Raw genomic sequence first — 68,510 nt, 5'->3', positions numbered from 1 at the left:
AGTCTTCTCCAATACCACAGTTCAAAAGCATCAATTCTTCGGCGCTCAGCTTTGTTTATAGTCCAACTCTCACATCCATACATGACCACTGGGAAAACCATAGCCTTAACTAGACAGACCTATGTTGGCAAACTAATGTCTCTGCTTTTGAATATGCTGTCTAGGTTGGTCATAACTTTCCTTCCAAGGAGTAAGTGTCTTTTAATTTCATGGTTGCAGTCACCATCTGGACATGAGTTTGGGTAAACTCTGGGAGTTGGTGATGGACAAGGAGGCCTGTCGCAAAGAGTTGGACACAACTGAGCGACTGAGCTGACTGAACTGACTTTCAGTTTCCGGCAAACGAGCCATTCCTGCCTTATTTGCTGTCAGTGCTGAGCTGGGCCCTTGCTGGGTCCTCGTTCTGTCGCCTGCCTTCCTTGGTTCTAGTCTAGGTGGCTGTAGGAACCGGCCTCCGCCTGCTCTATGTGCGTGGGTGCTCAGTCACTTCAGTTGTGTCCAGCCCTTTGTGACCCCGTGGACTGCAGCCCACCAGGCTCCTCTGTCCACGGGATTCTCCAGGCCAGAATACTGGAGTGGGCTGCCATGTCCTCCTCCAGGGGATCTTCCCGACGCAGGGATGGAACCCTCGTCTCTGATGTCTCCTGCACTGGCAGGTTCTTTCTTTACCACTAGCGCCACCTGGGAAGCCCCTGCTTTAGAGGAGCCTGATTTATATGGTGTTTGGCCTTGTGGATCCAGAAGGGGGAGCCCTCCAAGCCTCCGCTTTCTTATTTCCAGGGGAGAAAGATAAGAATCCTGGCTTCCTGGACATTTGGGGCCCGTGCCCCGCTGTGATCGGTTTCTGCTGTCACTTTCACAGCCTCACCAACTCTGTCTTCCTACCAGGAGGGCCATGCTGGACTGATGGTCTCTAGAGGGACAGAGATGAGGTGTCCTGACCGCTGTTCTCAGCTCAGCCAAATTCCCCTTGAGCTTTGCTCCTTTGTGAAGACTTCCCTTTCCTTTCCAGCCTTAAAATGAATGCTCTCTCCCTGTTCCGAAGTCACAGCTTCATGGTCTGCTACCTGGCACACTACCTGGTACTTGCGATCTTGGACCATGTGACTTACCTTAATTGGCTGCCATTGTTTGTAGTTGGTCCCTGTAGTATTGTCTATTTCTGTGTAAGCATCTTTTCTTCCTAACTAATTACAAACTTTTTCAGGCCCAGGGGCTGGATTCCTCACATCATGGGATGCATAGAAAGGGATGGATAATTGTTTGTGAGTAGATTGGGGAGATGATGGAATGGGGGACTTGGTTGGACCTAAGTTCTCTTCTCCGATCCTTCATGTCACCTGGTGATTCATGGGGTGGGATGGACACCCTTCAGGATACAGAGCTAGTGATGGGTTAGCATTACAAAGCTCATCCCTACCACCTAGCTGGGGTAGGCTGTGAATTCTTTTTTTTTTTTTTTTAATATTTATTTTGTTTATTTGAGTGCACCGGGTCTTAGTTGCAGCCTGTTGGATCTAATTCTCTGACCAGGGATCGAACCTCTACCCCCTGTATTGAGAGCTCAGAGTCTTAGCCACTGGACCACCAGGGAAGTCCTGAGGCTGTAAATTCTGCCTGATGAATTTAACAGAATGAACAGGGAATAGTTTTGGAGAGCTGACATAGCCGCATCTGTATCTAGGGTTCTCTGGGTCTTGCATCTTCTGTCTCTCTCTCTCTCACACACACACCTTGAATTCTCAATTTCTTTTTTAAAAAATAATTTTATTCATTTATTTATTTTTGGCTGCGCTGCGTCTTTGCTGCATGGGCTTTTCTCTAGTTGTGGAGAGTGGGGACTACTCTCTAGATGCAGTGCACAGGCTTCTCATTATGGTGGCTTCTCCTGATGTGCAGCACGGGCTCGAGGGTGCGTGGGCTTCAGTAGTTGTGGCTCCTGGTCTCTCGAGCACAGGCTCAGTAGTTGTGGTGAATGGGCTTAGTTGCTTTTTGGCATGCGGCATCCTCCCAGACCAGGGATCGAACCCGTGTCTCCTGCTTTGGCAGGTGGGCTCTTTACCACTGAGTCACCAGTGAAGTCCCCCAGTTTCCTTTAGCTCTTGCTGTATGTGGTATGTGATTGTGGACGCGGCCTGGTATACGCAACGAGGAAATCCCTTGACTGAGATCTAGGGGACCAGCTTCTGTTTCTCACTCATAGCATAACCTTGAGGGAGGGTCTGTACTGCTCTGAATCCCTTTTCTCATCTGAAACATGAGAATTATTTCTTTCTGGCTCTAATATTTCATAAAGCACCAGAAACCTCCAGGGGAAAGAGTTGCAAGCAGAAAGCTCACAGGAGGATTCGTATTCTTTCCTTGATGATGTGTGTGGGGTGGGAGTGAAAGGCCTGTTCTGGTCATATGGAAATGAGATGAGCTTCCGAGCACTGATTGGCAAAGCCAGCTCTGGATTCATCATGTGCTGCCTCCTGGAGCTACCGACCAGTTCCGGAAGCATTTTCATGGCTTTGCGGGACTGTTTAACTCACTTTTTTCTGGAGGAGAGCCCTGGTCTTGATCACCTGAGCTGCCCTTCCTGGTTTCTGGCTGAGCCTGGCATGAAGGGCTTTCAGCACCCTGGACAGAGACAGATCTCCTGGGCAGCCAAGAGAGCTTGGGATTGCCTGCCAGGCCAGCTTCTCTGGCAGAGTGGCACCAAAGACAGTTTGCTCCTTAATATTTTTCAGTCTCTCAAAGGCACTCTAAAATAAACCTCCAGTCTATGTCAAAACGGTGCGCTCATTCTGCAAATTCTGATGGCATGGCTTAACAGCAACCGCCACAACAACAACTATATCCTACAATAGTTTCAGGTACATATTAATAGTAGGTGCTTAGTAAACACTTACTTTAAAAGAACATATGAAAAACCCAGCCTCCAGACACGTGTCCTAGGCACCCCCCCCCCCCCTTATAATCAGGTTTCCTCCTCCTCATTAGCACCTCCTATATAATAATTCTGGAGCTTCCACTACTTGTTGAGCTTCAGAGCCTTGCTTAAGTCCCTTTTTGTGTCGGAGAAGGCCAAGCCCATCCTTTAATCAAAAGAACAGATAGATGGCTGTTAAGTTCTCAGGCAGAATAAACTTAACTTGGCCCCTCCTCTTTTTCATCTGGGAGTAAGTAGATCGGTGTGAGAACTCACATCTGATGCCTATGAGGATCTTGCCTTATGTAGATGTTCACTCCCTTCCTCTGTGCCTGAGCGAACCCTTCCAATCCAGGGGGGCTCAGCTCTCCCAGGAAGCCCTCCTAGCTCCCCCAGCACCCTCAGAGCCCTCTCTCCCCTGGACTCCTCGCACATGTTGTCAGCAGAACAGCATCACACCAGAGCATTTTCATTTCAGGTTCATTGGTTCTCCCTCCCCAGTTAGATTATGAACTCCTTGCAGGTGTGGGTCCATATTATACATCTGTTTTTAAGAGACCCCACGGTGAGGAATACACAGCAAGGTGGACTGAGAGATGGGTGGGTTTGAGGATCTTCTCACCTGCCCTTAAGGTATCTCCCACTCCACTTATTTTTAGTCTGAAATAAACATGTAGAATGGGCCAAGGTCCTATCTGTGGAGTAACCAATGGTCTCTAGGACTCCTAGCATCAGAGAGCAAAGGTAGGAGGTGGAAGTGGAGGTGGAGATGGGTAAGGAGGGCAAATGGAGAGTGGATTGGTGGGTAGGGAATGCGGTTGTGTAGAAGGAAAGAATCACTCACTATTGGGGCTGGAAGGGATCTCAGAGATCAGCTTGTTTGGTCTCCTCGTTTTACAGGTAAGGAAAGGGAGATTTAGCGATCCTCCTAAGGTTACACAGCCAACAGGCCCCTTTCCATCACCTCTGACCTGGTTCAAGTCTTCCACATCTCTCCTTGGACTACTGTTCAGCTTCATGTGGCTGGCGATATTTTTCCAAGATAGTCATGCCAACAGATCCATTGCACGTGCTTGTCTTATGTCAGTGATGCTCCTCCATTGTGAAGAGGGGGTCTGTGCTCCTCTCTTTGAATCTGATGGGCCATCACTACGGCAGAAGGTATTTCGTGTGACTTTCTAGGTTAAGTCATTGAAGGTGGTGCAGCTGCTGCCTGGACCTCTCTGGGGACACTTGTCCTTGGAACCCAGCCACCACGCTGTGAGGAAGCCAGGCAGCCACGAGGAAAGGCTTCATGTAGGCATTCTGGCCCCAGTCCTGAGATCCCAGCTGACAGCCAGCAACAACCACCAAATGTGAGTGAATGAGCCTTTCAGTCCTGGGTTGAGTGGAGCAGACACAAGTGGTCCCGGTGGAACCGGTCCAAATGGCAGACCCATGAGCAAAATAAATGCTGTCATTGATTTAAATCACTGAGGTTTGGGATGATTGAAACACCTTATGTCTGCCTCTGTTTCTCCAAACTATGATACACATTTCATTAATTCAGTGGATCTGTATTAGATGCCGATCATATGCTAGAAGATGTATGAAGACAGACATGATTTCTACACTCAAGGACAATACATTTCCTCTGCTCCTCTGCACAACACTGTTCCTCTGCACACACAATAAAACCCATACTCCTCAGCCTTCTGCTCATGGTTCCAGCCTACCGCTCCACTGACACCACACCGAAATATTTCATCCCCGGACCTGAATTCACTCTCCACTCTCTGCCTTCGTTCATGTTGTCCCTTCCACCTGCCCCACCTTCTCGGTCTTCAAGGACCTGCTCTGGAACCTCTCCCCTTCACCAGGCCCTGCCGGACTCCTCCAGCTGGAGGTGATCGGCACCTCCCCGGAATCCCATGGCACTTACTGCAGACTGCACAGTTTCTGTCTGCACACTGCCTCTCCAAGCTGCAGCAGACTGTGAATCCCTGGAGGAGGGAACCTGGCTTGTCCCTTCTGTCCCTCACAGCACCTGGCAGAGGGCCCAGCACCTAGGAGGCCCCAGCAAACATCTGTTGACGTGACTAGTAGCAGAACCAGAAGGGAAAGTCAGGTGTCCTGAACCCTAGTCTCCAGAGCGTTGCTTGCTTCTCTGGATAGCACCATGGCAGGGGAAAGTCCCAGCCGTGGAGGGTATCAGGTGGGTGGGAGAAGACCTTGGTTATGGCTGGGGGTGACAGGATCATTGCGCGTGAAGCTGCAGATGGCTGGGAGGGGATGGAGCTCTGGCTCCTGGCCAGGGCTTTGTGGTGGGTCCCTCCCTCTCTCCCTTCTTGCTCTCAGCCAGCCCTGAGCACCCATTTCTGGAGGGAAAATGTGCTGTTTCTTTGACCTTCCTCTCCTCCAACAGCCATTCATTTCTGAGAACACCTTCCTTCTCAGGGCCCAGTCACACAGAAACCCAGGCCGCACCTGCTATCCACGCCTCCCCCTGCACCACAAGGGCTGGCTCTGCATTCTGCGTTCTTCCCCGGGGGTTTCCGAGGCGCCCCGTCCTCTGAGTTCTCTTTCCTGTGCCCACCCGATCAGGACTGCTCCCTGGTCCCAGTGGTTGTCACTGGCTCTCCTGGGCCCCATGCCGGCTGCACCTTGCCTGGCCCATCCCTTAGGGGTTCACCAACAGGAGCAGGCTTCAGTTCGTCTTTGTCTCCAGGGACAGGCGCCCTCAGACTGAGCAGGAGCAGAGAGGGGGGTGGGCAGGATGTTGTCCAAAGACTTTTCTCCCTGCGCTCTCTTTCTAGGAGCTGGGAGGGGCCTCTGTGGCTCACTGTCCGTGTGCAGCCTGTCCCCTCTCCTGCCGCATGGTCTCAGGCCGGGTGGGGGAGGGCGCTTCCTAGGACTCATCCCTGCAAATGGCTCCGTGAGCCCCAGTGGGGGTGGGGCAGATTCTGGTGGCTCGGGTATTAAGGCTGAGCACTTTCCTCTCTCTGCGGAAACTGGGGTCAGTGAGGGTGGGGAGGTGGGTGGGCGGGGGGCGGCTTCTCTATCACCTCCTCTGCTGCCCCTGACTGCCTGGGGGCCTGGAACCTGTGGCCACAGGAAGGATGTCTATGCCCTGAGCTCCTCCGTATCTCCCTGTCCTGGGCTGCTGGGATGCTTCCATCTGGCTACCTTCAGGCTCTCTGCTCGACCTCCAGGAAGTCAGTAACCTGCATTTGGCTGTGACTTCTGAGTGAGAGGTGTGTGTGTGTGTGTATGTGAGTCGGAGAGAGACAGAGACTGGCCTCTCCTTAGCCTGAGGCCACAACTCCCGCTTTGCCTGCCTGCCTCTAAGCACAGGACGACGGCTACCCTCTGCCCGCGGTGTCCTCTCTGTTGGGAGGATCACTGGTCCCTCTGATTCCCTCATCCTCCAGGGAACACGGGAGCCTCAGGGTGGACAGCTGGCCAGGCCAGAGGAGATGCCCCTTCCACTTCTTCTTTCCCCACGCCCAGTCTCACTGCAGGCCCGTTCTCACTCTCTCAGTCCCTTGACCCGGAGGGGAAGACACCCCAGTTGGAGGTGGATCACCCTAGACTTAAGGCTGGCAAAGCAGCATCTAGGGGGTAAGCATCTAGGGTCATCGACTGGGTTCCTCCCGGCACCCCGAGGGGTGGATGTGCCTCGTGCCGGGTCACCGAAGATGGGGCGCCTGTGCCACCGAGGGCCTTGGGCACCTTGAAGGGCGAGTGAGGAAGCTGCCGGAGGTGGTGAGGGCCGAGGGGATGACTGTACAGACAAGAGCCTCCGGTCTTTTTTAGCATCAGCTGGTGGAGCCACCTCCTTCTCTCCCACTGGCTGCCTCCCTGAGTCACTGCCCACCCACCAGCAAATTAAAAACGGGAGTCATCTGCCGGCCAGCGGCCCCATCTGGCCCCCAGGGTTTGCCTCTCTCTGCTCCCGGGTGGAAGGTGAAAGTCTAGGTAGGGTTGCCTCCGCAAGACCTTGTTCCCCTGGGCCTGTCTCTTTCCAGTCTCTGCTTCCTCCTCTGCCCTTTGTTCCTCCCCTCCCCCCACATGCCATGATGGTTCTCCCCGGTGACAAGACCCACCCCCTTGCTCCAAGGACAGAGGCAGCTGCAAGGCCTCAGGGGCCCCCCACATGGCCCCATCCATCTCGCCCGGTCTGTGATCCGGGCTGCAGGGGAGGGCACCCGCGGAGTCCGCGGCTCCCTCGCGGACTCCTCCCCGCCGGCAAGCCCAGCTGTCAACACTCGCCTGCCGGCCCCGGCCGTCCCGAGGCCCTGCCTGGCCGCTCCGGCCGGGGACATTGCGCCCCGGAGACCCTCAGGCAGGCCCGGGCGGGCGGTGGGCAGGCGGCGGCGGCCACCCTGCCTTGCCCTTGAGCATCCCCGGGCCTCTTTGCCTAAATAAGGGAGCTGCAGCTGGAGGGAGCCAGCTGGCCGCGGGGAGGGGCCTGTGGCTGGGCCAGGGTTTTCCGAGGGGATGGGCCGCCGCCGCGCCGCAGGGCCCCGAGCCCGCCGATTGGGCCTGCACCGCCTGCCCCGCGCTGCAGCGGGAGGGCGGGCCCTTCGCACAAGGGGATCCCCAAGGCTGGAACCTCGCGTTCGGGGGCCTCTCTTTGATTCCGCAGCGAGGAGGCCGAAACCGCTGTCACCATGCCCCTCTTTGGGCAGGAGAGCCTGAAATCACCCCCAGAAAGGGCTGTGTGTGTGTGTGTGTGTGTGTGTGTGTGTGTGTGTGTTGGGGAGCGCCCCTACCCTGGGCTACCCCCCAATCTCACGCACCCTTATCTCAGATCTCGGTGGCTGGGAGGCCTCCAGGTTGTCTGGCCCTTCACGCTTCTCGGGTCTCCCCTGACCCTGGCCTCGTCGCCCCAGGGCCCAGGCCTCGCCCGTGTCGCCAACAGCGGGCGTTGGGCGCACACCGTGTGTATACGAGCGGGTGCTCGGCGAGGTGGGGGACCCGGGCGTCCGGGCCGGTCCTCTCCCTTAGGGGAGAGGTCAGGTCCCTCAGTCCCTCCAGGAGAGAGCTGGGCGGGGGCGGACCCCCCCACCCCGCTCCCACCCCCTCCCTGGCGCCCTCAAGGCCGGCCCTCGCACCTGTCCTCAAGGTTCCCCTGCCTAAAGGTCCCTTCCCCCTCTTGGGGCGCGCGAGTCCCGGGGGCTCCGGGGCTGAGCGAGGGGCTGGGGTGGGGGTGAGCCCTCGGCGCGGCTCAGCCAATGGGAAGGGCGGGCGCGCGGGGTGTGTGGGGGGAGAGGGCGGCGCTGCGGGCGCGCGGCGGGCGGGAGGGGGGCCGGGAGGCGGGGGCCGGAGCCCGAGGGGCGCGCGCCGCGTTAACCCTTCCGCGGCCGGGCCGAGCCGCAGGCGCAGCCCGAGCCGCGGGCGCCGGAGCGGCTGTCGGCGCGGCGGGCGGGAGCCGGGAGCCCGGCGCGCTCGGGCGGGCGGAGCGCAGCGCGGGGACGCGGCAGAGCGGGGCCCGCGGCTCGGGCTGGGGCCGGCAGACAGGTGTGCGGGCTGCCAGAGCTCAGGCCGGGCCCGCGGTCCAGAGCCGGCGCCGAGCGGAGGGACCCCGCGCCCGCAACCCAGTCCGGGCCGCGCCCGTGCTCTGCCTGGCCGCGGGGTGCGGGGACCACGGCCGGGCCGGGCCACCCGAAGCCTGTGTTGGGCCGGGCCGGGCCGGGGTGGGTGGGGGCCCGCCCGGCCCGCCCATGGGCTCAGGATGCCGGTGCGGAGGGGCCACGTCGCGCCGCAGAACACCTTTCTGGACACCATCATCCGCAAGTTTGAGGGCCAGAGTGAGTGGGGGAGGGGGCCAACGGGGAGGGGTCTCTGGGGGCGGGCCGAGCTCTCCTGGAGAGTCAATGGGGGGGCGTGCCCGGGCCGTCTGCAGCCGGCAAGTGAATCTGTGGTGGCTGGTGACCCCAAGGCCCTGGCCGGGGGTCGCAGGGGCTGGGCTTGGTGCAGGGGGGCCGTGGGCTTGGGGCCAAGGGGCCTGGGGTTGGGGCACGCAGCAGGAGGCTCAGGTTAGACTGCAATCGATCGATGGGGGGAGTGTGTGAGTGTGACACCCTGAGTGTGCAGGGAAGGGAGGTAGGATGGGAGTGTGCAGGTATCTAACTCTGGGGGCCTGGGTGTCAATGGGGCTATGTGGACCGAGAACAGGAGAATGTACCTGGCCAGAACTGTGGGACCTTCTGTGCAGGTGCTGGTGGCGTCTGGAGACTGAAAGCCAAGCATGTAGGGTCAGCGCCTCATGTGGTCTTGGGAGTGTGTGTGTGTCACCCGTGAGTTCGACTCTGCATGGGCAGTGGGGAGGTATCTGACAGGCTGTGAGCTCTGGGCCTTGGGGGTGACAGGGAGCCAGGACCCAGGCTAGGTTTTTGCGGGTCTAGGTAGGCTCTGTGTTGCAATGACCCTGTGTTGCTGTTTTTTCTCTGTCCTGAGCCCCTTGGTGGGGACTACAGCAGCCCTAATGCCGGCTGGTAGAAGAGGTTTTCAAAAGTGTCCCAGGCTAGGTGAACGTTCTGCGTGTTAGTGTTTGCACCCTCCTGGCATGCCTGTGTCTGTCCCCAAGGCTGCATGTGCCGTGGTGGGTGTGACTGCCAAGGGCCCTGGGAGCGGGTGACATTCCTTGCCTATGACCCTGTGAGCACAGGACGACGTGTGCTTGTAACCGAGGTGGGGGAAGGGAGGGGTCAGTTCGATGGGCAGCGTTGTCTGAAGCGGAGGAACAGGATGATCCTTAGGGGGAGGAGACTGCCGTGGTGGAGGGCACTGGGGCCAGGTCTTCCCTTCTCACAGGCTCGGGAGGCTTGGGAAGAAGCTGGGCTGGGAGCTGGGGGCCTGCCTTCCGGTCCCACCTCTGCCACTGACTGCTATGTGACCTTGAGCTATTCTCTTCCACATCTGGGAAGTAGGGGGGTCTGCCAAAGGGGCCTTTCGGGTCCTTTCTGTCTCGATGGTTCCAGGAGCTCAGTGAAGGAGGGGGGGTGGGTGGGTAGGGACTGCCTTCGAAGAAACTGGCTCTTCTCTCCAGGCCTGGGAGTGGGGGCCAGGTGGTTTTCCGTCGCCAAAGCTGCTGTGTGTGGGGCTGGTACCCAGGACTGCCTTGGGCTCAGGTGGAGTTGGAGGTTCAGTCAGGGGTCATTTCCTGTGAGAGGGCGCCCTGCCTTCTAGGGTTGAGGGCTGCCTGGGAATTTCGGGGGGGGGGGGCAGGGAACTGACCTAAAGATGACCTGACTTCAAAAAGTAACTTCCTGGAGGCCCCAGGGCAAGCGAGGGGAGGAAGGCAGGAGAAGGCCAGCTCTTGATGCAGCAGCCCATGAGCCTTGCCCATGGGATTGCCCAGGGCTGCAGCCTGAGGGCTGTGCCCACTGGCAAGGGAGGGGGCAGGGTTCCCACTGCTACTGAAAGCCCCAGCATTAAAGGCTAAACTGGCCGGAAACTTCTGTGTTTATAAAAAGCTCTTATCCTTAGAGCATCTTTCCTGGCACAAGCTGGGGCCGCTGCCTGCCTGCTGCTCACCCACCAGCCTGGCTCTTGGGGCAGGTGTGGAGGAAATGAGCCCAGTCTAGCGGCAGTGGGTCCACTGGGGCACGTCACCTTGATGGAACCAAAGTGGGGAAAGCCTCGCATCCCTGGTGGGAAAGCCCCTTTCCGGGGTCTGTCTGCTTACATGCTGGCCGGCCCTGGGCTCTGGGCCCTGGGCTCTGGGCCCTGGGCTCTGGGTGTTTTCGGGGTTTGGAGCTGCAGGTCCCTTTCCTTGCTCCCTGTGACCTTGGGCCTCTGCCCATGACCCTCCGCTAACTCCTCACCTTCTGCCAGACCTAGGTTCAAAAGCTGGCTCTAGCTTTTACAGGCTGCAAGATGAGGGCATGAACTTCTTTGGAGTCGCCGCTTCTTCACCTACAAAACGAGGATAATGATGGGGTTGTCAAGAGTATTAAATGAGAGAAGGGATTTGAGGTGCTCACGTGGTAGTATCTCCCTCCTCATCGTCTTTTTCCGTGCACCCACTCCCCAGTCCCTGACTGCCCTTGGAGGGGGTGCAGAAGTCCCGGGAAGTGCTGACCTGGCAGGGGCCGCTAATACTCGGAGGAGTGATTTCCTAGGGATACCTGGGATAGGGAGTGCCTAGGGAGTGCCCCCCCTCCCCAAGTCTAGAGAGCCGGGGTCAGGAAGAGAAGCCAGAACCAGTGCAAAAGGGAACGCTGGCCGCCATCTCTGGCCCTTCCCAGGCTCCGTCTCCAGGCCCAGTGTTTATCCCTCCGCCGCGGCTGCTGACACGCGTTGCCGACACCCGCCCAGACTGGCCTCGGCCCCGGGCGCGCGGAGGGGGCGGCGGGCTGCTGGCAGTCTGCCCGGGGAAGCCACGCAGCCAGCCCGTGGGCCAGGCGGCTGGGGGAAGGGGGCGCGCCGCCGGGCCGGGGCCGGCCGAGGCACCTGTGTCGGGGCACAGCTGCGTTCGTCCCCTGTTGGGGACCCCAGGCCCTGCTGTGCTTCCTGGGGGCGGGGAGTCCCCGGGCGGGCAACTGGGTGTGACAAGAGAACGCGGGCAAGGGCTGGGGACCCCGGGGGGCAGGGGTCCCTGCTCACGTGCCCGCTTATCCCCGCCCCCCCCCCCCCCCCCCATCCCAGGCCGCAAGTTCATCATCGCCAACGCTCGGGTGGAGAACTGCGCTGTCATCTACTGCAACGACGGCTTCTGCGAGCTGTGCGGCTACTCGCGGGCCGAGGTGATGCAGCGGCCGTGCACCTGCGACTTCCTGCACGGGCCGCGCACGCAGCGCCGGGCCGCCGCGCAGATCGCGCAGGCCCTGCTGGGCGCCGAGGAGCGCAAAGTGGAGATCGCCTTCTACCGGAAAGATGGTAGGTGCGGCCTGGGGCGGGGCGGGGCCGCGGCGAGGGGCGGGGCCGCGGCGGGGGCGGGGCTGGAAGGCAGTGGGGGCGGGGCCGGTGGGTGAGGGGCGGCCAGAGATTGGCCGGAGTCCCGGTCGTTGACCTCTGCCGGGGCCTGGGGGTGGGCGTGACCCCAGCCGGGACCTGTGCGGTGCGCCAGGTGGGAGGCGCGGGCTGCAGGGCGGTCCGGATCTCTTGGCCTCAAGTACTAGGTTGGGATTGTTTTATAGGGTGGCCAGGGGGCTGCTTGTCTGTGGTCTGGCGCCTCTGGTTCCTTCCTCCCTGGGCAGATGTGGGCGCGTTGGGCTGGGTGGGTTAGTTTGACGGCGCGGCCCTGGGATGGCAATATGTGTGCCCGGACGGAGGTAATGAAAGTCCAGGCTGGTGGTTGGGCGCTGACCTCCGGCCACAGGCCTCCAGCCACCCTAGTCCCTGCCAGGTGACTGGTCTGGGCGTTGTCCTCGAGGCGAGGCGGGGAAGGGCTGCAGGACTCTGGCTGGCTCTCAGCCGACCCTTTCCTGTCCCCTGTCTCTTCCGAGCTTCACCTGGGCGGGAGGTGTGTGCCTCTCCCCACAACCTCAGTTCCCTTTGTCTCATCTTGAGCGCCCCGCCCTGCACCCCTTCCTGCGCCAGGTGTCTCTGCTCAGCCACCGCCTCCCCGCCCAGCTGCTCTGGGTTTCCGGAGAGCGGATAAACAGAGCCCTGGGCGGGACTGCTCCCACACCCGCTCCTGCCCTGGCCGGGTGGAGTCCTGCTCAGGGAGGCCAGAGCAGCAAGGCTTTGGGGGACCTGCAGGTAGCAGGGGGCTGGGGAGGGGCTCCAGATGGTGCCGCTGGGCTGCCCACAGTGCCGCTGTCCCGTGTGTATGTGACCAGCACTCACTGAACCCCTGGGAGCCGGATGAAGCAAGGTCTGGAGAGGAGGCAAGGTACCAGACCAGAGGTTCCTGCCCACTCACTGCCTGCTTACCCACTGTGGACAGCATTCTATGTCGCCCCCGCTGGGGGCAGACTGAGCCAGTAGCCCCTGTGTGCCTCTGGCTTTTGCTCAGGGTTCACTAAGACTGCCCTGCAAAGGCTTAGGTCCCCAGATGGTCTTACTTTCACAAGTGTGCCTAGCTGTGAGATCCCTGGACAGAATCAGAGTGGCATATGGTTATAGGGACCCGTGGAAGAGGGTTTGCTGACAGCACAATGGGCACGTTGGCTGGGAGGCAAGGGCTGGGAAAATTAGATGCAAACTCTGAAGGTAGGGCCTTCCTTCCGACTCTTCACTCACATCTCCCCAGAACCTTAATCAGAGCAGGTGAGCAGGTCTGCTTTTTATATCTATCTGCCTGGCGATCTAGTACTAGTTAATGTCAGTGGGTGCTCTCTAGGCACCGGACCCTGGGCTGACTGTTTCACTTGCACTCTTTTGTGGAATCTTCACAACAAGGCTGGGAAGTAGATGCTAGTTTTTCTCCACTTTGTGGGATAAGGAAACTGAAGTTTAGGAAAATGAAGAAACTTTCCTTAAACAGAGATAAAAGAATCTGATTGCAATGCAGGAGACCCAGGTTTGAGTCCTGGGTTGGAAAGAGACCCTGGAGAAGCAAATGGCAACCCACTCCAGTTTTCTTGCCTGGAGAATCCCATGGACAGAGGAGCCTGGTGGGCTCCAGTCCGTGGGGTCAGAAGAGTGGGACGTGACTTAGCAACTAAACCACCACCACCAAGAAACTCTCCTAGAGGATGCAGAGCTGGGAGTGGAACCATGTTTGTCCCATCAGATCCCTGTCCACTCAGCTCTGCTGTCGTGTGTGGAAAATGACACACAGTAGTTACAGATGTATCTATATATACTGCCTGTTGTGGCATGCACACTTTTATTTGGAAAGTGTGCAAACTGCTAGTGTCATGAAAAGAATGTGAATATGTAAGTCCTGGGTTTGGGACTCACACTGGAGATTCTGCAGTGTGGACCAAGTTGGTTATTGCCTTGGGCCCGTTTCTACTTCTGGGACTGCATGCCTGCTGGGCCCCTCCGTGGCACACCAAGTGTCTTCTCTGTAGTGTGTGAAGAGCTGGCCCTCTATCCCTCCTGCCCCAGGCTGCCTCCTTTGGGAGAGGATGGCCCTGGGACCCCTTCTGCTGAGGTGCTATCATGGAATCTGGGTGACCTTGCGGATCACTTAATCCAGCCCACTCAAGTTACAGATGGAAAAACTGTGGAAGCAGAGGGTCAAGTTACCTGCGAATCAAAGGAGACAGTGGGACTGGAACAGGCCTCCCACCCAAGTTCAAGTTATTTCCCCACCCCATTTATTTCCCTACTCCAACTGGGGCTGTGACCCAGAAGGTTCTTTGCCAGCCCTCCCTGCCTGCTTGCCCCCTTCTCTGCCCTCACTAGTTTACATGGGGATCAGGTGTCTCCTGGTGGCCAACAGCCCGGCCTGGGCCCTCAGGTCACGTGGGCCCCTGCCTGTCCTGGCACTTGGGGCCCAGGGTGCAGGCAGGTCTCCTCTGCCGCCCTTCCTGGTCCCTCTGCTCAGCCCCTTGGGCAGATCTCCATGCCTGAGCTGGGCCGCGTGTGCGTGTTGTTCGTGAGCTCACAGCCTGGTGCATGGGCAGCGGAGGAGAGGCCAGTGCCGCCTCTTGTTTCTGTTCAGGCCTTTCTCAGGGTCTCTGCCCAGGCCGGCCAGGGCAGAGTGGGTCCCTGGGCTCCAGCCCCAGGGAGGTGGGTGGCTGGAAGGGGGGTGGGGCCTCCTGCTGGCAGGCGCCCCTGCGGACAGCTGTGCTGTGTCGGTGCCTCGAGCCTAGCTCTGTGTAGCGTCAAGGCCCTGAGCCAGACAGCCCCATTATTTAGCTGCTGGGACTGCTGGGAGGTGGGGAGGCCCGACTCGGGGCCGGGGAGCAACACGGGGTGCTGGGGGTGTTCTGGCTCTGTGTCCATGCCCCTTCACAGCCGGCCGGGGATTAAGGCCGAACTGGGGGCAGGGCCCAGCAGCGCAGGGCGGGCAGGTGGCTGGCACCCACACCCCGGACTCGGGGTGCTACCTGGGCAGGGAGCGATGCTGGTCATGCCTGCTTTCCAGGCCACCCTGGGAGGGCCGCAGCCCCTTCTAGCACGGCTCTGCTCTGTCCGCCGAGCTCTTTGTTTCTGCCTCTCTCTCTCTGCCGCCTGCCGGCCCTGTCCCCGTGGTCTTTGTCTCCTTCCCCCCGGCGGCTGTCTCTCTTTCTCTCCTCCCTTCGGCACCCTGGAGCCTCCCTCCTTGCCTCTGTCCCTCTGCCCTGGTGGCCTCCGCCTCTCAGCGCTCCAAGTTCTCTGTCTGTCCTGGCCTGGTCTCCGTGTCCCCGTGTCCCCGGGAGCCTGTGCGTGGGTGGGGATGGGGGTGTCTCTAGAGAAGAGTCTGTCGGCTTCTTCACTCCAGCTGCAGGCTGGTTGTCATGGTAACAGGGTCAGAGGGCCCCCACTGCAACAGCTGAGCTGTGGGCTGGGGGAGGGGTGGGGGCAGCAGGCCAGCGTGCGCCCCAGGGTCCCCAGAGCCCGTGGCGAGCCAGAACCCCAGGGGTGGCCCCATGCCTACTGATCTGCGGTCCCCAGACTCACACTTCAGCTTCCCAGGTGCTTGTGCAGGCACTCCTAGCTCCAGTGACACTTCCTCTGGGCCTCCTGTGACCGGCCACGTGGTGGTGGTTTAGCCGCTACGTCATGTCCAACTGCTGCGACCTTGTGGACTGTAGCCCGCCAGGCTCCTCTGTCCATGGGATTCTCCTAGGCAAGAGTACTGGAGTGGGTTGCCATTTCCTCCTCCAGGGGATCTTCCCGACCCAGGGATCGAACCCACGTCTCTTGCACCGCAGGTGGATTCTTTATCCCTGAGCCACCTGGGAAGCCATATCCTGGGCCATTTCACTTATCTACTCCCTGGTCCCTGAAGGCCGCCTCCTCACTGTGACACACCTCCTTCTCCATCATGGCCTGAATCTCAGACACTCACTCCCTGCCACCCTGTCCCCTCCAAGCCGCGATCCTCAGGTCCCCAGACCCCCATCACTCAGGGTAGTTGGTGAGGGAGCCCTGGGGTAGGTTGAGTCTGGCAGGCAGGTCAGATGGAGGCTGGTGCCCGGGTGTATGTTCTGTGTCCTTGAGATGGAGCAGACCAGGGGGAGCCTGAGAGGAGTGAGGTTAGACATAGCGCTTTTCTTGGGGTGCTGGGGAAGCCATTGGGGGCCCCCCTCCACCTTGGGCCTTCTGATCAGGGCCTGGGTCAGGCTGGAGTTGGGCAGGTGAGGCCCTTGTACGGTGGTGGCTGGGAGCTGGGCAGGGGGGCTGCGTTGGAGCCCAGTAGTGCTTTCCCTCCCCGGCTCCAGACAGGGATCATTCCTGAGCCGGAGCAGGGTGCCCTGGCCTGCGTGGGGGGCTTCGTGTCCCAGCCCCACCCTGGGGGCCAGGCGGGCCTGCCTCCACCGAGGACGTGGGCCACTCCTGGCCTCTTCTGGGGTCTGGAGAGTGTCGGGAGGGCGGCTCCTCCGTGTTGTGTCTGCTGGAGCCCCCGAGAGGAGCTATGTAAATATTTGTGCAGAGCGCGTCTGGGATGGGAGCAGAGTTTGACGGTGGCCTTGGGTTCTGGGGAGGGGGGCCGTGGGCAGCAGGAGGGCCAGCCTGGGGGCGTGAGACAGGGTGAGCCTCAGCCTCTTCTCTGCCCGGAGGTGGCTTCCAGGGAGGTGGGGCTTCAAAGAACCCGAGACGGTCTTTTCACAGTTAAACATCATCCCGAGGGGGCTTGGAAGGCCCCCCTTTGGGATCTGCTCGCCTGGGTGGAGAGCGAAACTTTCTCTTTATAAAGACGTTCTCTCGTGTCACCCCTGCCCTGTAAGCAGGGAGGAGTGTGGACGCGGCTCTCCCTCAGTGTGAACGACTTTCACTGACACTCTCACCCCTGCCATGGGGTCAGGGTCGGGAGAGGGGGCGCAGAAGGATGCCCGGCACGAGTGATGAGTATGGGGGAGGCTCAGGGTGAACCACTGTCCCCGTGCAGTCCCTTCCTGTCCCTAGCCCAGGGCCCATAAAGAGCTCCACGCTGTGACCTGTGGTGGGCCTCAATCAGGCCGCTCTCCGAATTCTGTCTCATGAGTACTGAACTAGAAGCACCTTGCAGGCAGGGCAGTATCTACTTCTCCTTAACCCCCATGTCCCCAGCTCACAGTTCTGGGTACGGCTGCTGCATCTGACTCCCCCGCTCTAGACTGTAAGCTCCGGGAGGGCAGACGGCGGCCTCTTTTGTGCTCCGTTGTGATTGTATGTCTCCTGCACAGGGGGAGCTGAGTTCCTGCTTGCTGAACAAATGAATGATTGAATGACTCTGGCTGAGTTGTAGGTGGGCTGTGTGACCTTGGACAAGTCACTTCCCATCTCTGGGCCACGGTGGCTCCCTCTGTGAAGAGCCTTAGAATAACAGAATGCTGAGGCTGGGAGGGGTCTTTTAAGAGGATGGGGAGGCTGTCAGAGCCAGAGGAAGGTGGGCCAGGTAGAGGTGGCCCGAGGTGGCCACCGAGAGCAGTGAATCCCCCAGTCCTGCCGTGCGGGGGGAGGGGGGCAGTGGTCATTGTTGGGGAACAGGGATGGCATCTGGGGATTCTCAGTCTTCCCAGAGATGGACCCAGGAGGCCTGGATGGGGGGAGCCGAGCTGGGGCAGGGGGCAGTATCGTGGGCACCCTTCCTGTTGTGACTGCACTTATCATTTGCAAGCTGGGATGCAGGCTGTGGGCAGGTGGTTCTTAGCAGGGTCCTCCCCAGGTGCCAGACTCACTCAGAAAAGCTAAGGGGACTTAGGCAGCTGGCAGGGGCCTGAGTGGGAACTCCAGTCATTTTCCTCTTTCCACTCGAGTCCTGCCCAGCACAGAACCCCACCGCCCCTCTGGGCCATCCAGGCCCTGGCACTGGGTCCCCGCCCCAGCCTGGCTTATCACATTGGCCTAGAAGGATTGGGACCCCCAGCCTTGACCTCTGTGCCCCTCCTGATGTGAAGCCTGTTGGTTCGCCCCCAGTACGCTCCTCACCGCACCCTGTGCACAGACCCCCTCGTGCCCCACGGCTGCCTTCTCCTGGCCACCCTGACCCTGCCAGGCGCCAAGCCTCGACTGCCCCGTCCTCCCCGAGCCCTGTCCTCCCCGTCCCCTGTACCTGCCCCCTCCCAGGGCCTCCCCCTCCAGGATCTGTCTCAGACTCTTCTCTCTTCCCAGCGCTGAGACACCACCCCCACCCACAGCCGCCACCTTCAGGAAGCCCTCTCTGACTGCACCCCTCCATCCCCGCTTCTGACCGAAGTCCATTCCCACCTCACTTCCAAGTGGCCGTTTGGGCTGCAGTAGGCCCAGAGCCCCAGGAAATTTGGGTTAATAGAACAAAATGTAGATTCCCGACCAGGGATCAAACCTGTGTCCCCCTGCATTGGGAGGTGGATTCTTAACCACTGGACCACCAGGGAGGTCCCTCCTCTTTATCTTTTCATGGGTTTCTCCCTCTTTTCCTGTTTTCTCAGTCCCCAGTCCCATTACCGTTCCCTTAGGCAGCCATTCAAATGTACTTCCTGTGAATGTGTTGCTTGCATATGTTCTTGCAGAATGTGTGTTTTGTCTGGCTGCGTATAGGTTTAATTTATGTAAATGATATGTGCTGTATATTGTATTCTGGTGTTCACTTTTGCTGCCCGGGAGTCCGCCTTCGAGTCCAGCCAGCTTGCTGCTTGATACTGAGTCTAGGGCTCCGTATTCTCTGGCGTGTGCCTCCCTCCTTTTACCTGTCTCCTCTCTTGGGGAGGTCTCTATGGTTGTCCCGATAAAGGATGTTACAGTGGACATCCTCACGCATGGTCCCTTTTGGACTCATGTGAGGACATCTTTGGGATTTATCCCCAGGAGTGAGTGGCGTTGCTGGATCACAGGGTATGTGGACACTTAATTCAACTCAGCACTGTCAGGCTGTGCGTGAGCAGGGCTGCAGCTAACACCACCCTCCTAAGCAGAGCATAGAATTCCCCTGCATCTCTGACACACTTGGCATTAGCCACCTTGCTAATTTCTGCAAGTGTAATAGGTGAAAGTGATATCTTACTGCTTTAATTTGCATTTCTTTGATTTCATGCGAGTCCCGAGCATAGTCCCGAGCATCTTGTAAGTGACTGTTTCGGTTTCTTTCCTGTGAATTGCCTGCTCATATCCTGGGCTCACGTTTCCGTGAAGCTGCTGTCTTTTGTTCTTGTTGATTTGTAAGAGTTGCTTATGGATTCTGGAAATACAAATGCATACAGTTAAATATTCAGTGCGTGTGCTGGATGTTAATCCCCGTTGACTCAAGATATTGCAAGTATCTGCTCTTACTTAGTCCTGTCAGATTTATCCAACAAAGATACCTAATTTTGATACAAGCAAATTCACAGATCTTTCTAGCTTTCTTTATGCTTTTGAAGTTTTGTTTAAGAAACCCTTCACCGTCCTGAGACTGCAAAGATCTACACTTTCTTCTCTTCACTTAAAGACTCAGTCGAGTCTTTAATCCATCCTGAGCCTACCTCTGTCTGTGGTGTCAAATAGGGATCAAGTTGTATTTTTTTTTCCGTGTGCTGAGCCAATTTTCCCAACACATCAGTAAACAGTCTATTCTTTCCTGTTGCTTTGTGGTGCCACTGTTATCACTGGTTAACTCCCTATATATCTATGGGTCTGACTTTGAGCTCTCTTGTCTTGTTTCAAGTATTTATTTGTTCATGAATCAAAACCCTGTTAAAAGTATGGCAGTTAGTATGTCTTGGTATCTGGAAAGGCAAATCTTCCCTCCTTGTTCTTCTTTTTAAAAAAATTTTATTTATTTATTTTTGACTGCAATGGGTTTTTGTTGCTGTGTATTGGCTTTCCCTAGTTGAGGTGCATAGGCTTCTCATTGCAGTGGCTTCTCTTGTTGCAGAGCATAGTAGTTGTAGCACACAGGCTTAGTTGCCCTGCAGCATGTAGAATCTTCCCGGACCAGGGATTGAACTCATGTCGCCTGCATTGGCAGGTGGATGCTTTACCGCTGGACCACCAGGGAAGTCCCCTCCTTGTTCTTTTGAAAGGTTGACACACATATTTGAGGACCTATCTTCTCGTTTACGAACTCTAGAGGAAGTTTATCAAGTTCCTGGGAAGAGAAACGCCACTAGAATCTTGATTGGAATTAGATTGGCTTTATAGGTTAATTTGGGGGAGAATTGACATCTTTAGAATATCTGTCCCTTCTGAGAGTCTGGAGTGACTCTCCATTTATCAGATTATTTCTGCATCCTTTATTAGCTTAAAGCTTTTTTTTTTTCCCTTATAGAGATCTTGTGCATTCTTGGTCACTTCCTAGATACTTCAGATTTTGTTGCTGTTATAAAAGAGATCTTATCTTGACTGCTTATTCTAATGGGCTTCCCAGGTGGTGCTAGTGGTAAAGAACCTGCCTGCCAATGCAGGAGACATAAGAGACGCAGGTCTGATGCCTGGATTGGGAAGATTCCCCTGGAGGAGGACACGGCAACCCACTCCAGTATTCTTGCCTGGAGACTCCCATGGCCAGAGAAGCTTTGCAGGCTCTAGTCTGTAGGGCCGCACGGAGTCGGACACGACTGAGGCGCCTTAGCACACACATGTTCTGATAGCTTTATGCTGGTGGAGAGAAATGCTGTATGTTCTATGGGCTGGTCTTGTGTTTGGCAGCCTCCTTGGATGAGCTCTCTTATTAGTTCTAATTGTTTATCTGTTGATTTTATTGGTCCTCCAGGGAGATGATCCTATCATCTGAATAACGCTGCTTCTCTCTGTTTATGTCTGGGTCATTGCCATATGTGTTGATGTGGGAATGTTCCAGCTGCCTTTTCAGCAGGCTTTCACATGCACGTGTATTTGTCTGTTGGAGTCCTGGGAGGTGGGTGAGTCAGGCAAGGGGTGCAAGTCTCCGTTTAATGACCGAGAAGCTGGCGCTTCCCTGATTGGGTGACCTTTGGGACAGGCCCTCTAGGGTATGTCAGCAGCCTAGGTGGGAGAGCTGTTCTAGAAGCTTGCTAAACCCCCGATGGGGGCAGAGATCCCTGCTGTCCTAGTGGGCCTCAATTCTATGTGCTCTTGCTTCCTGTGGCCAGCTGGGTAGGGGTCCTCATGAAGAGGGTTGGTGGGGGTCTGAGGCTCAGAGATACCCCAGCCCCCTTGCACGGATTTCCAGGCTGTCAGCCTCCGAGTTCCGTGCTCTCTGTTGACCAGATTGAATTGAATAGTGCTTCCGCAGAAGGTGTTAAAGTGTTAGTTGCTCAGTCATGTCTGACTCTTTTTGACCCTATAGACTGTAGTCCACCAGGCTTCTCTGTCCATGGGCTTATCCGGGAAAGAACACTGGAGTGGGTAGCCACTCCCTTCTCCAGGGGATCTTCCCAACCCGGGGATGGAACCCAGGTCTCCCGTGTTGTATGCAGATTCTTTATCCTTTGAGCCACCTGGGAAGCCCTGCACTTCAGCAGAAGATGCCACCTAAATCCCTGTTGTTGTTCGGTCACTCAGTTGTGTCTGACTCTTTGTGACCCCATGGACTGCAGCACACCAGGCTTCCCTGTCCTTCAACCATCTCCCAGAGGGAGTTTCCTCGAACTCAGGTCCATTGAGTCAGTGATGCCATCCAACCGTCTCATCCTCTGCTGTCCCTTTCTCCTCCTGCCTTCAATCTTTCCCAGCATCAGGGTCTTTCCCAATGAGTCAGTTCTTCCCATAAGAATCCCTAGGGGGGGAAATAATTCCTAGGGGATTCTGACTGCTGTCCAGACTCAGGGTGGGTTTGAAATGAGCAGATCCTGTTGTGAAAGGACAGTCAGTGCCCCTGGATCTGAAAGGGAGCTGAAAGGGTGAAGGAGACAGCCCTGTCCCCACCTGCTGTCAGCGTGGGTCCCTACCCTGAGCTCAGGATCAGCTGGACATCTGCTTACCCAGTACTTCCCTTGAAGCCAGTCCAGCCCTGGCTTCAGGGCTGTGGCTCTGGGCAGAGGGAGAAATCTCCCCTCCCCAAGAAGCCAGGGTACAGTTACCACCCACATTAGGGCTGTATTGAGTTGGCCAGATAGAAAAGAATGAACTTTTTGGCCAGCCCAATAGTTTTAGACAAACCTAGACAACATATTAAAAAGCAGAGACATTACTTTGCTGACAAAGCTCCATCTAGTCAAAGTTGTGGTTTTTCCAGTAGTCATGTATGGATGTGAGAGTTGGACTATAAAGAAAGCTGAGTGCCGGAGAATTGATGCTTTTGAACTGTGGTGTTCGAGAAGACTCTTGAGAGTCCCTTGGACTGCAAGGAGATCCAACTAGTCAATCCTAAAAGAAATCAGTCCTGAAAATTCATGGGAAGGACTGATGCTGAAGCTGAAACTCCAATACTTTGGCTACCTGATGCGAAGAGATGACTCATTGGAAAAGACACTGATGCTGGGAAAGATAGAAGGCAGGAGGAGAAGGGGACGACAGAGGATGAAATGGTTGGATGGCATCACTGACTCGATGGACATGAGTTTGTGTAAGCTCCAGGAGTTGGTGATGAACAGGGTAGCCTGGTGTGCTGCAGTCCATGGGGTCGCAGAGTCAGACATGACTGAGGAACTGAACTGAACTCAGTCATTTTAGATGAGCTTTCAATGAGAAACATCCCTGTAGACCGGATGGAGCCATCAAGAAAGCTCTGGTAGACGGGTCCTCTGGGCACCTAGAGAGAGGGAGGCAAGGTGTGGCTGTGAGGAGTGGGAGGGTCTGTGAAGCTGGGGTCCACTGGAGGGGGCTCTGAGGCCAGTCGGCCGGGGACTTGACAATTTCCGGGGTCTGGGGATGGGAGGCCTGGCTGGGAGGGCAGCTGAGGGTGTGACCTGGTTGGTAACAGGGGATTCTGAAGGGCTGAGGAGGGCCAGGCTCCAGGAAGCCGGAGAAGGGAGGTTAAGTGCAGAGGCTTCTGGGAGGAGGGCCTGGGATGCAGCCGTGAAGTGAAGCTTTCCCCGGATAAACATGGCCTGGTTTCACCTTCCCGGGCCTTGCTGCAGCACAGGGCAGGGCTGTGACTCCCAGTTCACAGACGCGTCCCCAGGGCTTTTCTAGAAAGAGCTTTCCTCGTGAGGCCATCACAGCCGCCCTGGAGAACAGTAGCACAGACAGGCCACACGCAGTGGGTTTGGGTGGGGTCTGGATGCCAGGCAGAGGCCCCCCCCGAGGCCCTGCGTCAGGCCCTGCAGGTCTCTGGGAAGGTGTTAGGCCAGTGGGCTTAGTGGAGAGTCTGTTTGGAGATGCTCCTCGCATGTTAGCTGGGGTCTGGACCGTGCTCCCCAAGCCCGCTTCTGCAGCGAGTTTCCCTGGGGAGGGGGTCTGTTCCACTCAGCTCCTGGAGTCGGGGGATTGGCTACCTGCCTCTCTCTCTCACACACTGACACACGCACGCATGCACACACTCATTCACTGGCTGGCCTCTCAGGCTCCCCCGCTCCATCCCCTGGGCCTGCAGTGTGCCTGGCCTTCCCTGGGCCCCCACTGCCCAAGAGATCCGGGATGTTGGCGACACGGTGGCCCCCGGCCAGGAGCGACTCCCCGCGGCATCTTCCTGTCGCCGCCACCAGGCTAAATATAACCTGACACTGCGCAGCCTGGGCCGCCGTCGGAGACAGCCTCTGCCTGGGGGCGGACAGGCTGACTGCAGCCCCAGCCTCCTGCCCTCGGCGTGACTTTGGGCCCAACTCCTGCTCCAGCAAGGCAGGCCGGTGACCGGGGCGAGGATGGCTGCCTCCTCAAGGTCTCCCTCCCTGCGAGGACCCGGCCCCCTGCTTTGTTACTGCTCCGGATGCTTCCACAGGCCGTCTGTCATCTCATCCGGCCCCCTGGGGCTAGAGTCACTTGTCCCTGCAGTACCCAGAGGAAATCTGAAGCTCAGAGAGGTGGCTGACCTGGCCACAGTCACACAGCAATGGTCCAGTCTCCTGAGGATGGGGGCAGATCAGCTCAGCTCAGCACCCCAGGACTCCTCTCTCTGCCAACTCACCCTGGACCCGGAACTGGGAGTCCCATTGAATCCTCGACCCAGGGAGGGTGGGGGCCCGGCCTGCCTTGTTCGTGTGCTCAGAATGTCTCAGGGGGATGAAAAGCCACCTTTCAGGGGGATGAGAGAGCTGTGATACCTGGTTTGCAGACAAGCCACTAGAGACTCTGACCTGGGGAGCTTGTCCAAAGACACTCAGGTCACCTGCTGCCCTCCGCTTCACCCCTCCTCCCTCCATCCCCCACCCCCACCCCGGCCGGTGCTGCCCTGAGAGATAAGGCCTGCCCCTGTGAAAGCCAAGGGCAGGTCCTGCCTGGGGCCCAGCTGGGAGTGCCTAGAGGTGGGCAGTTGGGTTTCGGACTGTGAGTGGGGCCCCTCGATGGGCTGGGAGGCAGGGCAGTGATGATGCCCAGGTACACTGTTGGGCACGGGCGGACACCAGGTGGAAGCAAGTCAGCGTCGCGTTCTGATGAAGAAGGTGCCCTTCCCCAGGGGCAGGAGGAGCTGTACCTGCTGCACCTGGAAGGGGGGTGGCCAGGCCTGGTCCTCCGGGGCCCTCCCACTGCCCCCCCTTCTCCCTCCCTCAGTGGCCTGCAGTGAGCTGTGTGACCTCTGCAGCCCTTATGATCGGAGGCTCAGAGGGGCCTGTCCTTGTGGGGCGTCAGTCCGTGACTGCCTTTCCTCTCCTGGTCATCCCCACCGGGCCCAGGGTGCCCCCGTGAGCCCAGGAGGCAGGCAAAGGAGCCTGGCTGCCACAGCTGGGGCTGGGGGTTCCAGGGGTGTGAGTCAGGCATTCTTTGGAATCAGCCACGTGAGCCAGGCTGGCCCTCTGCCTCTCCTTCTCCTCCATTTATCCAGGCTTCCCTGGGGACTTACTTCCCTGCCGGTCTTCAGCACTTCCGCCGCAGGGGGCGAGGATTCTATCCCTTGGTTAAGACTCCATGCTTCCCCTGCCGGGGGTGGTCGAGGATTCTATCCCTGGTCTGGGAGCTAAGATTCTCCCATGCTGCACCCTGTGGTCCAAAATACACAGACAGACAAGACCTTCTTGGGTTCCCCTGCTTCACAGTGCCCCCGTCATCCATCCCTCCAGACCGTGACATGGGGCGATGGGGCATGGTCATCGCTCCGTGTTGCAGACGAGCTCTTTGGGGCTGGGGGGTGGGGTGGGCAGGTAACTTGCCCAAAGTCCTTCTGATGCAATTAGCAAAGGCCGACTTCGTACCCTGTGCCCCCGCCCCCTCGCCTTTGCGCCTGGGAGCCCCATAGCCGTTCGGTGGGCCGGGCAGGAACCTCTCCATCCTCTCCCACCCATTGCGGTCCTGCGCCCGCGCTCAGGGCCCCGCGGCCTCGGGAGCGCGGGCCGCGCCTGCCACACAGCGGCCCCCGGCGGAAGTGCAGCCTCACCCGGCTCTGGGCAGATGTCCGCCTCGGCTCCCTTCCCGGAGGTGCTCGGCGGGGCCGGGGCGAGGCGACGGGAGGAGGGGCGCAGAGTGATGAGTAGGGTCTGGGGTACGGGGGAGCGGGGCTCGCGGAGGGCGAGACGCGGCTGCGTAGGGCGGTGCATCAGCCCAGGGCTCCCTAGGGGCGAGCGGGACACCGAGTCGCCGTGTCTCTTCTCTGCTGAGCTGTGTGAAGATCACGGCCCCACCGCCCCGCAGGCGGCGATTTGCCCTCTCCGCCCTCCCCACCCCGCCCCCATGCCCAGTTCTGGCTGTCCCTCTGTCCCACCCCTGGCCTGATGACTTTCAGCTGCCCCCAGGGACCCCCCACCCACCATCATTTCAGCCACTGATGGGATGGGGTCCTCTGGCAGTTCTGGTTTAAGAGTTGGGTGTGTGCGTGTGTGAGACACGGCAGCCCACAGAAGACCCAGCCAGCCAGGCAGGGTGGTGGGAGGCAGAGCCCCTCAGAGCCCTGGCCGACCTGGGCCACCTGCTTTCCTTCCTTCCATTATGTCCCCTCAAAGACAGCAGCTAGAGCCTCTCCATGAGGACCCCCCTTCCCCGTTCCCCCCCACAATCCATCAGGCAGGGTTCCAGTTCACATTTTTGGAATAACAAGGGCTTTTACAGGGTTATTTGAAAGGGGAAAAATTCTTTGATTATCGACAAAGGGAGAGGACCAAGGGGGCTCCGAGTGTGTCTGTGTGTCCAGGGGCCGAGGATGGGCCTGTGCTGTAAGGGGGGCTTGTATCTGTAGTTTCTGACATCCCTGGGCTGTCAGGGTCCGGGGATGTCTGGGTCCTGGGCTCTCTGGGCTGCAGAGTGCAGTTCTGGCCTCTATGGCCAAGAATCCACAATTGAAGTGGGCATGGGGTGTTGAGGCCTCAGGTTCAGAATCCTGAGTTGGTGTCCTGGGGGCAGGATTCCCCAGGCCATCCAGAAGGTTGGGCTCATCCGAGGTCCAGGCTCTGGACTTATCTTAGATGAGTTTCCTAGGGGAGAATGAGGATCCAGGGCCTGGATCACTGGACTCCCAAGGTGTGGGTGTTGGGGTGGGGGGGGTCTCCAGGGCTAAGGGTTTCCTGGTCTCTGGCCTCTCCTTAGTCCTTGTGAGGGCCAGTCCCTGCTCAGGCCGCTGCCGGCCATCACCATATTAGGGCATAAACTCCAGGCGGGCTGTCTGGGTGCCAAACGGTCTCCAGCTGGGCCCAGCCTCCTGCAGCTCCCAACACCACGGCCGAGCTTCAGCTGGGCCATGTCAGAGGCCGGAGGTCAGAGGACAGGAGCGGCTACTGGAAGAGAGACCCGGACAGCGCCTCCCAGGTCAGGTCTTGCGCGCTGAGCCATGAGGGCCTGGGTGAGTGGAAGGGCTTTGGGGTGGGGCGGAGAATTCCTGGCCAGCCCCTCCTCTGGCCCAGCCCCCCTCATCTCAGTGCCTCCCCCGTTCCCTTGGTTGCAGAGGATCTCAGTCTGCGAGGTTAATCCCATAGCTGTTAGAATCGCTGCTCTGCTGCCTCAATTAGCCCTGTCCCCAGCAGATCTTCCTTGGGCCCGGCCAGCCTCTCCCTTTGTGCCCGGCCTTGTCGGGTCCCTGGTGAAGCTTCGGCTGTGTTCCCCAGGGCTAGCCGCCCCCCCTCCCTGGCCTTTTTAGCCACCAGCCCCTCCAGGTTGTTGGCCTTGACTCAGTTCACCCCAGCCCTGTTCCCTCCAGAATCCAGTCCCCATCCTCAACCCCTCCCCTACCATCAGCACCGCCCCATCACCAAGCCCTCTGGCCAGCGCCTGCTCCCTGGTGCATTGTTCTGGCTGCTGGGCTCGTCAGAGGGGACACAGACACTGGCGAGTTAGGCGCCTGCAGTTCACAGGACACAGATGAGCACCAGGAAAGAAGTCTCTGCTCTGGAAGAGGAGATGCAGAGCATGCTTGGTCCCCCTCGGGCCCCTGGAGGAGGAGGAATGGGATGTTAATGCACCTTCTTGTTGCAACAGCAAGGGCTTCCTGCAGGGGGCGATTCTGAGCTGGGCTTTAGGCAGAGCCTGAAAGCCCATGGGGTCTCTTTGAGAACTAAGTGGAGAGGCGGGTGAGCGGGCCGGGTGCTGGTCAGGGCAGAGGCATATTGGGTACATTTGGCCTGGTGAACTGACATCACCTGGAATAGGGGCCCTGGTGGCCAGAGAGAGGTTGGGAGGGAATAAATAAAGTCAAGAAGAGAGAAAAAGACAAGATGTCTCTCACCAGAGTCAGAGATGAAACATCTAGAAACAGTGCTTCTTGACTCTGGTGAATTTCTAATGTGTTACAGACCAGTTCTTGTTCAGTTGCTCATCCGTGTTCCACTCTTTGCGACCCCATGGACTGCAGCACTCCAGGCTTCCCTGTCCTTCACTGTCTCCCAGAGTTTGCTCAAACTCATGCCCATTGAGTCGATGATGCCTCATCCTCTGTCGTCCCCTTCTCCTCCTGCCTTCAGTCTTTTCCAGCATCAGAGGCTTTTCTAATGAGTCAGATCTTTGCCTCAAGTGGCCAAAGGATTGGAGCATCAGCTTTAGCATCAGTCCTTCCAATGAATACTCAGGACTGAGTTCCTTTAGGATGGACTGGTTTGATCTTGTTGCTGTCCGAGGGACTCTTGAGTCCTCCAACACCACAGTTCAAAAGCATCAGTTCTTCAGCGCTCGGCCTTCTTTACAGACCAGTACTGGTGTGAAATGCAAAAATCATATGCTTGGCTATTGTGGCAATGTCAAATTGCTGTAAAGCTTTTGAAACTCTAGCTCGCAACTTCTGAACTTTTTGTGGGCAACACACCAGCTGGGGACTGAGAAAGAGGAGGAAAGACAGAACGAGGGGCCAGGGTGTCCGCTTGCCTCTAGTGTTCAGCGCATGCCAGGTACTACACTAAGCACCTGGCACGCATTGACTTAATCGTCACAACTCACGAGGAGTGAATGGTTAGCGTTCCCATTTTCGAGATGAGGAAAATGAGGTCCAAGTGGGGTAAACATGGAAGAAAAGGCATCTGTGATTAGGCAGCAGAGCTGGGATCTGGACCCTGAGATCCTGGGCTTAAAGTCTGGGCGTCCTCTCTGGGCTGCACCGTCGTGCCTGAGGAAGAGCAGAGATACAACGTGAGAAGAGAGGGGAAATGAGGCAACAATGTAGGAAGAAAGGAGCAGAAAGAAGACAGTGTGAGGAGAAGGCACACGGGGGGAGAGAGGGCAGGAGTGACACGGCCGGCAGAGAGAGAGGAAGGGAGAGCTCTGGAAGGGGAAAGCTGGCGCGGCCCATCAGGGAGGCGGCTCTGGCTGGCACGTGGCAGGAGGAGGTGGGGTGGGGCAGCAGCCGCTGGCGAGACAAGGGGGCAACAGTGGGCTCGGGAGCCGTGGGGGCGTCAGAAGTGGACAGGCCCCTTCAGGTTCCGGGGGAGGGGTGTCCATCCCCCCCGGGAACACAGGGGCCGGTGTCCGCACTTTGCAGGGAGCTGCTTCCTGTGCCTGGTGGATGTGGTACCCGTGAAGAACGAAGATGGGGCCGTCATCATGTTCATTCTCAACTTCGAGGTGGTGATGGAGAAGGACCTGGTGGGGTCGCCAGCCCGGGACACCAACCACCGCGCCCCTCCAGCCAGCTGGCTGGCCTCCGGTAAGTGCGGCTGTGCTGTCTGGCTGGTGCAGGAATGTATGGTTTCCCTCCCCTGGGGCCATGAGGCTGCCTAAGACCAAGGCTCTGCAGGCAGGGATTCGAAGGCAGCAGAGGGGGAGGACCTTTCAGAGATGGGGGAGTGAACACGAAGGATATGGCCGGTTCCATGTGGCTCAGCGTGGACAGATGGTGTGGAGTGACCGAGTCCAGACTCCCCTTTCCTTGGGGGGCAGGATCACGCCTGGCTTCACAGCCTTTACTGGCTTGGGTTCCCCCTCCAGCAGCCCCTTGGGAGTGGTCCTCTCTCCAGCCCCAGGGATGGGGGGGGTCCCCCTTCCCAGCTGGCCCTGGTTGCTCCAGGGTGGCTCCCACTGCTCATAAGAAGGCCCCGTCTCTGATGGACTCAGTTCTGGGATGTTTCTGTTCCTGGTCCTAGTTCTGAACTGGCCGCTTCCTGGATACTTGGGAACATGAGGGGACTGCTTCCTGGGGCTGGAGACAGGGAGGCCTCACCTCATCCTCCTGTGACTCAAAGGCTCAGACACCCCCCCCCACCCCCCTCTGTGGCCTCTTTGGATTTAATTTTAAATGTTCCCTCAGGGTCACGGCAAAAGAAACCACCTCTTGGTTTCTCAAGTTCTAAAATGGCAATAAAGCTGGCCCGGCCTGTCCCATGGGTACCACCCTCAAGGTGGCGGGGTACAGCAGGAACCCATGGTATCACTCCTTCTCCACTCAGATGCAGGCCCTGCCAGCTCCTGTGTTCAGTTCAGTTCAGTTGCTCAGTCGTGTCCGACTCTTTGCAACCCCATGGACTGCAGCACGCCAGGCCTCCCCGTCACCAACTCCTGGAGTTTACTCAAACTCATGTCCATTGAGTCAGTGATGCCATCCAACCATCTTATCCTCTATCGTCCCCTTCTCCTACCTTCAATCTTTCCCAGCATCAAGGTGTTTTTCCAATGATTAAGCTCTTCGCATCAGGTGGCCAAAGTATTGCAGTTTCAGCTTCAGCATCAGTCCTCCCAATGAATATTCAGGACTGATTTCCTTTAGAATGGACTGGTTGGATCTCCTTACCGTCCAAGGGACTCTCAAGAGTCTTCTCCAACACCATAGTTCAAAAGCATCAAAAAGCATCCAAAGCTCCTGTGTGACCTCCCACAAATGACATAACTCACTGATGCCTGAGTTTCCTCCAGTCTAAAAAGTGGAGATACTGACACCCACTGGGCGCAGTTGGGAAAGTCACAGGAGGTTTGGTGGAGACCACCAGGAAAGACAGTGGTTTATTATTGCCAGAGTCTCAGATAAGATTGTGTTCTAGGCCAGTGGTCTCCAACCTTTGTGGCACCAGTGACAGGTTTCCACCGACCAGGGGTGGGGGGATGTGTGGTTTCCGGATAATTCAAGCCCATTACATTTCTTCCCTACTTGATTTCTGTTATTGTTACATCAGCTCCACCTCCCGGCATCAGGCATTACATTCTGAGGTTGGGGACCCCTCTTCTAGACTTCTTTGGAGACTTGAGTCCTGTGTAGCAGGGGTCGGGGTGGAGGGGTGCCCTCTGGCTATCGGGCCCCCCCCTTTTCCTCCTTCCTCCCCTTGGTGACTGGGGCTCCAGCTCCTAGGCCTTGCCCCCTCCCGGGCTGCTGTGGCCACGCACCTCCCCTCTACCCACCCCCACCCGCAGGCCGCGCCAAGACCTTCCGATTGAAGCTGCCCGCGCTGCTGGCCTTGACTGCCCGGGATTCGTCGGTGCGGCCCGGTAGCGCAGGCGGCGCGGGCGCCCCGGGGGCCGTGGTGGTGGACGTGGACTTGACTCCCGCGGCCCCGAGCAGCGAGTCCCTGGCCCTGGACGAGGTGACGGCCATGGACAACCACGTGGCGGGGAGGGCTGCCGAGGAGAGGCGCGCTTTGGTGGGTCCCGGCTCGCCGCCGCCGCCGCCGCCGCCTCCGCTGCCGCCCGCCTGCCCGCCGGGCCCGCACCCGTCGCCCCGGGCGCACAGCCTCAACCCCGATGCCTCGGGCTCCAGCTGCAGCCTGGCCCGGACGCGCTCCCGAGAGAGCTGCGCCAGTGTGCGCCGGGCCTCCTCGGCCGACGACATCGAGGCCATGCGCACCGGGGCGCTGCCCCTGCCGCCGCCGCGCCACGCCAGCACCGGTGAGGGTCGCCCCGCCCCCCCCTGCAGGAACGGCCCCTCCACGGGGTCCCCACCCGCAGGACCTCAGCTGCCTCCCTCTCCGCCCTGTCCTGTGTGCCTGGGAGATGGAAATCCTATTAAGCACTTATTTAATCCCATTAAGTAGCCTTTTACTCCATTAAAGCGTGCATTCATCCCTGTTGCATTCTTCCACTCTGGGAGCCGGTGCGGGCCGGGAGCTGGCTCTCCCAGGCCTGCCTGCAGCCGGCATGCCCACAGGGGAGTCGGGAGGGCTGGAGAGGCCTCAGGGGCCCTGCCACACCGCCTGGGCCTGGGGCAGGCTCCCAGTGCCTGTTGAACAGACCCCAGTGAGGGCTTTTACTGCTTCCTCTTCTCCTAGTGCATCAGGGGCCCGCTTCCATAAAGTGGGGAGGGGTTCTGGCCTCACTTGTTTCTCAGGGACACTGCCCCCCCCCCACTCCCCCCCCACCGCCCCCCTGAGCTGGCCTGGCTCCCTGGGCCCCATGGCCTGGCTTCTGCCCGGCCCGTCTCCATCCCAGCTCCGAGTCGCTGACCCGACGGCCTTCGCCCCTGCCCGCCTGCCGCCCTGACCGCCTCCCCTCCCGCCCCAGGGGCCATGCACCCCCTGCGCAGTGGCCTGCTCAACTCCACCTCCGATTCCGACCTCGGGCGCTACCGCACCATCAGCAAGATCCCCCAGATCACCCTCAACTTTGTGGATCTCAAGGGCGACCCCTTCCTGGCTTCGCCCACCAGCGACAGGGAGATCATCGCCCCTAAGATAAAGGAGCGGACCCACAACGTCACCGAGAAGGTTACCCAGGTAGGCGCGCCTGGCTCCCCACTCACCTGGGAGGAGCTTGGAGGGGGTGGAGGGGTGCAGTCAGTGAGGGCTTCCTGAATGTGGCGGCTGGGGGTGGGGGTGGTGTCTCAGCGCTGGAAGAGAGGAGTCTGAGATAGATCCTGAAGGGGGAGGCCCTGGGAGGGGGCAGGTACAGGGGACGGGTGGATGGGGCTCGGGGAGGACAGGGCAGTCGAGGCTTGGCGCCTGGGAGGGTCAGGGTGGGCGGGAGAAGGCAGCCGTGGGGCACGAGGGGGTGTGTGCACAGGGTGCGGTGAGGACCGTACTGGGGGCGAACCAACAGGCTTCACATCAGGAGGGGCACAGAGGTCAAGGTGGCTTCCCTGGAGGCTCAGATGGTAAAGAACCTGCCTGCATTGTGGGTGACACGGGTTCGATCCCTGGGTTTCGGAAGATACCCTGGAGAAGGGAATGGCAACTCACTCCAGTATTCTTGGCTGGAGAATCCCATGGACAGAGGAGCCTGGCTAACTGCAGTCCATGGGGTCGCAAAGAATCAGACATGACTGAGCGACTAAAACACGCAGAGGTCAAGGTTGGGGGGGGTCCTGATTCTTCTAGGCTAATGTGATGGGCCAGAGGAGAGTTTCCTTCCCAGGTCGGGAGGGGACTTGATGGAGGTTTGGGCACACATAGAGAGGGGGTCAGGTCCTTGAATCCTGTGCTGGAGAAGACTGCCAGTCTTGGGGGGAACCTGCCCAACGCTGCCCAGTGCCAGAACCAGCCTGGTGTCCTGCCCCATCTTGGCAGGAAGATTGTCTCTCTGCACGACTCCCCCGCCCCCAGCCACTGCCCAGTCCATCCCAGCCCCTTCCCATCCTGGCCTGGGGGTAGAGGAGGGTCAGGACTGAGGAGCTAGCGACAGCCGGGTTCACCCGGTTGCCCCCTCCGGCCCCTTTGGCAGCAGTGACCGGAGCAAGGGAGCTGTCCGTCAGCTGGGGCCTCCTCGGCCCTCCTCCTGGCCCTGCTCCCGCTGCCGCCTCTGGCTCTCTGGGTCCCTGCCAGGTCTCCAGCCCCTTGGCCTTGACTCCAGAACCTTCCCCCAACACGCTGGGCCCCTTATCTGGCGGCCGACCCCACTTCTCCCCTCCCCGCCCTCTCCCCGGCCCCACCTGGAGCCCTGCCGGCCACCCTGCTCCTGCGTGCCCACGGGGTGTGCTGTTTGTTGTGTTGTGGGCTGTGTGTATGTGTGTGTGTGTGTGTGTACGCACGCGTCTGTGTGTGCCAGCGTGCGGGTGTGTTCCTGGGCTCTCTGGTCACCGGGCAGGCGGTCTCTCCGTCTCTGGGTGTCTGTCTGACTCTGGCCGGCGGGGCGGGGGTGTTGAAGGGCCCATTAATCTGCGGTGACAGGCCGGGCTGCCCGGGGCCGGGGGAGGGGCGCGGGCTGCAGGAGCGGCTGCAGCAGGAGCCCCAGGCGGGGGCCGCGGGGGAGGGGGCCTCCGGCCGGCCGGGGCGGGGTGGGGGTGGGGACCCGGGAGGAGGAGGGGCCGGCTGGAGGAGCTGGAGGTTCCGAGAGCGCCGGGCGCCGGCTGCTGGGCTGGCAGCGGGCAGAGCGCAGCGCCCGGCTGTGGGGCCCGCACCGGGCGGGGGCGGGGGGAACCATGGGCCGCCCCAGCCAGGTGGGCTGCCGGCCACACTCCCTGCCAGGGTGACCCCAGCCCCAAGGCCCAGCCCCGGCGACCCTGGCTGCCAGGCCAGAGGCTGCCCCTGGAGCCAGGCCGCCAGCCTCTGGGGTGCAGGTGAGGTGCTGGCGTGGGCCCTCGGGGCCCCAGGGCAGGCAGGCTGGGGGGAGCCAAGTCCTCCATGGCGGCCCCGACCGGGAAGGCGAGCAGGACAGGGGCCCTGCAGCCCAGGGCCCAGAAAGGCCGGGTGAGACGGGCCGTGCGCATCTCCAGCCTGGTGGCCCAGGAGGTAGGTGTTCCCCCCAGCTTCCCCCTCCTGCCCCCCACCCTCATGCGGGTCCGATGCGGCTCAGAGGGCTCTGACTCCAGGTCAGGAGATGGCTTCCGAGGTGCAGTGGTTTTGTGGGGGGAGCCCCGGGAGCTGTGGCCCGGCCTGTCCCACTCTTGGCTCCAGCTTGCTCTTCTTCAGTGCTGCCGGGCCTAGGTGGACAGTGTTTGTCTTGCCAGGGCTTCCCTCCTCCTTGGCCTTCCTGGCCTGGCCTTCTAGCTGGAAACTCGGAAGGAGGAGAGGGGAGAACAGGAAAGTGGGTGCCCCGGAGAGCTCGGTGGGGAGCATGGTGGGGGGGTGGGGGGGAGGAGAGGAGCCACTCCGGCTTCCACCCCACCTCCCCCAGTGAGCGGGTAGCAGCTGGGCCTGGTGCCCAGGCCCGGGGCTCCACCCCGCCAGCACTCCGTGCCTTGGGGGTGGACTCTGGTGGGTGAGGGAGGCATGGGCCACTTCAGGGGTCTGGGTTTGGGGGCTGGGGGTCAGAGGCCACTGGAAGAGCGGAGAGGGCCGTCTGAACCAGGCACCTGGTCCAACCTGTAGAGCTGGTGGTAGCCCCGGGCTGACAGCTTGGTAGGCACCTCCGGGGAGCCAGCTCTCCACATCCCCCTCCATCTGGGGTCAGTGGGGTTGGGGGGGGGGCTTCTGTCACAGAGCCAGGGGCCAGCTCAGGGTGGCAGGGGGAGCTGGAGGCAGCTCAGGGCGGAGTCTGAGCACCCTCACCTCTGTCATCAGCACCCGATCCGTCTGCCTTGGCTCTCTTGCTCCTCCCAATGTGGGGACAGGTATGGGGGGTGGGATTCTCGCAGCCGCAGGTGAGGACCTCACGTTGGGCTTAAAGGAGCTTTAGCATTCTGTATGACCGTGGGTCAGGGGAGGTTACGCACCCCGCCAAGTCCAAGGCCGTGTGCTGAGCTGGTGGCTGCAGACCTGAGCCCGGCCGGCCCCTGTAAGATGGGGTCTGTGGGTCCTGGGCTGGTGCCCTGGGCTTGCCCCCTGTGTGTGCTTGTGCCCGGGGCGGTGCTGGCCCTGCTGTGGGCAGACGCGGGGTGGTGGTGGTGGGGGCAGGATCGCATTTATCAGGTGTGGTCCAGTACAGCCCAGGGGGCCTGGCCACTCAGCTGGGGTGAGGAGCCCCCTGCAGGAGCCTTCTTCCGCCTCCTGTCTGCTGGGGCCCTGGTCAGTTCCGTTTTTTCAACCCCCTCTTGATCCCCGGAAGGTCACTGCCCCATGTTCTCTGCCTTAAGGAGCGAGTGGCTGGGGCTGAAGTCAGGGCAGAAGTGGGGGTCTTGAAGCTGCAGACTCCTTCCCTGCCCCAGGCCCCATCACGTGCCTCCGGGTGACCAAACCCCCAGCTGCAGCCGGTCTTAACTTCCAGTTACCTCTTCTAAGGACGTGCCTTCCAAACAGTCCATCTGGTGAAGGTGGTTCCAGGGGGGTCCCCAGCGTGGATGTGAATGGGAGTCTTTGGGATTCCACCCCCTCCCCAGCACAAGGCCTGAGGATGTGGGCCCTGGCATTTTGTGCTGCTCCTGCAGGGCCAGCAGCCTTGGCTCTCAAGGAGGAGGGTGGGTGAGGCCTTGGGCCTGGCTTCTCAGGATGGCAGAGCCAGGCTTGGAGAATTTGGGGATTGCGTAGGGGCAGGGGGAGGCCCCAAGGGGACAGGCTGAGGCTCCCAGGATGGCGTGGGAAAGCTGGTCTCAGCTCTTCCTAGTCTGGCTTGAAGGTGTGGGGGAGTGTGGTGGCTGCTGTCCCCAGATTTGGGTGGCGTGCTGCCTCTGCCTGAGTGATGAGGGGCAGGAGCCTGGGTGGGCTCGGGGGTCGTGTCTGAATGGCGGCCCCAGGCCAGGGTGAATAGAGAGAGGGGAGTGAGTGTCATGCTGTCTCTCTCTCTCTCCTGGGTGCCAAAGAACCTGAGTCTGGGTGGCTGGTATCCTTGGGTCAGTGGCAGGAAGGGACACTCAGGTCCTCAGTCCCTGGGCTGCCAGCAATGGGACTTGCAGGAACCGTAGTGACCACCGCTGTTTATGTCTCCCAGGCTGGAAGCCGTAGTCCTTGGAGCATTTCCTGGCGGAGGCGGTGTATATGGGACATGTGTATGTGTGTGTGTGTGTGTGTGTGTGTGTGTGGTTGCCGTGAGGGTGAGCAAGGTGGGAGTTATATCCGTAGCTGTGGGTCTGTATCGCTGGTGGGGAGCCGTGCTTGTGGGTGTTCCTGTGAGGTGCCCTGGACTCAAGAGCCAGCCAGAAGGCCACATGGGGAATGGCAGTCAGCGGCCATGTTCACGTGGCTGAGGTGGGGTGGGGGGCTCCCCTCCTACAGACCCCTTCTTACACCCCCCTTACACCCTGTCCTGTTACTCCGCTTGGCCCCTTCTCTGAGGGCCCCGCCCAGGAGTCACAGGGCCGGTGGCCTGCCCTCCCCCCGCCCCACCCTCAGCACCACCTTCCCCGCCCGCCCAGGTCCTGTCCCTGGGGGCCGACGTGCTGCCGGAGTACAAGCTGCAGGCGCCCCGCATCCACCGCTGGACCATCCTGCACTACAGCCCCTTCAAGGCCGTGTGGGACTGGCTCATCCTGCTGCTGGTCATCTACACGGCAGTCTTCACCCCCTACTCGGCCGCCTTCCTGCTGAAGGAGACCGAAGAGGCGCCCCTGGCCCCCGACTGTGGCTACGCCTGCCAGCCGCTGGCCGTGGTGGACCTCATTGTCGACATCATGTTCATCGTGGACATCCTCATCAACTTCCGCACCACCTATGTCAACGCCAATGAGGAGGTGGTCAGCCACCCTGGCCGCATTGCCGTCCACTACTTCAAGGGCTGGTTCCTCATTGACATGGTGGCCGCCATCCCCTTTGACCTGCTCATCTTCGGCTCTGGCTCCGAGGAGGTGGGCTGGCCAGGAGGCAGGGGGCAGGGGGGAGGGCAGCAGGGGGTGGGGTGAGGGGGTGGCAGACGCACGGTGCCCCCAGCTCACCTGGGCCTGCACCCCTTTCCGAGCCAATTCCTGGTTGTAAAGGTCCAGGGGGCCCGCCTTTGCCCAGTGTGTCTGTCCAGAGTCGCCACTGCCCTCTGATTCACATGAAAATGCTCTGAAGCTGGCAGCAGCTCTGGCCAGGCACCTGAGGGTGGGTGCACCTTTCCGAGCCCCAGTTGTTTCATCCTGGTTTTGGGGAACTGTGAGCCCTTTGTCACTGTGAAGCGAAAGTGTTAGTTGCTCAGTCATGTCCGACTCTTTGCCACCCCAAGGACTGTAGCCCACTGGGCTTCCTCTGTCCGTGGGATTCTCCAGGCAAGAACACTGGAGTGGGTTGCCATTCCCTTCCCCAGGGGATCTTCCCGACCCAAGGAGTGAACCTGGGACTCCTGCACTGCAGGCAGAGTCTTTATTGTCTGAGCCACCAGGGAGCTGCCACAAAAGGGGACTGGGACTCTGCCGGGCACAGCGGGTGGGAGGCGCGCCTACTGATTTTAGGAGGAGGTTCTGGGGAGAAGTCTTTGGGGATCTTACCTCCGCTGCCCCCCCACTGAGGGCTGCAGTGCCCCCCATGCCTCGTCCATCACCACCCCCACCCCACCCCACTGAATATCTGTTGCTCCCCGTAGCTGATCGGGCTGCTGAAGACAGCGCGGCTGCTGCGGCTGGTGCGTGTGGCCCGGAAGCTGGACCGCTACTCGGAGTACGGGGCGGCCGTGCTCTTCCTGCTCATGTGCACCTTCGCGCTCATCGCGCACTGGCTGGCCTGCATCTGGTACGCCATCGGCAACATGGAGCAGCCGCACATGGACTCGCGCATCGGCTGGCTGCACAACCTGGGCGACCAGATCGGCAAGCCCTACAACAGCAGCGGCCTGGGCGGCCCCTCCATCAAGGACAAGTACGTCACCGCCCTCTACTTCACCTTCAGCAGCCTCACTAGTGTGGGCTTCGGCAACGTGTCCCCCAACACCAACTCGGAGAAGATCTTTTCCATCTGTGTCATGCTCATTGGCTGTGAGTGCGCCCCTGGGGGCGGGCGTGGGCACAAGCCACACAGGAGAGGGAGGGTATTAGAGGGGCCAGAGTGGATGCCCCACACTTGCAGGGGCCCCCATCACAGGCATGTTCAGTGGCTGCGAATACCAGGGCAGAGATGCAAGGTGGGGGCGGAGGAATGTGTGTGCCCGGGCTTCTGTGCGTGCATCTTGTGTGTGTGCTCACACTGAGGCGGGACTGTGTGTTGGCACTGACCGGGTGCCGGGGTGGACAGGGTCCCTCGGAGGCTGACGGCCCCACACACCCCGCCCCCAGCCCTCATGTACGCCAGCATCTTCGGCAATGTGTCGGCCATCATCCAGCGGCTGTACTCGGGCACGGCCCGCTACCACACGCAGATGCTTCGCGTGCGGGAGTTCATCCGCTTCCACCAGATCCCCAACCCGCTGCGCCAGCGCCTTGAGGAGTACTTCCAGCACGCCTGGTCCTACACCAACGGCATCGACATGAACGCGGTGAGGGGCTGCGGGGGGTGGGCAGGGCGCTGGTGGGGACTCCTCCAGGTTCGGCGGGTGCTGTCCCAGCCCGCCAGAGTCACACTCCGCCCAGCTGGGCCCAGGTGGTACCGGCAGGACCCTGAGAGGTCCTTCTGCGCGTGGAGCTCATTTCCTGGGTGAGCTCTCACTTTGGGGCAGGCTCTGGGTGATCATGGTTGATCCATAGGACAGCCCCAGGCAGGAGATGGTCTCCACGCCTCACACATTAGAAGGTGAAGGTGAGAGCAGTGAGGCGTCGTCCCAAGGGTGCAGGGAGGAGGGGTGGAGCTGGCGTGGACACCCAGGTCCTTCCCCTGATAGATCCTGGACACCCTGGTGCTCCCCGGCCGGCTCTCCAGGTGGGGGGGTGGGAGTGGGGGTCCCAGGAGCGGGCGTGCTGAGCTGCCCCCCTGCCCCCAGGTGCTGAAGGGCTTCCCTGAGTGCCTGCAGGCCGACATCTGTCTACACCTGAACCGCTCACTGCTGCAACACTGCAAGCCCTTCCGAGGGGCCACCAAGGGCTGCCTGCGGGCCCTGGCCATGAAGTTCAAGACGACGCACGCGCCGCCCGGAGACACGCTGGTGCACGCCGGGGACCTGCTCACCGCCCTCTACTTCATCTCCCGGGGCTCCATCGAGATCCTGCGGGGTGACGTGGTCGTGGCCATCCTGGGTATGGCAGGGACCGGGAGCTGGGCCCGGAGTGCCTGCCACGGTTGCAGAGGTCCAGCCCTCGAAGGACACAGCCCCCGGGGCCTGTGGCCCTGTGACTGCCCACAGGGGCCTTGGGCTCCTTTAATTCACCCAAGCTCAGGCCCTCCCAGGGGGCCGGGGAGAGGAACCCTGTGTGGTGGTGGGGGGTGGGTGCTGCTGAACTCTGGAGGTTTCCAAATTCAGTTTCCCTTTGGGGGGCTGTGACACTCTTGTTTCTTAAAATGGGACCAAATCCAAATGCTCCAAGGTAGGCAGTGGGGGAGGTTGTGTGACGGATTTCTACTTAGGGCCCTGTGGTACAGCCAAGCCCTCACCTCCAGACCAGAGGGAGTCTGCCCCTCTTCCCCTCGCATCCCTTCTTCTCCGCCCTACCTGAGCACGTGGACAGATGTGCCTGGGCGCTGGGGACTTCCTGCCCTCTGCCTGTCCTCCCCTCGGCCCTGGCCACCTCAGGGCTGATGTGTCACGGTGGGGCTTAATGCTCATGCTGCAAACACCCCCAAACACCACTGCAACCAAAGTTTTGGTAAACTGCAGTTGCCTTAACTGCATCCCGGTGTTTTCCGTTCTATGCCTGTGCTCAGCTATGCTATCCTGTTTTCTCTCAGTAAACAAAATGCTCGTCTTGATTCACTACTGTGTCATGATCTGTAGCTTGAAGAACATTGTTCATGGGGGTGCAGTGCTTAGCCAGGGGATGTGTGGGAATGGGCTTTGGTGGGGGGGGTACCAGAGGAGTCAGAACCTAAGGAGGAAGCCAGGGTCTTGGGCAGAGCTGGGCATCCAGGCTGGCGCTGTTGGCTGGCCCTACAGTAGCTGGGAGGCACAGGTTCCTGGCCCTTCTCCTCCAGGGCACCACACGGCACCTGTCCTGCCTTTGGGAGCTGGGGGCAGATGGGCTGGCTGGTGCCCCCTGGCCCTGGGGGCTGGGGCTGGGCAGCACATGATCAGACTGAGGGGAGGTGCCCGGCCAGGGTGACAATGCACGGAAGACAGGTGCCTGCTGCCTCTGCGGCCGCCCCGGGGCTGAGCCCCCCTCTCGGTGGCCTCCAGGGAAGAACGACATCTTCGGAGAGCCTCTGAACCTGTACGCGCGCCCTGGGAAGTCCAACGGGGACGTGCGGGCCCTCACCTACTGCGACCTGCACAAGATCCACCGCGACGACCTGCTGGAGGTGCTGGACATGTACCCTGAGTTCTCTGACCACTTCTGGTCTAGCCTGGAGATCACCTTCAACCTGCGCGATGTGAGTGGGCCACGCGGCCGACCGCCCTGCTGGGTGGCTGCCCCTTCGCCGCGGGACCTTCTCTCTGGGCTTGTTTAATGGTATCTGGGTCAGACCAGGTTGTGAAAAGTGCCAGTCTCAGCCCTGGTCCTGAGGTGGAGCTCACACTTCCCCCGGAGCGGGCACGCCCAGTCCCACCTCCTCTGGTCATGAGAGGGTCTTCCCCGGGACCGGGCAGGGCAGGTGGGCGCGGAAGGGCCCTAACACTGCTCTTGGGTTTCAGACCAACATGATCCCCGGCTCTCCAGGCAGCGCGGAGTTGGAGGGCGGCTTCAACCGGCAACGCAAACGCAAGCTGTCCTTCCGCCGGCGCACGGACAAGGGTGAGGCGGGGGAGGGGAGGGGGCGGGGGAGGGGAGGGGACGGGGCGGGGCCCAGGGGAGGCGGGAGCCGGGAGCCAGGAGCCAGGCGGGGCCTAGAGGGGGCGGAGCAGAGGGCGGGACCGGCAGGTCTGCTCCTCCTAGGCCCCACAGAGCTCCCACCCCTACCGTCAGCGTTCCCTCCTCCTCACCCCATCCTTTCAGGCCCACTTGAAATGTCACGTTCTCCAGGAAGCCCTCTTGCACTCTCCAGGGCAGGGGCGCGCCTAAGTTTATTGGGTTCTCACAGGGCTGGCGTCTTGATGGGCGCTGCTTTGAACCGATGAGGGGAGGAAAGTCAGGGCAAAGGAGGGAGAGGCGGCCAGCATGGCAGGGAGGGCTAGGGCCCGGGGTCCCAGAGAGCCCCGCCCAGCAGTGCTACTGACCCAGCTCGGGCAGCCAGCCGTCACAGACGATGTGGTCCCGCCCGCGGAGTTCTTAGTCCTCTTGGAAGTGGGGGAGAAAGCACAAGACAGGACTGGGGACAAGCCAGGGCGTCCGGCCCCCTCCCCTCCCCTCCCCGGCCCTCCCCTCCTCTCTCTGCCTCCTCTTGCCGTCTCTGAGGCCCGTTCTCTGTCTCCCACAGACCCGGAGCAGCCAGGGGAGGTGTCGGCCTTGGGGCCGAGCCGGGCGGGGGCAGGGCCGAGTGGCCGGGGCCGGCAGGGGGGGCCGTGGGGGGAGAGCCTGTCCAGCGGCCCCTCCAGCCCCGAGAGCAGTGAGGATGAGGGCCCAGGCCGCAGCTCCAGCCCCCTCCGCCTGGTGCCCTTCTCCAGCCCCAGGCCCCCCGGAGAGCCGCCGGGTGGGGACCCCCTGACCGAGGATGGTGAGAAGAGCAGCGACACGTGTAACCCACTGTCAGGTAGGGTGAGCCCCCCGCCCCCCAACCTCTGCCTGCCGGGTGGGCTGTGGGCCTCTCTTCCAGCCTCAACCCTGCTCTCTGGATGCAGGCGCCTTCTCAGGAGTGTCCAACATCTTCAGCTTCTGGGGGGACAGCCGCGGCCGCCAGTACCAGGAGCTGCCTCGCTGCCCTGCCCCGGCTCCCAGCCTCCTCAATATCCCCCTGTCCAGCCCTGGCCGCCGGCCGCGGGCAGACGTGGAGACCAGGCTGGACGCCCTCCAGAGGCAGCTCAATAGGTGAGGGCAGTCCCTGGGGTCCCGTGAATGTCCAGGGGGACAGGCTAGGAGGTGTTGGACGGGAGAGTGCTGCAGCGTGATCTGTGGGTTTCGGGCAGTGTTGTCGGGTGCCAGGGGGGTTGTCCGCTCCGTCTAGACCTGTCCGTGTGTCCCAACGGCTTCGCCCTCTCCTTGCATTTGGAGCCAGGCTGGGGCTGCCACGCCTAGGATGGAAAGTGGGCCTGGGGGGTTGACCAGCTGGCTGTCCACAGGGTGGTCCTGAAGTCACAGTTGCTGGTGTCTCCACTTCTCTGAGACCCAGAGCATCCTCCTCCTTCTCGCCCAGGCTGGAGACCCGGCTGAGCGCAGACATGGCCACCGTCCTGCAGCTGCTGCAGAGACAGATGACGCTGGTCCCGCCGGCCTACAGTGCTGTGACCACCCCGGGGCCCGGCCCCACCTCCACCTCCCCCCTGCTGCCCGCAGGCCCCATCCCCACCCTCACCCTGGACTCACTTTCTCAGGTGAGTCCCCAGTACCCCGGCCTTGCCTTTTCTGCACCGATTCCACCCCTGGCCTGCTTTGCTGCCCCTTCTGTGGCCTTGGGCCCCAGCCTCCTCCCCTCCCCCACCCCTGCCCTCCTCCCAGGCTGTATTCTTGGAGAAGGAGGAGCTGTGAGTACGCAGACAGCTGGGCCAAGGCAGCCCGCGCCCACAGGGCGAGTGGCGTGCGCTCCCCTGGGGTTACCTGAAGGGCCGGGTCTACTCCGGGTCCCTGTGTCTGTGGCTGCATGTGGAGGAGATTGTTGAGCCCTGGGGGGCCTGGTGGTGGGTGCTGGGTGCCAGTGTGCCCTTGGGACAGGGTCCCACGGCCCTGCTGTAGCTGACACCTCTGGGTCTGACTCTCCACTCGACCCATGACTTTCATGCTCGGCACTTTGCAGGGTTGTCCCGGAGACTTTGGCTAAGTCCCAGGGTGGCCCTTCTGGTCGGCTTCTCTCCCCTCCGGCCAGAGGTGGGCCTCTGTCATCCTTTGTCCTCCTCTGAGTGGACCTGTGTGTTCCTGGCCTCCTGACAGGACAGCGGTGTCTGGGTCTCAAGCAGGGGTCCTTCGGGTAATCCGAGATGGCCTGGGCTCTGCTGCCCCCTCCCCCGTGGGCATCTGCTCCCCTCCCATATGCTGCCTGCTCCTGTTTGCAGACACCAGGGCCCACGTCAGCAAATGTGCCAGTCTCCCTTCACAACCTCCCCCGCAGAGATCTCACAGCAGACTCGTCAGCACCCACAAAGCCCCTCCCGCCTGCCCTGGCACTCTCCCTGGCCTTCCGAAGCCTGGCCGCCAGCCTGCCTCTGTTTCTAGGTCCCGGAGTCCTTTTGAGACTGCAGGCAGGAACCTTGTCTCTTTTTCTGTCTAGCTTCAGTGCCAGCTCAGGGCCCCTTATTCCGGGTTGGCGTTGAATCCAGCGGCCAGGTTCCCCGGGGAGGGAAGTGGCTGAGGCCTGAGGCTCCCCGCAGGATCAGACAGAGGCTGCCCCGGGGCCCCCAGCTGCCCGGCCTGGCTCTTGTCCACCCAGAGCACGTTTCTCCACGTCCGGTCTTGCCCCCTCCCTCCCTTGGCAGTTGGAGTCCTGCTGTCTCCCTCAGCCCTTCTCCTGACCCCTCCAAAGCCCCTCCTGTCTGGCTCCAGAGTCCCCAGACCCTCTCTCTCCTCTGACCCTCTCCCGCTCCCCGGCTCCTGGCCCCCCACACTCTCTGTTTTCTCCGCAGGTTTCCCAGTTCATGGCGTGCGAGGAGCTGCCCCAAGACGGCCCCGCTCGACGCCTCTCCCTGCCGGGCCAGCTGGGGGCCCTCACCTCCCAGCCCCTGCACAGACACGGCTCCGACCCGGGAAGTTAGTGGGGCTGCCCAGTGTGGACACGTGGCTCACCCAGGGTTCAGCGCACCGCCTGGGCCCCTCCCCGTGGAGGCCCTGCCCGGGAGGCCCTGGCCGTCGACGGGAGAGGAATAGGAAGGCACGGCCCCTCCCCCAGCCCTTGGGGGCCCACCTCCTCCTGCAGTCCCCGGGGCCCTGGTGGGGGGTGGTGCGCAGGGACAGGGCCGGGCAGTGGATGGGGGTCTGTGGTCCCCCCACTGCCCAGGGGCAGTAGCTGGTCTAACTGCCCGGAGGCACCCGGCCCTGGGCCTTAGGCACCTCAAGGACTTTTCTGCTATTTACTGCTCTTACTGTTAAGGATAATAATTAAGGATCATATGAATAATTAATGAAGATGCTGATGACTATGAATAATAAATAATTATCCTGAGGAGACTCCAGTGGTGCTGGGAGGTGTAATAGCCACTTGCTGTATCCCGTGTGTGTGGCCATAGCATTGCGGGCACGGGCCTGTCCAAGGGAATCCGGGCCAGTCCGTCTGTGTGCACTGGGCCTTCAGGGGCAGCTCCGACGTCTGGGTGTGGGGTGGGTGCAGTGGGGATGCTCCCTTGGGGCTGACACACATCACCTCCAGGGCCCTTGCCTCCGGAGGGCCCTGCTTCTCTGTGGTCCTGGATTCAGGATGGCAAACAGTCACCTGGCCTGCGATGAATATAGAGGTTGTCCTAATGAGATGCCGGACCTGGGGTCCCACACTTCAGAGCCTTGGTCACTAGCGGATTGGCACAGTGGTCCCTGAAACTGACCCCATGATGACGGCTGATACAGCCGTGTTCTTCTCCCTCACACACAGCTCTTGAGTCCAGCCCATGCTGACTTGAATCTGGGGTTATATCTGGCCACGCCCCCAACTTGGCCTTGCATGCATGCTAAGTCCCTTTAGTCATGTCTTACTCTTTGCGATCCCATGGGCTGTAGCCCGCCAGGCTCCTCTGTCCATGAAATTCTCCAGGCAAGAGCACTGGAGGGGGTTGCCATTTCCTCCTCCAGGGGATCTTCCTGACCCAGGGATCAAACCCGAGTCTCTCACGTCTCCTGAAGTGGCAGGTGGGTTCTTTACCACAAGCACCACCTGGGAAGACCTTATCCTGACCTTTAACTCAGCCTCACGTGGATCCTGTATGATTGGGCCCCCACAGTGAACTGAGTCCGGGCACGCTGGTTTTCTCAGCCCCTATCAGAGCCCCACTGGTGTCTGCCTGCAGATAGGCCTCACCTTGACCACCTGCATCCCTTGGTCACCTGTGATCCTTGACCAGAGGAGCTGGAAGTTTCCGGGTGGCTCATTCCCATCCCTGGAGGAAGAAGTCAGATGTCCTGGGGTCAGTGAAGGGTGGAGGCTGTGTGCACGTGTGTGTATGCTCGCGCGCGCGCGCGTGTGTGTGTGTGTGTGTGTGTGTGTACGTGCTGCTGGTCTTGTAGGAACACGCAGCCTCTCAGAGGACCTGCCGTGCAGTGGCCGAGTCAGGGCAGCTGCCAGCCAGCAGGAGGAGCCGATGGGCATCATTGCTGCCCAAGGCCTCCAGGGCCACTTAATCCTACAACCCCCCACCCTTCGAGCTGGGTTGGTTAGCCTTGCTTTGAGGAAAACACATTACTTCCCAGGCCTGCAGTCAGGAGGCTATTGGGAGAAGGGCCTGGTCTCTGAGCCACCTGGAGGGAGCCCTTTGCCCAGACGGTAGGAGAGACATTCCCAGTGGTTCTGTGCCAGGGCCCAGGCTCCCCTCCCAGAGGGTGTGACTAGGGAGGGGCCCCTGTGTGTTCAGTGTGCCCTGGGGCTCAGGACCTGGAAGATGGGCATGGGGCAGAGAGTGGGGAGAAGGATTAGACCCCCGGGGTGTGGGGAGGGGGCCAGGCAGAAAAGGTAGCTTTGTGTGATAGCTTCTGGCACATGTGTTCAGGCATGTACACGTGAGTGTGAGCACGTATCTGTTCACGGCTCACACACAGGCCTCCCTGGTGGACTGATGTGTGTGGGTGCGGGGTGGGGGGTTCTAGCTGGGGTGATGCCCTTGATCACAGGTTCCGGGCACAAGTGGGCGCCCTGGGCAGGACACAGACCTGGTCAGAGGCTGACGGCGAGAAGCAAAGGTGCAGACGGCGCTCACTCCACTTGGCCCGCAGGGGCCGAAGCGCTGGGCCACGTCCCTGCCTCCATCCTTCCCGTCTCCCCGGTCCTGACAGCACCTTCTTCTGGCAGCTCAGCCCGATTCACTGCACTCTGTCCAAGGACGGGGGGCAAGGGCTTGGGGAGCCCGGGAGGGGGCGCTGGGGCAGAGGCTGGGGGCCAGCCCAGCGCGTCAGCGCTGCATGCTTGTGGGCATCGGGAGGAGAGGAGAGGAGAGCTTCGCGTGTGTTCTCTGGGCTTTGTATCAGGTTTGACGCTGGTTATTTCTCTTCGGCACATGCCAGCCCCCTGGTCAGCTCCCTGCAGCCAGGGGAGGGCACTGCCTGGCCTGGAAGCCTGATGCATGCGTTTCCAGGGATGAGTGTGTGCGTGTGTGTATGTGTGTGTGTGTGTGTGCGCAAGTGCACACATCTATGCTCAGGATGGGGGCTGGGCCAGCAGAGGAGAACCTCTAAGTGCTTGTCCTCAGTGAAAGCACATGGGTGCCCAGGGCTCGGTCCACTTCATCTGGGTGAAAGAGCTTCCAGTGTGGCTGAGACACCAGCCCCAGTTCCCTGTCAGGAGCCGCCACTGAGATTTGAGAGGCTGGGCGGGGGACGACAGCCACGGTGGCTCCATCTCCTGACATTTCCATCTGTCCAGCTGCGTCATTGAGCCCCTAACAGCCTGTAGAGGGAGGTGTTGCTAGTCCACGTGAGGACGGTCATCTCGGGGTGGTCAGTGACTGGCTGGGGGTCGTGCTGCAGGCATATGGCAGTGCAAAGCTCCAGGCTGCACAGGAGGGTGGCGGTGATGCTCAGACACAATATTGGGGCCAACACTGGCCAGTAGCAGGGTGTGGCCTCAGACCTGGGCCTTGGGGGGGCCTGAGAGGCTGGCAGGGGTGCTGTGAATGGGCATCGCAGCTCAGCGTGGAGCCTAGCACAGAGACTGTCCATTCTCAGCCTCTCTGTCCTCCCCTCCCCCGGCCAGGGGGTAGCACTCTCCCCCTGACAGGAGGTCAGGCTCCACCGAACCCAGCAGTGTATAAACCCAAGCTATGCCTGTGTTCGGGGAGCTCTCTGCTGGGCTGCGTTAAGTTCTGAAGGCTTCCTAGAACAGTGGGTTAGCAGTGGGGTAGCCTTCAGCCTTGACCAGGCCCTGCCCAAGAACCCTAACCCTAAAGTGACTGAAGTTGCTCAGTTGTGTCGGACTCTTTGCGACCTCATGGACTGTAGCCCACAAGGCTCCTCCGTCCATGGGATTTTCCAGGCAAGAATACTGGAGTGGGTTGCCATTTCCTTCTCCAGGGGGTCTTCCTGGCCCGGGGATCAAACCCGGGTCTCCTGCATTGCGGGCAGATGCTTTCCCGTCTGAACCCTGACCCTAACCCTGCCCTAGGCTGGTTGCACCTGGTGGGGGTCCTGCTGTGTCCCTGGCCAGGTTCTCAGGTGTGTTAGCTGTGTTGGGGGCAATCCCGGGGGCTGGCTGGGAGTATGGCAGGCTATTTTCCACCAAGGGCCACTTTAGTTCACTGTGCATTGCCCACTCCTTTAAGATCCAACTTCATCTTTTTTTTTTTATTTAAATAGAAATCATCAGTGAAATTGCTTTGGACAGGAGAGGAAGGACCTTCAGAAGTCAGTAGCCTGTGAGCCTGAAGGGCATCTCATTACTGGGGGCTCAGAAAGAGAGGAAAGAAGGAGGTGTGGGAATCAGTGTGCACCACTCTGCCCCCAGGGGCAGGTCCCACAGCCGAGGGAGTTAATCCCTGCTGACCCGAGGCAACGAGCTATGAATATCAGGTCTGTTGAAGGAGGGGTGGGGAGGCTTCTTTGACTTTGCAGGGCCCTGACAGTGCTGGGCACTGGGGCATGCTCAGTGCTTCCCCAGTGAAGGAAGGAAAGAATGCAAATATTGCTTTTCGTCCTGGGATGGAGACCCTTGGGCTGGACAGAGACCCTTGGGCTGGACGGAGACCCTTGGGCTGGAAGGAGACCCTTGGGCTGGACGGAGACCCTTGGGCTGGAAGGAGACCCTTGGGCTGGACGGAGACCCTTGGGCTGGACGGAGACCCTTGGGCTGGAAGGAGACCCTTGGGCTGGACGGAGACCCTTGGGCTGGACAGAGACCCTTGGGCTGGAAGGAGACCCTTGGGCTGGAAGGAGACCCTTGGGCTGGACAGAGACCCTTGGGCTGTGCAGGCAGGGCTGGGGAAGTCCTCCAGTGGCTGGCAGAGCTGAAGTGGGCCTCTGTCCAGGGCTCTGGGCCCTCACCCTGGGCCTGCAGGTCACCACGTTCTCCTCCATGCCTGTCCTCAGGCTTGCGCTACCCAGCTCTGTGGCAACTGCCCGCTGCTCCAGACCGGCTCCTGGCCTCCTCTGTCACCTGGGCTCTGGCGGGGGAGGGTGGCGGGGCGCAGGGCAACAGGACTGGCGGGGCACAGTCCCCTCCTCTCCTGCAGGGCCAGCCACCCACTGCTGGGGGCTGTTGCTCAGAGCTTAGGGTTCTCCCAAACCAAGAGGACTGAAGGAGTGGGGTGGGACCTGGAGGGGTGACTGTGGGCAGGCCTGGGCTGCCTCCCCCAACCCCCACCTCTGCACCTAAAGATCCAGGAGCCGAGAGAGGCACTGCCGGGTGTGTCTCGGCCTCGTGACTCATGACTTGCTGCGCGGGGAGGGGGTCCAGGTGCAAACTCGCCCCCCTCTGTCCTTACCGGGACTCCGCCCCTGCCCCGCCCCAGCAGCCTTAGCTCTCACATTTCAGTCTCAATTAAGAATCATGGATTTTACCCAGGCCCATCCTTTGTGGTGAGCCTTATTCTCATGGCCTGCCTGAAATCCGAGGCCCAGAGGCTGGCGGGAGCTGCTGGGTCCACGACTCCTGAGGGAGGAGCTGGAGCGTGATCGCCGGCAGAACTTTGCCCATGTCTGAGATTTCTAGAACCTTCTCCCCTCTGCAGGCTTTTGTGCCTTCTGCCCCTTTTGCCTCCCGGCCGTTTGTTTGGTGACTTCCTGCAGGTCCTTGGGTGACCGTTCTTGGATACACGGGGGCGCGCCCCCTCCCGGGACTGGGAGCCCCTTCTGCCTTCCCCAGCCGACCCTCTGTACCCTAGACTGCCGAATCCGGGGGCTACTCACCTCTGTGTCTCCCAATACCACAGCACAGTGCCTCTCCCAGAGCAAGCACTCTATAATTTATTCACTTAATGAGCATTTCTGGATTTAGGGAATAATGTGGCTCAGCTGGTAATTAATCCTCCGGCAATACGGGAGACCTGGGTTCGATCCCTGGGTTGGGAAGATCCCCTGGAGAAGGAAAAGGCTACCTACTCCAGTATTCTGGCCTGGAGAATTCCATGGACTGTATAGTCCATGAGGTCGCAAAGAGTCGGACAAGACTGAGCGACTTTCACTGTCACACTTTGGCAGTAAAATCCTTAACCTCCAAAGGGCCTGTGTGCTTGACTTGGGGAGCCAGTGACTCTCTGGGCAGCCAGGGCTGAGGAAGGGACTGGGGTAACTGGCACCCCCTGAGCCTCCTCGGCTCATAAGCAGACATGGGGTCTCATACCCCAGGGATGATCTCAAAAGGCCCACCTGGTTTTCATCTTCTGCCCCACTCTGCTGGCTCGGCTGGGCGCGTGGGGCTCGTCCTTGGTCTGAGTTACCTTTAGGGAATGGTCTGGTGCTCTGGAGGGCTGGAATCCCTCCTGATGGGCATCTTGAGGGCACAGCTGGGTGTCCCATGATGGCCACTGCTCACCTGGGCTTTGGGGAGGCCCCGTCTCTAATTCTCATCACAGCAAGCTCATCACCCTCTCAAACGCTGGGTCCCCAGCCTGGGCGTATTATGCACAGCTCCTGACTTTTCCAGGCTCTGTTCTGCCACAGAGCAGGCAAGGAGGCCCTTTCCGCAGCCCACCTGCCCACATCGCAGGAGCAGATGGACTGGAGCATGCCCAGGTCCTGAAGGGACAGATGGCTTCCTTCTCTTTGCCAGCAGGACGCAGCCCTCCTCGTCAGCTTGGTACCGAGGGTTCTCGTCTTCCTTTCCAGATTCACCTGCCCTTCTGCCTGCTGCTGCCGCATGCCCGAAGCTCCAGCCATGTGAGATTCCATCCTGTTCACTGTGCTTGAGTTCTCCCTGCATCTTTCCATCTTTCCCTCTCCTTGGAAATAAACTCTATCCTTCCCCGCCTGGAGAGAAACCCTTCCACTTCAAGCCCTAGCTCAGACGTCACCTCCTCCAGGAGGCCCTCTCTAGGTGTCTCAGAGGACTTAAACCTCCCATCATTCTCCTGTCTGTCATTTGAGAAAGGACTGGTGGAGTACTGGCGGTCTGTGCGCCTCCTTAGAGGCCTCTGTCGTGGGGCCAGGGAGATGGCAGGCACTTTGCCAGCGTGTCTTGCTCTGTCTCCACTTCCCAACTGGCTTCTGTGCGGAGGGCTCCTGCCTGCCGCTCTCTGTGACTGCTCATTTGTCCTTTGATGGTCAAGGCTGAGAGTAAGTCCCCCTCTGGCTCTTCTGTTCCAACTTCAGGTCTGTGGTACCCACAATCCCCCAGATGGTGGCCAGTCCAGTGGGAACTGAAGGGCACTCATCCTGGCTGCTCAGGGTGACCTCCACTGCTCACACGGGTTCTGAGCAGGAGTCCTGGTGGTCCCACCAGGACAGGGGTGATGGAAAGCACACAAGATGTGAGTCTAGTCTATCTTAAGGGCTCAAAAATATGGACACAAATTTGAAGCATAAAGCCTTTCAAAGTGACTATTTGGTAGCAGTTTTCAGATAACTGTTTCTCATAAAAGAGTGGTTGGTGTAAAAATCAATGAGGATTCAGTAAAAGATTGAATAGTCCCTTTAAGCTGCATGGGTGTATGATATCAAACCCTATAAAGACTCAATTTGGTCATCTTATTTGGTCACTTATTTAAAATAAAGTGATTCTTTTTACTTTATTTCCTAAAAGTATAAATCAAGGCTTTTTTTTAAAAGCTAACTTTTGTCTTTCAAAAAAAAAAGGGGTTCCAAGGCATTTATTAACTAATTAGCTTCATTATTTTATAATCACACCTTACAAGTGAGCTGGAAGTCAACTAGAGCCAGCGCTTAGAAACCCAAACAGAAGAATTTAGCTCAACTGTCCTACCATTGTTTTAAAATTAGCAATAGCATAAGGTCTGGCTGCAAAAAGCTGAGATGCTAACTGGCAAGAAAATCAGTCATTAGGGAAACAGCCTGCAGAGGGTTCCTGTGACAGGGCAGCCACACGTAATGGCTTGGCTTCCTCTTTCTGTGCTGCCAGGTGATGACAACTGGGGAATCAGAGGGAATGTGATGGCCAGGGACACCCGGAAGGTCAAATGAGTCTGATCTCATGGTCTTAAGAGGCCTGCATGTGTCGTGCTTCAGTCATGTCTGACTCTTTGTGACCGTATGGACTGTAGCCTACCAGGCTCCTCTGTCCATGGGATTCTCCAGGCAAGAATCCTAGAGTGGGTTCCTGTTTATTCCTCTAGGGGATCGCCCTGACCCAGGAATCGCACCTGTGGCTCTTATGTCTTCTGTATTGGCAGAGGGTTCTTTACCACTAGTGCCACTTGGGAAGCCTCTTAAGAGGCCTCATTTCAGGCAGTTCAGTTCAGTCATTCAGTCATGTCCGACTTTTTGCGACCCCATGGACTGCAGCATGCCAGGCTTCCCTGTCCATCACCAACTCCCAAAGCTTGCTCAAACTCATGTCCATCGAGTCGGTGATGCCATCTAACCATCTCATCCTCTGTCATCCCCTTCGCCTGCCTTCAATCTTTCACAGAATCATGGTCTTTTCCAAGGAGTCAGTTCTTCCCATCAGGTGGCCAAAGTATTGGAGCTTCAACTTCAGCATCAGTCCTTCCAATGAATTTTCAGGACTGATTTCCTTTAGGATGGACTGGTTTGATCTCTTAACAGTCCAAGGGACTCTCAAGAGTCTTCTCCAATACCACAGTTCAAAAGCATAAATTCTTCAGCACTCAGCTTTCTTAATAGTCCAACTCTCATATCCGTACAGACTACTGGAAAGATCATAGCTTTGACTAGCTGGACCTTTGTTTGCAAAGTAATGTCTCTGCTTTTTTATATGCTGTCTAGATTAGTCATAGGTTTTCTTCCAAGGAGCAAGCGTTTTTTAATTTAAGAGGCCTAGGTGAAAGGAAACCCTTAACAGAAGGGAAAGTGAGCGTAGAGGGCTTTATTTCATGTCAGTCTGCCTTAGGTCCCTGGACCTGTAACTGTTCTGCAGGGAGGTTTGGTTTTACCTGGGACCCTGAGTGGCCATAAAGAAGTGTTGTCCTCAGGGCCGGTGGGAGGAGCGTGGGGGAATGCAGTTAAACAGCGATGAGCACCATGACCCAGCTGCCCTCTGTCCACCAGCCCTGGTGGGGGGGCCCTTCCGGTAGGAAGCTGAGAAGTGGCTGGAGCCCCAACCTGGGAGGAGGAGGGTGTGCCCAGTGCCCCCCGGGTCTCTAAGGACACTGCAGGGGCGAGGCTTCTGTTCTGGGCTAACGCCCCAGTGACCTGTGTCTCTGCAGACACCTGTCCCCTAAGCAAGGGATAGTTCCTGTGCCTGCTGCCACCTCTCTTCCAGACCACCCTGACTCCAGATGGACCCCGTCCCCACTAACCCAAAGTGTTGCCTGTGGTGTATGGTTAGTGGAGATCTTGGGGGTCGTTGTGAGTGCTGGAGAAGTTGTTCAGGCCAGAAAGATGACCTTAGACATTCTAGTCCTGGAATCTTGTCTGTTTCCATGTCGGTGCCTTTTTCACTGGCTGAACTCCTTCCTAGTCCTTCCAAGACCCTCTTGGTCAGTTTCCTCTTCCTGAAGACCCTTCTTTGCCTCTTCTTTCCCCCACTTCCCTGGCTGCCCCCAGGCTTCCCCTCACTGCCTTGGGCAGATCCATTCAAGGGTCTCTGGTCAGCTCTTAGCTGACCTTGCCCGGGGCTCCACCCTTCTCCTTCTTGCAGGCTATGGGTCATGATCCAGATGTGTATCTGATGGACTCGGAGTGAGCTGCCATGGCCCTTGTGGAAAGAGGGGGCCGCGGTAAAGCCAGCTTTCTCGTCCCCTTCCTCCTTTCTTTCTTTGGTCTGCACTGCCCCTGTGGCGGAATCTCACTTCCCCAACCAGGGATGGAAATCAGGCCCTGGGCAGTGAAAGTGCAGAGTCCTAACCACTGTACCACCAGGGAATTCCCCTCCCTCTCTTTCTTCCTTCTTTTTTTTGGATTGGCAAGCAGTTTTCCTGCAATAATAATTAGTGATGGCTAATGAGGCACCTAGGGGCAGAGATCTGAGCTTCCCAGGTGTCAAAGTGGAAAAGAAACTGCCTGCCAGTGCAGGAGACACAAGAGACATGGGTTTGATCTCTGGGTTGGGAAGATCCCCTGGAGGAGGAAATGGCCACCCACTCCAGTATTCTTGCCGGGAAAATTCCATGGACAGAAGAGCCTGATGGGCTACAGTCCATGGGGTTGCAAAGAGTCGGACACGACTGAGCACAGAACAGGGGCAGAGATGGCGGTTACAGAGGAGGTGAGGAAAATGCAAAGTAAACAGCAGAGAGGGAGGTGAGGAGCCCAGAAGGGGCAGGTCTGAGGACCGCTCGGCTCCATCCAGTAGTTCCTGTCACTGTCCTTCCACGCAGGCGTCCTGAAGGACACAGAGGTAATGCTTGGTTTGGGGTTGAGCCGTTCAGCCCAGGTCTCAGGAAATTCCTTTCATGAGCCAGTTCACTTCCCCCTCCTGGAGGCCCAGGCTCTTGAGAGCTCTGGCATTTGGTGGAGGATCAGGTCTGGAAGGGACAGTGGGAGCCGCTGCTTATCAGAGATCCACCTTACACTGGACACGGCCCTGAGGAAGGGTTAGGGGCAGAGGGCTGCTTGCTGAAGCCGGAGTCTTCGTGGCTTTCTGCTAGTTTTTTGCCAACATTGAATATTCTGGGTAACTGTCAAATTTGTGGTTTGGAAATGAATAAATTGCTGCGGAGCTGTGACTGACCTTGGTGGAGGGGCAGCTCCTTGGACTAAGTGCTGGATGAGTGGGAATGGACGGATGCCCATGGGACCAGCACCTCTCTCCCCGACTCCATCCTCACTGGGTGTCTACCTGGCTCCAGACCCTGCTGAGCCCCATCCTGGTCCTTGGCAGCGCTGCTGAGGGTCCTGCCCTGTTGACCTAACTCCAAGCAGAGCAAACTCAACTGTCTGCAGTGGTTTTTCACACCCCAGGCTCCCCTATCTTGACTTCAACCAAGAGCAGGATAGTTTTTGAGTAAAATATTTCTCTTGAGCATCACCTAGACTGGCAGAAAGTCAAGAAAGTTCCTTAGAGGACAGAATGCATCCCCCTTAATTTTCAGCGGAGGAGAATGAGGCCTAAAGTGGCCAAAAGGGCAGCCAATTAAGCCGACTGTGCTCTTTTCCCCATGGGGGCCCAGTGTGCAATGGCTGCAAACAGCAGCCTCCTTGGTAGTGTATGCAACCTGTTGCCTGTACAGGTAGCCCTAAGGGACCTTGGAGACAACTCTTCCTAGTGGGCATTCATGACTGGCCTGCTGTTTCTCAATCTAGACTCCAGACAGGTATGCGTGGTGCCTTTGGAAAGCCCCAGGGCACAGTGGCCAGGGTCCACATTGGCCAGGTCATAATGTCCATCCGCACCAAGCTGCAGAACAAGGAGCATGTGATTGAAGCCCTCCGCCGGGCCAAGTTCAAGTTCCCTGGCCGTCAAAAGATCCACATCTCCAAGAAGTGGGGATTTACCAAGTTCAATGCGGATGAATTTGAGAACATGGTGGCAGAAAAGCGACTCATCCCGGACGGCTGTGGGGTCAAATACATCCCTAATCGTGGTCCCCTGGACAAATGGCGGGCCCTGCACTCATGAGCATCAGCTCTGTTCCCTCCTTAATCACGCTCACCAATAAATGCTATTTCCTGTCAAAAAAAAAAAAAAAAAAAAATTAAAGTGGCCAAAAGCTAGAGAGTTAAGGGCAACACGGCTTCCTGACCCCCAGCCCGCTGCAGGCTGGGCGCCGTGTTGATCACAACAGCGGTCGTATGAGACCTGGCCAGGCCCTTCAGTGATCTTGTATTTCAGTTTGGAAACTGGTGAGAGAAGTAAACGAACATAATGAAGCTCCCCTTTCAGAGTGCCCAACACAACTTCTTTCATTCCTTCTCAAGTCCTTCTCACTCTCCAAGACCCGCCTCATGGTTGGTTGCTCCATGGAGACTTGTCTGTGACGTTCCTGTGACCTGCCTTGCTGCATGGGCCGTGATGACTCTTAGTTGTAAGAGCTGTATGTTGGTCAAGCAGAGCTGGGGTTTAGGGGGACACCTGTTTGATGGGGGTGGAGACACTCTCCTCCATGATGACTTGTCCACTCCCCGACTTTTCTTAAAAAAATATTTATTTATTTATTTAGGCTCCACTGGGTGGCATGTGGGATCAGCATGACCAGGGTTCAAACCTGGGCCTCTTGCATTAGGAGTTGTCCCTGAATTGGGAATGCAAAGTCTTAGCCACTGAGCTACCAGGGAAGTTCCCCACTCTCCAAATTTTTAAAAAATTATTTATTTTATTTTTGGCTGTGCTGGATTTTTTTTTGCTTCCTGTTGGCTTTCTCTAGATTCAGTGAGTGGGGGCTCCTCTCTTGTTGCGGTACACAAACTTCTTATTGTGGTGGCTTCTCTTGTTGCAGAGCACAGGCTCTAGAGCACGCACCCAGTGGCTATGGTGCATGGATTTAGCTGCCCCGCGGCATGTGGAATTTTCCTGGACCAGAGATTGAACCCGTGACCCCTGCATAAGCAGGTGGATTCTTATCCACTGCACCACCAGGGAAGTCCCACTCTCTGACATTTTGCCGGAATACAGGCACATCCTTTCAGCCCTGATGCATGACGGGAGTCCCTGTGGAGTCTTCACAGACGGAGATAGGGATGCTGGCTGTCTAGCGGGTAGCAAGAAAGGGCTGTTGTCCCCCACCCCCCCACCCCCCTCTGGTCTCCTCGCTCAGCCTATCCACAGTGTGGCCCGTTCACAGTTTCCTCAGTTCCTGATTTTCTCCCTGGAAAATGGAGATGGCCCCTGACTCGTGGGCAGGTGCATCTGCGCCTCATTCCTCCTCAGGCTCTGCGCTGGTCAGGTATAGCTGGTAATTCGTGGGGCTTGTTCACCCCTTCTTCAGCAGCAGAGACTCCCGTCACTGTCGGGTCTCTGGTTCCAAGTCCTCCCCATCCTTTCTCCCCACAAGGTCCCTTTCTCCCGTGGGACCAGGGGTCTGTGTGAATTACAACTTGGGAGTGAGGTGAACTCGAGTTAGAAGCAACTTCCTTTCAGAGCCACCCATGTGCTTGCTACCTGGTTACCTGAGATTTTGATCTCACCTGCCACCCCCACGCCCAGACGGTGGCTCCAGATGACTCTTGAAAGGACTGAACTTTCATTTCTTGCTGTGAAGACAGTGGGGGTGGAGGTTTTCTGGACAGATATTGCATTCTCTTCACTCTAAAAAAGAACGTGAAAGGGGGCTTCCGTAGTTACAGCAATGCTCTGTCAGTTTCTGAATCTTTCAGGCACAAAGTGTCCCACATAGGGAAGGAATCCACAACGGGAATCTGAACCTGGCAGGGTCCCATTTGTCCTCCAGCTCCTCAGATGGGGCCAGTCTGATGACAGTCCAAATGAAGTCACACTCTGATGCGTGATGGCACCTGCACGGTTGTGTGCGTGCGAGGTCACTGGAATTGGAGCTCTGGAGGCTCTGTGAGGGCACCTGGGGAAGAGACTTGGGAAGAGCAGCCCCCGAGGACTGCCAGGGGCTAGAGGAGTCTCAGCTGTTCAGGGTGCTATAACAAAAACACCACAGACAGGGTGGCCTGTGAACAACAGGAATGTATTTCTCACAGTTGTGGAGACAGAGAAGTCCAAGATCAAGGCACTGGCAGGTCTTTCTCTCGAGGTCTGCCTCCTGGTTCATGGGTGGCTGTCCTCACATGTCTGAAGGTGCAAAGGAGGTCTTGGGGCCTCTTTCACAAGGGCACTAACTCCACTCACAAGGGCTCCACCCTCATGATCTAATCACCTCCCACAGCCCCCACGTCGTAATACCATCACCTTGGGGATTAGGTTTCCATATATGAGTTTTGCAGACACAAATATTCAGTTCACAGCAGAATGGACTAACCAGAGCAGGAAGTCCAGTTAGAACAACTGGTACACCCAGCAGATCAGAGAGCCACCTGCTGCTCAGTCAGGAAGGAAGAAGTGTTAGTTGCTCAGTCATGTATTTTATATGCAGTAGTGTGTATCTGTTAATCCCAAACTCTTAATTTATCTACCCCCTGCCCCACTTTCCCTGTTGGAAACAACAAGTTTGTTTTCTATGTCTGTGAGTCTATTTAAAGCAGAATTTAAAAGCCCATGTTAAGGGCTAACAATTATGGAACAACGTGATATAAGCCAAGTTATTCTGGGGATACATCTTACTGGTTGCTGTGCTGGAGAAGGTGGCATTTTTCACCTTTGACAAAATAAAGTAGAAACGCGTGTTAGTCTCGCCTTCCTAACACAACTATAAATTCCTTGACGACGGAGCTGAGATTGGAGTTGAAATGAAGTGGGAGGCCATCTGAGAAAGTCTCCTAGCAGAGGAGGCCCCAAAGGCCATGGCAGACCTGGGTGTCTCGCATCCTGCATCCCTTGCCCCTGAGGATAGGAAGGAGAAATAGATGTTTTCATTTTGTGCATTTTTGTGACTGTCACTTGTCGCTGAGTGACATAGGCTGAGTGGCTGATTGAAAATGTTGAGCTGCGTGGGGCCAACAGGTCAGAGCCAGAGGACTCTTTGGAGAGCATTGGTTCCATCCATTCATGACAGAGACAATCAGCTGAGGTCCGAGGAGAACACGAAGCCTGTCAAGTTCAGACAGGGAATAAGTGCAGGTCCGGGACACGGGGCTCCTGCCCTCCCCACCCATCTGGATGCCCAGTCCATCACCCTGCCAACCCTTGAAACACACTCTAGTAAAACCTGGCTGCTCTTTGGGCATGAACGTAACACACTAGACTCTTGATGGATGGCCTGTGCTTGGAGGTCTTTCTCTGGGATCAGGGCAGGATTGGGTCCCTCCCACCCACTCCTCCTGGAGGTGTCCCCATCTCTGAGGAGACAGGGCTGTGGACCCTGTTTGGACCAATATCTGCCTGGATAACCAGCAACTTTCTCCTTCTCTCTACTGCTGCTCAGACCCTTTCTGAAAGAATGAGGCCTCTTAAAAAGAAACAACCACAATCACATTACCACACTGAAAATATAAAAATTTCTTGATATAATAAGTGTCCGGTTAGTGGTCGAACTTCTTCAGTTTTTATACACATTTGAAAAAGAATTATTTGAATCGGAAACCAAATAAGGTCTACACATTGCAATTGATGGAGTTCTTAGGTCCCTTTTAATCTACAGGGTCTTCCTCCATATTTTTCCCTTGCTTTTTTGGTTTTGATTGAAGGGTCTATGTTGTTCATCTTTTGGAAATTTCTACAATTGGATTTTGCTGATTTCGCCCTTGTGAACAAAGGTGATCAATAACGTAGGGTGACCCACTGAGCCAGTTTGCTCTGTGCTCAAATCTGGAAGTCCTTAGCAAATCAGAGTGGTCACTCGACTTTTTTTCCGTCATTTATATTTTCTTATTATAAGTTGGTAATTAAAGTTATAGCCTTTATCAGACTCATTTAATTTTTTGACAGGATTCTTCCCTAGTTGATGGTGTGTTATTCTAACAGGAGGCACATAAATAGCTGTTTGCTTCTCATTTTGTGATATTACAGCCTTTAATGACCAACACTTATATCCATTCATTCACCACAGGTTGCAAAACGGTGATGTTCTCATTCTACCTTCCTTTTTCGTTTATTAGCTGGACTTCTTTTATTAGAGACACCCTGTAAGCAACTCTTTGGTTACCCAGAGCTACAGTTCACAGATTAAAGGCTCTATCAACGGTTGATTCTTTCTCTTTCTTTACTGTCTTTTTCAAATTATGGCTCCCTGGCACGACCCCAAAGGGATGAATGAGTTTTCTTTAGGGGAGTTATAAACTCCTGGACACAAAAAAAGCTTTGATCTTTTGTAGTTATTATTCTTATTGATGTTTACATGTGTCCACCTTTGGCCAGTGGGAGCTTCTTCAGGTTGGTTCCTGAGTTACTTTGACACAACCCTAGTGGTCTTGATAGTCTCCTTGTTTTACAAGTGTACTCCTGTCCTGGTCTTGGGAATAGCCATTTCTCTAACGAATCCTGGTTCTTTTGAATGGAAAGTGTATTTACAGACAGAGATGCTCATTGCTACTAACCTGGTTATTTTTTTATAGGTCCTTTCAGTGGCCATAGCTAGGAAATATGTATTACTTCTAAGAGACAAAATGTATAGTGTGTTCATACTGATGTTACTAATTCAAATTCAGAGCTGCAGAGTTTTAACTGAACCTCATTGACCTTACATGTTTATCTTTTTCTCACACTGGAAATCCTGACTCTTAATGGTAATGTAATTACGCCTTTGCTTTATCCCACAACCAGCACACACACAGCAGTCTCTGAGTAACAATGTGAACCTACACTGCTGCTAACAATATGATTACAGGAAACAGTTAGCAACATTTTTGAAGTTCTTTTTGTCCTTAGACTGTATCCTACTAGGAATATATAGTCAAATTATTGTGTTTAAGTCAGTGGGAATAATTCCTTCTTGGGTGGTTATATTACCAACCGGTGGTTATGTTACATAATTATGGTTCATTTGTATAATTCCCCTTTTCATTTTTAGGGCTTGCTTTTTAAGTTTAATTCCGAGGTTGAATTTACAAAGCAAGGTACATTCAGAGAAGTCTAGCTTCTCTCCTCATCTCCTCTATCTTGTTTTCCTTTTCTTCTTTTGCTACCATTAAGCTATTTTTGTGCATACTTCCGTATTTTTTTTAATAAGCAAATGTCTGTTCATCTGTATTTATCTATCTAGTTCCTTTTTAAAAATAAAATGAAGGAAAACATTCTTGGCGTATTTTTCTCTTCCTTGCTTTTTCACTTGTCATCTGGAAAGCATCCATGTTTGTATGTAGAAATATCCCTCACTCCTTTTCATGGCTATGTAGGGCTCCATCATGCAGATGTAATAATACTTAGTTTACCTAACCAGTCTCTTACTGATTGCCATTGGTTTCGAGTCCTTTGCTATTATTATAAAGCTGTGCTACAGTAAGTCTTTGGACATGTATTTTTTTCATATATCTGCTAATATAATATATCTTTGGGATAAATTCCCAGATTTGCTGGGGCAAAAGGGCAGTGCTATGTAATTTTGTAAGATAATACTAAATTTCCCACCAGCAGTGTAGGAGTGCTTCTTGCCCTTATATTGCCAACAGAGCGTGGAGTCACACGCTTGGCCTTGTGCCCAATTTGATAGGTTAACAAATTGTACCTCAGTGTATTTTTAATTTGTACCTTCCTGTCACAAGTTGAATTCCCTGAGAGTAGACTCTGAGACTGACTAGCCTGCAAGGTGTTTATTAAAGGACATTCTTTGGATGATCACTTGGCGAGGGAGCAAGGTTGGGCAGAGGGACAAGTAGAATCATCTCGACATCAGAATAGGCTAAGCCCGCAGCGGGCTGTGGAGCTGGGAAGGCCCTTCAGAGACGCTGAGTTGGGATGACTGGCAGGGCTGCTCGGCCTCCGTGTTCGTCTGTCATAGGATGTGGGCTGCTCTGGGAGGAGGTGTGACCTTGGACCAGGCAGTTTTTTCTTCTGCTGAGATGAACCCGCGTGAGTGCTGACAGCCGAGGGCCATCTCCTGTTGGCACTTGCAGTAGGTGAGGGGCGGGGAATGAAACATCTCCTTTCTGAAGGAAAATGGGTGGCACGTCACAGCACCCAATTTGTCTCTCAATTTATCTACAAGATCAGCCTCAGTGATTTTGTTTTTTTCAAGTTTTCTGCATGCAGTCTTATTTGTCTCTCTCTTGTCTATTTGGTTGGTTTGTCTCGGTTTGAGATAGGTGTACTAAATAGTCTTGGTTTTTAAAAAATGCATTTCTGTGTATTTCTTTTGTCATCTCTCACAGTTTCTGCTTTGTGAAAGTTGCCTGTCACTGCAGGCATGCATAGCATTACTGTTAAAACTTCCTCGCACCCTGCAGACTTCAGGATTATACGGTGTCCTGCTTTGTTTCACTCAACACTCTTTGGCCTGAACGCTACCTTGCTGGGTATGTAGCCCATCAGGCTCCTCTGTCCATGGGATTCTCCAGGCAAGAATACTGGAGTGGGCTGCCATGTCCTCCTCCAGGGGATCTCCCCAACTCAGGGATCGAACCTGCGTCTCCTGCATTGGCAGGCGAATTCTTTGCCACTTAGCCACCTGTTTATGATGCGTGTAGTCCCATGGACAGAGGAGCCTGGTAGGCTGCCGTCCATGGGGTTGCGAAGAGTCGGACACGACTGAGCGACTTCACTTTCACCTTTCACTTTCATGCATTGGAGAAGGAAATGGCAACCCACTCCAGTGTTCTTGCCTGGAGAATCCCAGGGACGGCGGAGTCTGGTGGGCTGCTGTCTATGGGGTCGCACAGAGTCGGACACGACTGAAGCGACTTAGCAGCAGCAGCAGCAAGTGATATTATATGCTATTTCTCTGTCAGACTTACTTTCCTTAGTATGACAATCTCTTGGTTCATTCATGCTGCTATAAATGGCATTATTTCATCCTTTTTTTTCTTTATGGCTGAGTAATCCGTTGTATGTATACACCACGCCTTCTTTATCCAGTCATCTTTGGATGGACCCTTAGGTTGCTTCCCTATATTCATTACTGTAAACAGTGCTGTTATGAACATTGGGGTGTGTGTATCATGTTTTTATTTTGGCTTCCCTAGTGGCTCAGCTGGTAAAGAATCCACCAGCAATGCGGGAGACTTGGGTTCGACCCCTGAGTATTTTTTATTTTTTTAAATTATGAAAATAAAACAAATTTACAGGAGACTTGGAAAATATAGATCAAAGTTACATATAGTTCCACTATATATTGCAATTTTTGTTAAGTAGATAAATTAAGATTTTTAGTTGGAGTTTCAATAGCAAACTCTCAAAAATTAATAGAATGAATATATAGAGAGGTAGAAGGATATGGTAGACCTGAAAAGCACTGTGAACCAATTCAACATAATTAAGATTTACCCAATTTTCACACAATAGTAGAGTACAAATTCTATTCAAGTTCCCATAGACTGTAAACTGGGAGACACTGGAACATACCCAGGGACATCGGTCCAGGTACAAAAATTTCATGGTCTGAAAGTATTGAAATCATACAGAGTCTGTTCTCTTATCATTGTGGTATTATGTTAGAGATCAATATCAAAAGATATTTGTAAATAACCCACAAATTTTCAAGTGCCATGTGACATTTACCTAGAGAGGTCTTTAGCTTAGGCAATGAAAACTGCAATAAAGTCAGAAGACTGAAAACAAAACAGAGAGTGATTGCAGAGAAGAAAGCATTTAAATGAGAAATTAATATCAAAGTGAAAAATTAAAACTAATATCAAAGATACTTTAAAAATTCCATATTTTGGAAATTAAATGTTCACTTTGAAATGAGGGGTACATGTATCTTTTTAAATTATAGTTTTATCCAGATATATGCCCAGGAGTGGGATTTCTGGATCGTATGACAACTCTGTTTTTAGTTTTTTAAGGACCTTCCATACTGTTCTCCATAGTTTGCCTATTTTATATTGCTTTCCTTCGAGGAGAAATATTAAAATGAGCTGGTGAATTCTTCTTGCTCCGCTGAGTCTCCCCCAGCATGTAACTTGAAGTCTGACGCACTCACTTCCTCTCAGGCAATCAGCAAGCTGATTCTGCTTTTTTATGTTCCTTTCCCACTCTTTCCCTCCCCCACCTGTGAGTACGGTGTTACATCCACAGCATCAGGGCACAGCCATTGCCTTCCTGGGGACACCCCTTCTTACCGTCACTTAGTCTTGGCGCCAAGCTTGCTGTCCGACCTCTCAAGTCCTTTCAGTCAGCGTTGTTTGAAGCTTGCTCTCGGGTCGATCCTTAGTAAGAGCTCATGAGAGTAACAGCCTCCTGAATTCTTGACTGTTTACAGCAATCTATCTAGGGTTTTGACACTTACAGTTTGGCTTGGCTCCTGTTTTCTTTCCTTGCATAGCAAATATTCTGGTCCATTGCTTTCTGGCCTACAGTACGGCTGCTGAGAAGCCTAACTGCAATCTGACACTTTTTTCTTTCTTTTTTTTGGGTGCACTGGGTTTCCTCTGCCGTTCATGGGTTCTTCATTGTGAGTCAGTTGCTGTGTGGCATGTGGGAATCTTAGTTCCCCAACCAGGAATTGAACCCACATCCCCTGCATTGGAAGATGGATTCTTAACCACTGCACCACCAGGAAGTCCCTGACACGTTTTCCTTTATCAGTGACTTGGACTATGTAACCAACGTCCAAAGATATTTTGCTTCCTGAAAGTTCGATAGCTCCACTAGCATATATCTCAGTGGACTGTGGACTGTCCTGGGTGGATAGTATGCCCATGAAGTGCAGTTTCAAGTATTTTTGCTTCAGGAAACATGTTCTAAACTTTAATTTTGAGTATTATCCTGTTTTATAGCTTTGGTTTTCTTTTGGAGGTTTCCTGTGATATGAAGATTTGACTTTTGCCTATCTCCTGCCACTTTCTCTGGAAATCTTTTCATTTTCTTACTCTTTCCTTTTGACTAAAATGTTTCCCCTTTTCATCTGTTTCACTTAAGACATTGTCCTTTGCATGTATTTGCATTTGTGATACTGGCTTAGTTTTCGTTTAGTAGTCATTTTTACTTCATACCTAATCCTCCTTCCCCTCTTTTTCCATATTATTATTTTTTGATTTTTTTTTTGAGGCTGCACTGTGTGGCATATGGGGTCTTAGTTCCTTGACCAGGAATTGAATCCGAGCCCTCAGTGTTGGAAGTGTGGAGTCTTAACCCCTGGACCGCTAGGGAAGGGCCCACACTATCCTTTTCTTCAGTCACCTCCTTTCTGAGCTTTTCTAATCCTGAATTTGTGATGTTCTTTCATACTCTTAACATCTTATTATTTTTTTAGCCCATGTTGAAATATGAAGTGCCCCATTTTCATCTGTGTCTGGCCACGTCACTCTGCTGTGTCTTCGTGGGCCGTGGTGGTCTCACATTGCCTCTCATCTCTTTTCCCTCGGATTAACTTACTGTGATATTTGAAAGAAATCCTTTTCAGCTGCTCGTGTTTAAGTAAAATGATTTCCTGCACTTCTGGAGGAGAAGCTTGGGCCGAGAGAGTGGTCTGAACTTCATGACTCCAGTCCGGAGCCCTAGTGTTTCTTTCTTTCTATAAAGTATTATAAAATATGGCTTCCTGGGCTCTGATGTCGCACCCCTTCCTCACTAGTACCTGGGCCTTCTGTTCCCTCTGCCCTTGTGGGCTTGACCTCATCAGTTCAGGCTCTTTCCGCAGCAGTTTTCTCCCCAGTGCAGGGTTGAGGTTTGAAGGGGACTCTGGTGTTAGCTGTGTTGAGTTCACCTCTCGGGCATGTCTGGCATGGTGTGGCTCTTCTTCTCACCTGTGACTTGGAGCCTTCAGAACCCCCATCTCAGGTTTGATTGTTTTGCTCAGACTGACCACAGTGAGTACCTACAGAAGTATCAGGTAAACTGTGTGTGTGTGTGTCTTTTGGCTGCACTGTGAAGCTATGTGGGATCTTAGTTCCCCAACCAGGAACTGAACCCAGGCCCTCTGCAGTGGAAGTGCAGGGTCCTAACTGCTGCGTTTAGCAAAGGCCCTAAATTGTGTTTTTGTGATTCTCAGGACCAGCAGAGAGAGGACCAGCCGGTTTTCCTCACCATCCTCCTGCACACTTGTTTATCTCACGCCGTTCTGGCAGCTACTAGCCGTTTGGCTTTAAGCATTCACATTCTGGGTGTGTGGAGATGCATTGTTACCATTTTTGTTGCAGATCTTGTCCACCAAGTTTTGGTTTTGTTACTCCAGTTCTGTTCTCTTTTTATGCGGAGATTTGGGGCTTTCCTGCTGGCTCTGACAGTAAAGAATCTGCCTGCAATGCAGGAAACCTGGGTTCAATCTTTGGGTTGGGAAGATCCCCTGGAGGAGGGGATGGCAACCCACTCCAGCATTCTTGTCTGGAGAATTCCATGGATGGAAGTTGGTGGGCTACGGTCCACGGGGTTGCAAAGAGTCATACACGACTGAGGGACTAACATAAACACTTTGGGAATGTTAAAAATATATAGGCTGTTAATATTCATCTCCTACCCTTTTTATTAGTTGAAATTATTAAGAAATTTTAAGTAACCTGGTGAAGAGCTAACCAGTCACTGTATCCTGTGTGTCAGAAATGTCCTCTCCAGGGCACTGTGTCTAAAAGGACACACACTGACCACAGGTAACAAAGATTAGGGGTTGTGTTAACTTTTCTGGGGCTGCTGTAACAAAGCACCCTAAACCAGGTAGCTGAAAGCAACAGAAATTTATTCTCTCACAGTTCTGGAGGCTGGGAGTCCAAAGGTGTTGTCAGGGCATGCTCCCTGTGAAGGGTCTCTCATTTCTTCTCCTGGCTGTAGTGGTGACCAGCAGTCTTTGGCTTGTGGCTGCATAGCTCCTATTTCTGTCTCTGTTTTCACATGGTGTTCTTTCTCTTGTCCCTTCTCCTGAGGTCACCAGTCATTGGATTAGGGCCCAAGCTTCAATACTTTGGCCACCTGATGTGAAGAGCCAATTCATTGGAAAAGACCCTGATGCTGGGAAAGATTGAAGGCAGGAGGAGAAGGGGATGACAGAGGATGAGATGCTTGGATGGCATCACCGACTCAGTGGACATGAGTTTGAGCAAACTCTGGGAGATGGTGAAGGACAGGGAGGCCTGGCATGTTCCCATCCATGGGGTCGCAAAGAATTGGACACAATGAGCAACTGAACAACAACAAACCCAAGATGGGGCTTCTGTGATGGTTCAGCAACAAAGAATCCACTTGCCAAACAGGACATGCAGGTTCGATCCCTGGGTCAGGAAGATCCCCTGGAGAAGGAAATGGCAACTCCCTCTAGTAGTCTTGCATGGGAAATCCCATGGACAAAGAAGCCTGGCAGGCTACAGTCCACAAGGTCACAAGGAGTCAGAAACAACTTAGTGACTAAACAACAACAAATCCAACTTATGATCTCATTTTGCAAAGACCCCATTTCTAATTAAGCCATGTTCCCAGGCATGGGGTGGACATGGACTTTGGGGGACATTATTCAACTCAGTATGAGAGTCATAGGCTAAATACATGTATAATGGAAGGATTTCCTGGATAAAGAGAAATAAAAATGTTTCCTGCAGAGTGGAGTGAGAAGATTTAAGCTCTTTCCATCTCCTCATCAAGCAAAAGCATGTGCCTCACGACTCAGCCGGGGCCTGGGGGTCAAGAGCCCCCGGGTCGGCTCTGGGCTCCTCCTCAGTTTCCACTGTGCCCTTGGAGGTCTCCTCTGGGCTAATCGCCACGTGGACCTTGCACGAGGCTGGGGGCCTAATTCCCTGCCGTCCTTTCGGGAGGAAAGGACGGCAAAGAGAAGCTGTCAAAGAGAAGCCTTCTATCTCTGGACCCAGTGGGTGGGAAGCCAAAAAGAACTGCTCTGTGCTCCCCATTCTGACCATTGAATCCCAATAATTGAGCTTTTTTTTTAAAAGCCCCAAACCCTCACACATGCAGAGAAGGAAGCAAGGAGTCAGAATAGGTGCCAAGAGCTATAAATTTTCCCTGTCTGTCTGGGGCCATTATTCCATTGCCTACAGGCACTCTCTTGGCAGCTCAAAGTAAATCAGTCAGGTTCACCAGTCCAGGTGGAGGCACTGGTTATTTAATTAATTGGATGTACATAGTTCAGTGTCCTAGCTCTTGCATGGAGGTGTCTGCCAAATTCCCAGCAGTCTAGAAATATCCCAAAGAACTTTTCTGACTTATAAATAGAATTGCTATAAGCATCCCTCCCTTGTTCACCTCAAGGCCTATCTCTCCTCGGTCTGTTTTAACAACAATAACAACTCCATCCCAATCCACCATATCTGGGTGGTGTTCTGTGACTTTGGAACATTTGCAACTGCTTCACAATGAATGTGGGAGAAGTCGCCCAGCTTGTTGACATGGTCCGATGCCAGATATTTGTGCCTTTGCCTTTATGCATTATTTTGACTTGAGAAGCTTTTCTGGGAACTTTAACTCTACAGGACATCACCCATTGGGTAGAGTTAGCAGTCTAATTTCCAGATTTCAGTTACCCAGTTTGTCCCTCACTAACCATCACCATTCTCATCAGTCTTCTATTCATTATCTAGTAACATTCTACCAACATCCTATCAACCTCAACAACAAACCTGCTTCTCAGTTCCAACATCATCGGCCAGTCATCACTCATCCTCACACTATTGCCCTCGAAACCCAATGTCAGATGCTGCATGGACTTCCTTTTACTTTTTTTTTTTTTTTAAAAAAAAACAATGATTTGTTTCTGTATTGGCTGTGCTGGGTCTTTGTTGCTGTGTGCGGGCTTCCTCTAGTTTCGGCGAGCGGAGGCTACTCTCTGATTGCGTTGTGAGAGCTTCTCACCGAGGTGGCTTCTCTCGTTGCAGAGCACGGGCTTTAGGGCGTGCGGGATTCAGTAGCTGTGGCTCGCTGGTTCTAGAGTGTGTGCTCCGTGGTTGTGGCACATGGGCCTAGTTGCCCCACCGCGTGTGACATCTTCACAGACCAGGGATTGAACCTGTGTCCCCCTGCGATGGCAGGCAGATTCTTAACCACTGGGCCCCAGGGAGATCCTTCCTTCATTCCTATACGGAACGTCTTCGTGGGACACTGATGGATGGTGCTTTTGGATCCTTTGGGCACTTGTATCAGTCACTGCCTGTGGATTTCTCCTCTCCCTCTGGTAACTAGAACTGTCTAGCGCGTTTCCCTTCTATTCCTATCAGGGATAGATGAAAGGAGCAGCTCTAGCTATGTCAATCACAAAGGGACTCAATACACAGAACCAGTTCGGTTCAGTTCAGTTGCTCAGTTGTTTCTGACTCTTTGTGACCCCATGGACTGCAACACGCCAGGCTTCCCTGTCCATCACCAACTCCCGGAGCTTACTCAAACTCATGTCCATTGAGTCGGTGACGCCATCCAACTATTTCATGGACCACAACCTTGTCTAACTCAATGAAACTATGAGCCATGCCATGTAGGGCCACCCAAGACGGGGACAGGTCATGGTGGAGGGTTTTGACAAACCGTGGTCCACTGGAGAAGGGAATGGCCTGAATTGCAGGTGGATTCTTTTACCACTGAGACACTGGGGAGGTGTATCTGAACGATGCCTCAGCAATAACATCAGGAAAGGGAGTTCTCACACTTTCGGACTCAGGCCAGGA

At 56.6% G+C, this 68,510-nt stretch overlaps 2 protein-coding genes and 1 non-coding gene across 6 annotated transcripts; all 3 read left to right on the top strand.

The window, feature by feature from the left end:
- The first annotated feature begins 8,614 nt into the window (after nt 1-8,614).
- KCNH2 (potassium voltage-gated channel subfamily H member 2) lies at nt 8,615-44,210 on the top strand. Of its 4 annotated transcripts, XM_061166116.1 has the most exons (15): nt 8,615-8,706; nt 11,549-11,779; nt 28,788-28,952; nt 30,647-31,117; nt 31,730-31,941; nt 36,390-36,818; nt 37,535-37,922; nt 38,220-38,419; nt 38,861-39,113; nt 40,208-40,401; nt 40,664-40,763; nt 41,386-41,658; nt 41,747-41,933; nt 42,259-42,436; nt 43,679-44,210. In XM_061166116.1, the coding sequence occupies exons 1-15, from the start codon at nt 8,631-8,633 to the stop codon at nt 43,805-43,807; spliced, it is 3,486 nt and encodes a 1,161-aa protein (XP_061022099.1). In that variant the 5' UTR covers nt 8,615-8,630; the 3' UTR covers nt 43,808-44,210. The 4 variants fall into 4 exon arrangements, with proteins under 4 accessions (XP_061022099.1, XP_061022101.1, XP_061022100.1 ...); XM_061166117.1 differs by lacking the exons at nt 8,615-8,706; nt 11,549-11,779 and adding an exon at nt 26,536-26,666; XM_061166118.1 differs by lacking the exons at nt 42,259-42,436; nt 43,679-44,210 and having other exon boundaries at nt 41,573-41,658; nt 41,747-41,880.
- A 10,173-nt stretch (nt 44,211-54,383) lies between these two features.
- Nucleotides 54,384-54,518, top strand: LOC133073181 (small nucleolar RNA SNORA70). Its single transcript, XR_009696888.1, has one exon. It is a non-coding gene; the product is annotated as a small nucleolar RNA SNORA70 (small nucleolar RNA).
- Nucleotides 54,519-54,531: 13 nt separating this feature from the next.
- LOC133072957 (large ribosomal subunit protein uL16-like) lies at nt 54,532-54,906 on the top strand. Its single transcript, XM_061166494.1, has one exon. It carries the CDS (start codon nt 54,577-54,579, stop codon nt 54,877-54,879), a length of 303 nt encoding a protein of 100 aa, XP_061022477.1. The 5' UTR covers nt 54,532-54,576; the 3' UTR covers nt 54,880-54,906.
- The last annotated feature ends 13,604 nt before the right edge of the window (nt 54,907-68,510 follow it).

The sequence above is a fragment of the Dama dama genome, chromosome 18, assembly GCF_033118175.1.
Source record: "Dama dama isolate Ldn47 chromosome 18, ASM3311817v1, whole genome shotgun sequence".
NCBI classification, from domain to species: domain Eukaryota; kingdom Metazoa; phylum Chordata; class Mammalia; order Artiodactyla; family Cervidae; genus Dama; species Dama dama.
Note: the sequence above shows the minus strand (reverse complement) of the source record. Positions and strands in the feature narration are given on the sequence as shown.

What these genes read in the sequence shown, in the direction of transcription:
- KCNH2 (XM_061166116.1), top strand. Translation starts at nt 8,631, where the DNA reads ATGCCGGTGCGGAGGGGCCACGTCGCGCCGCAGAACACCTTTCTGGAC. An exon ending in CCGCAAGTTTGAGGGCCAGA is followed by an intron (nt 8,707 to 11,548) that starts GTGAGTGGGGGA and finishes CCCCCATCCCAG; the next exon opens with GCCGCAAGTTCATCATCGCC. An exon ending in AGCCAGCTGGCTGGCCTCCG is followed by an intron (nt 28,953 to 30,646) that starts GTAAGTGCGGCT and finishes CCCCACCCGCAG; the next exon opens with GCCGCGCCAAGACCTTCCGA.
- LOC133072957 (XM_061166494.1), top strand. Translation starts at nt 54,577, where the DNA reads ATGCGTGGTGCCTTTGGAAAGCCCCAGGGCACAGTGGCCAGGGTCCAC.